Below are 71,180 nucleotides of genomic sequence, written 5' to 3' on the forward strand. Positions count from 1 at the left end.
TTATTAAGAATCATAACCACGTTCTAGCATTATGGTTTCTAGGGTTATGGCATGGAGCATGTTTTCTTGGTAGATTATATTTTATTTTAAAACTAAGAATTTTCTTAAATTTTTGGATTAAGTTCACGTACCAGATCAATTTTTGTTGGATATATATATATTTTTGTTAGACATATATATACTTTACCCTTTTGAGGATTTTCTATATGTAACAACTGGAATATTTGGAACTTAGTTCAGGCTGATCATCTTTCTCTCTTATATATGAAAAAGATAATAAGGCCTGTAAATGAGATAAATGAGATATAGTAAATCTATGAGATTAAAGAGAAGAGTTTCACTTCGAAGACAAGGATTAGAAGCTTGAACTCACGTGGTTTTCACTTAATGTGATGGTCCTAGTTGAAACTTCTCTTGAGGATTTTTTTCAAAAACCCATTTATTTTAATAATCTCTTCAGACATTAATTAGGATTATCTCGTTTTGTGGGTCTTGCATTAATTTCCTTTGGAGTCATGTACTACTCCGTAGTTAGCTTTCAAGATCAATAGTTCGAAAGTCATGGTCGGTCTACAAAGTACAAAGTAATAGACCCAAACGATATTTAAAAGAGGCATTTTTCGCTTACATTTATTATACTAAGAATTGTTTTTTTTAAGAGGCGTTTTCGTTTAAATTTATCGTATTAAGAATTGTTGTTAGTATTAGGGCCTGACTGGTTCAAACGCAGCGGTTGCGGTTGCGGTTGCGGGCGTTTGCGGATGCGGGTGGTTGCGGTTTTTAGCGGTTTTAAGAGATTTGTACGACTCGTTCTGCGGTTAAAAATTGGTGCGTTTGCGGGATACTTATGACTGGTTAACTACTAGATACAGCAGCGGTTAAATAATAAATTAACAATATTTACATTTTATATAATTATAAAAATATCAAAAATCATAATATTATAATAAATATATAAATTATATTTTCAAAGTTATAGTTTTAAATTTTTAAAATTATAGAAAATATTTTTATTTTAAAATTTTATAATATTAATTAAAATATCATAGATATATTTTAGTATTTTTATAATTTCATTTTTAAAAATTTATTGAATATTTTTATTTTTGTATTTATATGGTTTTTAAAAAAAAAAAAAAAAATTATCCTCCCGCAACCGCCCGCAACCGCAAACGCTAGCTCGAACCAGCTTTTGAATTTAAGAGGTTCGGAGCGGTTTGAAGCGATTTATAGCGGTTTGTATGATTGTTTCGAAACGCTGTCAACCGCTACCAACCGCAAAAGCTGCGTTTGCGGGTGGTAGCGGGGAAACCAATCAAGCTCTTAATATGTAAATAACATTTATAACTTTTGATAAGAGTAGTATTTAAAGATACTTTAGCAATATTTATGGAACTTTCACTAATAAATTTATGGAGTAAGTGTATAGTAAAACAATAAGATTTTAAAATAAAAAATTTTGTATTAACAAATTATTTTACTAAATTATGATTGACTGTATCAGATAGTTATAATAAAATTTAATAATATTGCTTTACAATTAAGTTAATGAAATCTTCACCAATTACTAATAAGATAGAATTAGTTTATAAATTTTAGTAAAATTTTTATTATAAATATATATAATATTATCTAAAAGCATAAAATATATTTTAATTTTTTGTTTAGGACATTCAAAAACATTAGATCGAAACTGTTGACCAAAATATATTTTATTAAAGTAGTGAATAATAATTATACTGTTCTCTAAATATATATTAAATAAATATTTAATTAATAATACGAAGACAAATTAAAAAAAAATCAAACTTTTTTCAATTTTGTTTTCAAATATATTCTTTTTTAAACTGTTTTCTTTTAAAAATATGGGAATATCTTCTTAAACAAATTCAGGAAGATGACTTTCCCAAATATAAATACAAATTATATTCAAAATTCTAATTAAATGTTTATGAATGCAATTCTTAATTTTAGAATTTTGTTTTACAAATTCGTGAACATATCATACATACATATTCAAAAAGGTTTTCTTAAACTGTTTATAAGAAAAAATGTTTCCCAAAAATCAGGGTTATTTTTGAAAATATATTTTTGATTTTATCGTTTTTGGATTTTTTTTCTATTTATATTTTTATATATTTACTAAATTATTAAATAAATTATAAATGAGGATATAATTGTTATTTATCACTTTCATGAAACCTAATTTGATCATTTTGACTTTTGAGGTTATTTGGAAAAAACAAAACAAAAGCTAAAAGTAAAAAGTATTATTTAGAAGATTTGTCCCTGTTTTTATGTATCGCTTTTAATTTTATCAGATAATTATAATTAGATAAGTGAACCGATATATTTAAAATGAATTAAGGAGCATTTAACAAAAAAAAAAAGTGAAATAGATATCAACATTCAACTCTGTCTTATTAGACATTCTTATTGACAAAGATCTTTGTGTTTTTGGTACGTGGATAGGTACTAGTCATATAGCTAGCAAATCGAAGAAAAAGTGCACAAATACTTGTTCTTCTTGGATTCAAAAAGGTTAGGTCTTTGAATACTGTGTAAAGAAACTACATCTACAATTTTTGGACGTTAATAGGTTATTAATTAGATTGTTCAAAACGATGCTGAAGGTCTGTCTTGTTGCGAGTTCGTATAGATTAAATATTATCCCCATCTCCCATAAAATTAATCACACCTCCAAACTTCACATCCATATTATTAACGATGTCATTTAACTATTTAAGCCCTGTGTGGTGATAGAGTCAAATAATTGCATTTATAATGTCTAAAACAGAACTTTAATTACTTATGGAGTATTGTTTTTATCTTTTAACTTTCCAGTAGTTAAATCAATCTTTATTAACAAGTCGTTAAGGACTTTCAATGTATTTATGTGCAAAAAGTTAGTCTTGATTTCGTGCCAATGGTAAAAGCAAGACCACTTTTTGACTACCATCGTGCAACCACACGCATTCGTTAATGCTATATAGACATTGATCTCCTTTGTCTTGCCAAGAAAAAACATTGGGCATCATTATCTATTATAAACTCTTACTTAAAATACATTTCGGGATTTAAAAATATTAGCCATTCTAAAAGGACTAACGTATTAAAGTTTATAATGAATTTGCTGGTAACCATTTATAATAAGAAAAATATCATATGATAAAATACTTTTTGTTCCAAAATTACATACAGAGAATTTTATTTTTTTTCAAAATATCATTAACTAAAAATAAAAAATTATTTATATTCGGATTTGAATTTAGTCATTAAGATTTAAAATTTAGTATTACAAACAGGGTGGTGTTAGGTTAAAGTCTTAAAGACCTAGAGTTTGGAGAAATTGTCATTTAAATATTTAGTTAATACTATTTTGAATATCATTCTTTGTATGTTATCATATTTTTGTGCTATCTAAGAGATTTGCCTTTTTTGAATATATTATAATTTATTATAAATTTGTTAAAGCCTTTAAATCTTATATACTAAAGAGTGATTCTATTTTCTATCTTCCTCTTCTTGTTTCCAAGATTCAACAAAAAAAATATCTCCAACAATACTGATGGCTTAAATCTGGTGTATAATTTAATTTTTCTTCTGTAAGGAATTTTAATGAATAAAACAGTTGAGGCGTTTAGCATGGTTTTTTGTCTTACTTTGGCTATAGTTAAATAAGACAAAGGTTTATCACCAAAGATGGAGTTTATGAAATTTTATATTTGGCTCTCCGTAATCCGATAAAAACAAATGTTGCTTTTCACGCATCGAAGGCTGTCCTAAGATGCTTCGCAGAGATTCTGTCTTCATGTATTTCTATCTAATCTATTAAAAGAGGAGTACAAAATTAGATTATCCCTTAGTTTTCCACTATATTTACAATAGCATGCCACTGAAGTTATTAATTAACCTATCTTTTAGGATTTTTGTCTTTTCTCTTCAATTAATGTATTTCCAAAATCAAATTCTAACTAAAAAATCATGGTAACAATAATTAATAAACCTAAATTTTAATATTAATTGTCTTTTCTTTTTTTTATTATACATATGTGTGTTTGAAAATAATTAATTCTATATATACATTTCATAATTACATACATTATACGGTAATTATTTTACTAATTCCACATATACATAGTAAATAGTATACAAAAATTTTATTATACATATCATAAAATTGTGATCCATAAAAATAGTTTATACAACAATTTTATTATATATAATCATAAAATTTTGATCCATAAAAAATAAAAATACATTTGTGTGACTTTACAGGTCATATTCTAAATAAATAGATGATATAACTAAGGGTTTACATGATAAAATAAAACTACTCAATATAAACTATAGAATTATTGTGTTTAGAAATGTCATATTAAAAATAAATTAAACGGGTAACTTTTAAAATATATATTATCACTTATACAAATAAATATTTATTTATAAAAAAAACTAACACCTGCGCGGGTGCGCGGGTCAAGCTCTAGTATCTTTTGTACAAGGAGAAATAATTATAATTATCCCAAGTTCTTAATTTAATCAGTGTCTTCCCATGAAAAGTCGGGCCTCCCCAACATTACTATTCTCATAATCACTTCACAAAGTTTAATATAGTGCGAGATGAATAATTAATAGTATAAAGAGGAAGTGTTGTGTGAAGGAGAGATTGGTTGAAGTTTTGATGTGAATGTCTTTCAAGCCAACAAACATTCACATTGGAGGCCATTTCTTAAGGAGTCTCGGTCCTCGTTAGGGTTTCACGTCATTCTCACTTAGATAGTGTATTATCCTAACATTAACCACTTCCTCTCTCTTGATTTATTCCATTCTTATATTTATTAATTAATTTCCTAACTAACTTTTCTGTTCGTGTTAGAAAAAGTCAAATATAGGATTTTTTTTTTTCAAACCATGAAACACTATATATGGATTATATATATTGTTAATTGTTTTGGTTATGTAGAAGGTGAAGTTTATTTCTTTTCTTTTTTTGACTAAAAAGTTTATTTCATTTTAATATTACAAAAATAAATTGTTTTAAAATCGTATCTATGTAAGGATTGTGTTGTATTGGTTCTTTTCATTTTTGATCTAAAATCTCTAACATGTTTTCGTCAGTTGACAAAACATTAGTATTTGTTTCGTTTCAGATCAGTTATACTTATACCTATTTGGACTATGATAGGATATAATTTAAGGTATTGACAATTTTTACTTATGAAATGTACTTCGACATAATACATAGTTTTTTTTTATAAAACAGGAGGATACAGGGGTTGCTTGAATAAAAGCCCTTATATTATTACACAATATAGTATATATTTTCTTATAACCCATGGGTTATTGAGACATCTCACCTTCCTCGACTTCTTTTTTAAAAGAGAGAAAATTGAGACATCGAGAAACTATTAAAATATTGACATATTTTTGTAAACGTTACTGAATAAAGAAAGATAGGTTGGTAGTCTACGACTGTCGTGTGTTAAAGAAAAGAAAAGAGTCAAATGACAACGTGGGGATACTTCTCAAACTGCATTGGACGCCAACCTATCACGCGCCTTTGCGGTGCTCACTCCTTTTTCCTATTCACCGTATTGTTCTCACTCAGTACCTATCACTCAGGGTCAAAACGTCATTAAACACGTTTTTTAACGCCATCGGCTATTAACGTGTAATGTGTATGTATTCCTCTTTTACAAAAAAATGTGTACTATTATAAGCTAATATTTAAAGTTAAAATTAAATGAACACATGTGAACAACCTAGCTCGCTCCCTACAAACCCCTGAAAAACTATTATAAATACACGCCTCTTGGACTATCTCCTTTTAACTCTAAGCTTTCATTTCTTCCTTCTATATTCACAAACTTCAAGAGAACTCGATCCTTAAGCTGTAACGATTCGACTTAATTACTTTGTTAACTAAGACCGGCGTGACCGTGATAAAAGTAGAGATGGGCGGTCCTGGATCATCACCATGTGCTTCGTGTAAGCTTCTTCGACGACGCTGTGCAAAAGATTGCATATTTGCACCTTATTTCCCTCCTGACGATCCTCACAAATTTGCCATTGTTCATAAGGTCTTCGGCGCAAGCAACGTCAGCAAAATGTTGCAGGTTCCATTCGTTCCTATTTGCCAGTAACTATATTATATATTATTATTTTTTCTTCCATGAAAGATTATTCCGTTAGGTTCAAAAAAAAAAAAAATTATTCCGTTGAAAGCTTTCAACATTCTTTGCATATGCTTCTTTAATAGTATAGATTTACGTTGAACTGTTTCACGAATTATGCTTAAAAACTATATGAACACATAAGAATTAATAATGGCAATTATATACAAAAATGGTTACATGGTTGGTACAAATTGTTACAGGAGCTACCGGTTCATCAAAGAGCTGACGCGGTGAATAGTCTGGTTTTCGAAGCAAACGCACGAGTTAGAGATCCAGTATATGGCTGCGTAGGAGCAATCTCCTACTTGCAAAATCAAGTCTCACAGCTTCAAATGCAACTAGCAGTAGCTCAGGCCGAGATTCTCTGCATCCAGATGCAACAGGAGCCAAATTTACAGTCTCATCATCAAATACTTGAACTAGACCAAGACGATAAAATTCTCTTGCTACACAACAACATCGATAACTGCAACAACAACAGTAATAACAACTTGGGTTATGCTATGTCTTCCGGGCAGTTCAACTCTAACTTTGCTTCTCCAAGCAGTATAATGCAAATGCAGATGCAAATGCAAGACCCTCTGAAGCAAGAATCTCTTTGGACTTGACTTAAGCTATTATTGTAATATAATCTTGTTGTTTGGATAACTCATAAGTGAAGTCTCGACAAGTTTGCTTCTTTGCTACGTTGAAAAAGAGAAGATGGGAACAAGTTTCGTGTAAGGAAAGAAATAGTACAAGTCAAAAACTTAAATGCATGCATGTGATGGTGATAAGATGTAGTTAGAATAGAAGCTTTGGAATTAGAGATCTGTTTTTATTTTTCCCTCTTAATTTAGTTCACCATTTCTATTTTTCATCCTCACATCGTTTGAACAGTGAAAATTAGATCTATTCCCAAACCCAGTCTAATTTTCTTCACGTCTTCAAGATTTTTTATGATTTGTCATTTTAAGTCTTCAATAAACCAACTACACTACTTTCCCCCAAAAATGACTCAAAACGTTATAGCGTTCAAATTACGAAAATTTATATGATTTAATAGAGAAGGATATATTTGATGTTTATTTAATAAAATTATTGTGTTAAAAAAAAAATTAATAAAATTATCCTAAAATACAAGCAAATAACTTTTTACTATATATATAGATACTAAATGTAGATTTTCTTTCTACTTGCGACAAAGTGAAGTTGAAATTGAAATCAACATTTTATTCAAAATCAAATCTACATGATTCAACCTTTACAATTTGTTTTGACTTATAGATTTATTCATTCGACCGACCGATTTGATTAATCATAAGCAACACGTCAGAACGTAAAGTCGCCTGTGCTGTTGCTTTTGTACTTAATCATTTTTTAAGCATATGAATTATAATTCATAAATTCGATTAGAAAAGAGGAGGTGGTGGGTTGAATTTGATTATGTTATCTCCATTGCTAGTGTTCATGTGATCAGTAGATGAAGATTTATAATATTGCCTGTCAACACGAAAAAGAGAATCTTATGACTCAAAAAGATTGATCAGTTCCTTCAGAAATTATTATTTATATAATTGTTTTTTTTGGTGAAATATTTATATAATTGTTCTAATGCTCTTAACTTGTTTTTTATGATACCAAGCCAAATAACCACAGGGTGGTGTGCTAGTGGTCTTGAGGTAGTTAACACATCAATATGGACCCGGGTTCGAATACCCCTGTGACCACGGAATGCTTTACGCCCTCCCTAAGTTTAAAGTTATCGCGGCGTTGGTGTCGGGTCCTTGGATAATGGGTATTAGTGCCGGCTGGTTCCGGACCAGGGAGATTAGATGGTTGGCAATCGGAAACCACGTGCAGATTACGGGCCTTTGGGCAAAACGGAAACCACGTGCGGATAACGGGTTCACCTTTGAACCTCCTGTAAAAAAAAAAAAAAAAAAAAAAAAAAGAGATACCAAGCCAGATAACTTAAAAAGTTTAACAAAAAAAAAAAAGCCAGATAACTTAGAAGTTTTTTTTTTAACGCTGATTTATTATGATCTTACAATTATGATATAGGAAATATTACATAGACGATTCGACAATCGACAATACTACCTGCCTTATGAAGACCTACGCCTAACTGCATCACCTGAGCCGTCCTATGAAGATCCACGCCTGGCCAGATTTACTTGCACCATGTTGAAGATCCATTGCAAGTCTTTCCTCTATAGTCTGCATAATTGTTTAATAAACCGCTTTCTCCGGGACTTGAAACCTGGATTTCCTGTAATCTGCAATAAATTGCATAGTGTGGGATTTGAACCCCAGACCTGGATGTAGAAGCCTTTAAACCTTAACCAATAGGCTACGGTGCTTCCACAATAACTTAGAAGTTAGAACTGTCTTATTCGCATCATCTTATTCGCATCATACATGAATAATAAATACTAGGTAATAACCCGCGCCTTGCGCGGGATGTGATTATTAGTTTCGTTATTTTTAATAAAAAAGACAATAAATCTGTTTAATCTAGATATTAGTTAGGTTTTACGTTTTTTGTTTTTAATCTTCTAAAATATAACTATTATTTTAAATTAATATTCATTTTAGTTTATTCGGTTAAAACATTTGATTTTTAGGTTTTTTCGGATAAAAACCTAAAATTAATATTATATGTTTATTTTTATATTATGAAGTTTAGATAGTCGTCATGTCGAACCAATAATTTCATATTATAGTTTTTAAACAGATAATAGTTTAAGAAAAAGAAAAAAAAATTATTAAGACAAATCATTTCACTACAATTTGGTCAATAGTGAAAGAAACATTAAGAAAAAATATTTCAACTTTCAAAAAAATTAGATACTTCAGCTGTGGTGAATACTTAGTTATAAGATGCTCACATCAAGGTGCACATGTATATTTATGTAAAAAGTATATAAAAATAGTTGAAAAATATATAAAGATATTGTTAATTAATATTAAATGACATTTTTGTTTAGAATAATACATGAAAGATAAAATTGAAATTTATTTAAAATAAAAAAGACCTTGACATTGGTCATTTTTTCATCAAAAGAAAATAAAATTACATTCGTAAATAGGGGTGGACACATATCAAGTATATGGATATTTGGAAGCATTTTTGTCGATTCGATTTTTAGCCACCTAGATATTCGGTGACTCGGATATCCGAAATGTTTTAGAATTTTAAAGAATATTCCATTTGATTCGTAAATAAAATAAAATTTTAAAAATAATTTAATAATAACATTTTATTACAAAAATAAAACATTATATAACCTTTTAATTCTAGTACCTAATATAATAACTTTATATTGTAAAACTGATATAAAGTATAATATATATAACATATATATATATATAATTCTTTTCATATATGTATATATATGCATATAACATATCGAATTAGATATATGTTCCTAAAAATATTGGTATTAGTGATTTGCTTCTTTTTTGGATATTGTATTTTAGTATTTGATTTGTTTCGTAGAGTTTCAAATATCAAGATTTTTTGGTTCAAATCAAAACGGATAACAAATCGAATCAAAATATATGAATATTTTGCTCAATTTTATCCGTAAACAATAAAAATAATATATATATAGTTTAGCTTTTGATTCGTTATCTATTTTTATTCGAACCGAAAAATCCAGAGTTTTATTGGAACTATGTATGTGAGTTTTATATTAAAAAAAATCACAAAGTACATAGTGTGAACACATTTATGATTATAGTGTGAACGCGTTAGCATATTTATTATCAAATCATTGTGAAGCTGCCACGTGTCTATTATAATGTGAATGCATTTATTACAATGCTTCTCTTTTAATATATAAGAGATTTTAATTATTGAGATGATATATATCTTGACATTTTACTCGTAACACCTTTCTTTTTTTCCTATAAGGGAACAAAAGTCTTTTTAGTGCGTTTGCCCGTAACCCTTTCTTAGAACGGGGAAAACCCATTTGAGATTTTTAATGTATGATTTGATATTTTTAATGTATGATTTGATATTTTTCTACTAAAAGAAGTTTTTTATAATTTTTATTTATGAGACATTTTTACTGTTTCTTAGTTAAAAGTTAAGAGACATATCTTATATTATACTAAGAATTTCACCCTAAAAACATGCATTAATGTTAATGCTTTTAGAATGCAAATTTATACATTACTCATTACTATTCTCTTAGAACTGCAAATGTATACATTACTCATTAGTACGTTAGATCTAACATCTACTTAATTACACGTAGACGTGCATTTGCTCCATGCACGTGCTAAAACTATAAAAGCAAAAAAAACATTTTACGTGAACTTGTATTTGTTTTGGTAAAACGTAACCTTTTATATTGACCATGTGTTCTCTAATGTTTTCTTAATCTGTCAGAGCTAAGGTACTTAAAAACGAGAAATACTCCAGATGAATGGTTTGATTACAGTGGCAGAAAAAATGTAAGCTTTACATAAATCAAAATTAATTTATGCAGATTTCAACAAACTTTCGGTTGGAGGACTAACTAATTCTGGTTATGTAATTAACTGAAGATATAGTAGTAGAAACCATATTTTATACTTTGCATATGCGATCTTTAAATTTTACATATATATAAGGATGTATAATAAAATAGTGTATTGGACTAATTAATGAGAAATATATTAATTGAAACGAGCTAACGAATGTAGTCGATCGAAGAATTAGATATTGTTGTGAAAAATCTGATTTTGGATCGATCAAATAGATTCCGAAAATAGTTTTTCTCGACACCTGAAAACACACAAAAGCCTCGGCGTTGTTTGTATAATCATGTTTCCTTGGACAAACCACATTAGGAGAAGGATAATATCAACTTTAACTAAAAAGTCTAAAAAGAAAATTAAGAAAATCTAAACCACTTAAAATAAGAAAACCAATTGAAGTAAATGTTAAAAGAAGGATTGAAGTTGCTGTTATGTTGGCGCCGATGACATACATAAGAAAAAATTGATCTGTATGTGTATACACGCTACAAAAAAACATGTTCGACCTTTTTAATCAAGAATTCGGTTGAAAAATAATCGACCGACTTTCCGCAGTCGCGTTTTGTAAATTCATGAGAAAATAGTCAGAAATTTTTCCAAAAATTTCTAAAGAATATCTTTATTTATAAATATCTAAAACATACTTTTTTTATACCAAAAAATCATGAGAAAAATAATCAAAAATATTGGTTGAAGGTGGTGAAAATTTTCCAAACATAGCTATACCATATATTATGTTACAAAAAAAAGTGATCACAAGAATAATACAGAAATTTCCTATAAAAATTATTGGTTGATAATTAGATATGTTTTAGAATTTAATCATATAAAATGTGCTAGTGTGTTTTTTTATAAGCAAATGATACCATCTTCCAAATCCCTTATATACTAAAGCACAAGTCACTCAACAAATAAATTTTTGACATGTGGAAAATATTAAAATAAATATAAAAAAATGCCAAAAAAAAGAAAAATTGTAAATGCTTAAAAAGAAAAACAGTTTTGTATTTCGTGACAAAAAAACAGTTTTGTATAGTAACTGATTTTTTTCTATGTAAAATAAAAATGCTAATATTTCTCCCACTACACCCATGATCCCACTATTTTTGAAACTGTGCATTTTTCACTGGATAAAATTAACTCACGATGTCCTAAATCTAAATTCATTTCTTCTTGCCAAATTTACAATTCTTACTAGATCCATACCGAAACAGTTCTGGCCAAACAGTAGCACAAGAATTAATAGTCTTCCAAAGATATTTTTTCAATGAAAAGAGAAAAAAAAAGGGAATATAAACATGTTGTGGATTGATAGGCTTACCATGCAAAGTTGGAAAAACGAAGGTTATAGTCCGGGTTAGTGAAACTAAAAATGTCTATAATCTCCATGCTCAATTTTTTTTTCATGAACTGAGCTCTCTTCCAACCTATTTATAACTTTTTCTTCTTTTGTTTTGCTATTAGAAAGACAAAAAATCGGGGTTTAAGAAAGACAAGAAAGAAAGACTCTCATATCTAATCTCAGGATGATTATCCTTAGTTTATAGATGCTTTTACAATTTTATAGAATATTATTTTTGTTTGCTTAAGAAATAACCTACACATTCTATTTTTATTTTTCTTATATATTGTTCCTTATCTTTTCTTATATACATGGAGAAGAAATAAAAGATAACAAGTGATACTGACACAATTATTTAGAAAATAAGGTTAATATTTTTACTGTTTTTCCAAGATATATGTTTTCTCTGAATTCTTATATCTAATAATTTATTTGCTGGTTTTTAAAAAGAAAATTCAATATTTTACAATTATCTAGCGTCTTTTTTTTTGACTCGATACAATTATCTTGCGTCTATATTGAAAAATGGTAAATATAAACCAAAGTTTTATTTTGTTTTAAGTTTATCACTGATAAACCTCAAAAATAAAATTTCTTAGGTTTATATTCAAAAATAACATTTAGTTTACCTGTAAACTCTCCATATTATATCTAAAAATATTTTTTACATATTAGTGCCCGTACGTAGTACGGGAAATAACACTAGTTCTAAATAAAGAACTTGAAAACCAAAAATACTGCAGCAAGTAAAGTATATGACACCATCCGACGAAGATATAATATTTAGGAAGGCCCATTAGTATAGTATTGGGCCTCAAAATATTAAATCAGATATTGCTAGTTTTTATAATTTTTCCAAATCTGTAGACTCCCTTACTTTTTGGGGCCTTCCCTTGTCTGCACTGTATATGTAATAATGACATTCAAAAAAGATCAATCATTGCCACGTTGCCAAAAACTGGCCCACACAAAAAGATCTGTTTGTCTTATCGAAAGAAGCAAATTCCAAGTTTGCAATGACTTCAAAGTGCTCATGTCCAATGACTTAACGAAAACTCTGCTCCCACACGGTCGCATATAAAACTATCATTACCTCCTCGGTGACAGTGACCATAACCTCTCACTTCTCAGTTTTCACCCTATGGATCATGCTGAACTTCAACAAGTCGGAGGATCCCGACACCTGGTGGCCATGCCCTGGCCCGGAAGAGGCCACATCAACCCCATGATGAACCTTTGCAAATGCCTCGTCCTCCGAGACCTTAACCTCATCGTCACATTCGTCGTCACCGAAGAATGGCTCGGCTTCATCGGATCAGACCCGAAACCCGACCGGATCCGTTTCTCTACTCTCCCTAATCTCATCCATTCCGAGCTCGTCCGTGCCAACAACTTCAACGGCTTCGTCGACGCCGTCCACACCTTATTAGAGGAGCCATTCGAGCGGCTTCTTGACGGCCTCAACTCTCCTCCTCCGACGGTAATAATCTCCGACACTTACGTTGTATGGGCCGTGCGTGTCGGGGAACAGAGGAATATTCCGGTGGTTTCTTTCTGGACTATGTCGGCCACGATTCTCTCCCTCTTCCTTCACTCCGATCTTCTCATTAGTCACGACCATGCTCTGTTCGAACCATCAGGTAGCAAAGACCTCCTTTTACTCCCGTTCAGATATTTATAAATTTTGGTTCGGATAATCTTTTAAAATTATTTTAAATTTTATTTTTAATTCATATATACTTGAAATTGCTTGATATGGTGGAAACTCAAAAAGATTGATGTTCTAACTGTTATTGAATATAGAAGCAAAAGAAGAGGAGATTGTAGATTACATACCCGGTCTATCTCCGACCAAACTCCGAGATCTTCCGCCACTGTTCAACAGTAACATCCTCCAAGTCTTCAAGAAAAGCAAGTTATGTTTCAATGAGCTTCCCACAGCTAAGTGCCTTCTACCGGTCCTTTGATACCATTCCAAGAACTCTCCGTTGAAAACAAACGTAGCAAACCTGATTACATCAGGTGGCTTGATGGGCAAGCGAAAAGTTCTGTGCTCTACATATCTCAAGGGAGTTTCCTTTCAGTCTCGGAGGCCCAGATGGAGGAGATAGTGGCAGGAGTGAGAGAGAGTGGAGTTCCGTTTCTCTGGGTGGCTCGTGGGGGAGAGTCGAAGATGAAGGAGGCTCTTGAAGGTAGCTCGGGGTTTGTGGTGAGCTGGTGTGATCAGCTGCGTGTGCTGTGCCATGCAGCTCTGGGTGGGTTTTGGACGCATTGCGGGTTTAACTCGACTTTGGAAGGGATGTATTCAGGTGTGCCAATGCTGGCGTTTCCGTTGCATTGGGATCAGATTCTGAATGGGAAGATGATTGTTGAGGAGTGGAGGGTGGGAATGAAGATTGAGAGGAGGAAGAAGACGGAGTTGTTGATAGACAGAGAAGAGATCAAAGAAGTAGTGAAGAGGTTAATGGATAGAGAGAGTGAAGAAGGGAAGGAGATGAGAAGAAGGGCTTGTGACGTCAGTGAGATATGTCGAGGAGCTGTTGCGGAAAAGGGGTCGTCTGATGCTAACATTGACGCTTTCATAAGGGATATTAACAATAGGGGTTTTTGCCAAAACTAACCCACAACTTGATTTTAATTCCAAACATATACCCAAACTTGAATCAAATGCAAAACTAACCTAAAAGCCTAGTGAAATTACAGTTCAGCCCCTTGTGACCAAACAAAAAAACAGAAGCCATTTTTACGAATATAGCCCCAGTAAATCGTCTGAGTCGTCTGAGATGTTGGAAGTCGTCTGGACGACTGAAGTGTAAGTCGTCTGGTACCAGTTTATTTTAAAAATAATTTATAAATCTTGTAAAAAAATATTTTGATGCGTAAAAAATAAAAATCAAGTAATTATAAACAGTTTTAACTGATATAAATTAAGATATGATAAAATTGATTTGTTTTGAAGATAGATGAGTGGAAGTAGTGAATCATGAAATACTTTGGTTTAGGAGTTTGGCAAACATATGTTGTAGTATTGTATGTATTGTTAGGGTTAGATTTTGGAAAACTAAAATGTTTTTTTCAAAAATTAGTTTTCACCTATATGTGTTTATTTATGTGTATAGTAAACACTTTTCAAGTTTGATTTGGTTTTATGAAGTGTTTAATTAGATAATTAAGTTTAGGGGTTATGTTTAGGGTGTGGACGACTTATATTTCAGTCGTCTGTTGAATAATTTACCATGACGACGTATAATTCAGTCGTCCAGACGACTTACTTGTAAGTCGTCTGGAAAGTCTTCTATTTTAGTTTCCCGCTAAAAATATTTAATTTCCTGCTAAAAATATTAAACTCTTCTGGACGACTTACATGTAAGTCGTCTGTTTTAATTTCTTCACCAGACGACTGAAATGTAAGTCGTCCAGGAAGTCGTATGAGTCAAAAATATTTAATCTAATTGGATTTTTTGTCTCCCTATATAAAGAAAAATTTACACATTCTCTCTCCTCCTCTCAAATGGCTGCAACAAAAATGTAATGTTCATCATTCTAAAACTCTCCAACCTCTCTCTAATCTCTTTGACTTGAAAACACCAAACTTTATATGAATTTTTCAGTTTTGTCTCATGTATTTCTTACTAATCTATCTCTTTTGCAGGTTTTTAATCAAATGGTACTCATCTTCCACTAATTTAGAGGTAGATCTATTAATTTTAGATATGTATTTTTGTGTGTTCTATAAATGTAGATTTATCTAATCTTCCACTCATTTTCTCTATTTTTAAGTCATTTGAACGTGTTTGAATATGCAGGTTTTTCAGATCTGGATTTGATGTGCAGGTTTTTCAGATCTGGAAGACTTCTGGGACGACTTACCTGTTAGTCGTCTGGACTTCTTGGAAGTCTTCTGACAAAGTCGTCTGGACTTCCAGGAAGTCGTCTGGACTTCAAGGAAGTCGTCTGGACTTCTAGGAAGTCGTCTGGACTTCTAGAAAGTCGTCTGGACTTCTAGGAAGTCGTCTGGATTTTTCTGAGCGTTTTGGTAAGTTCTTATGTCTGATTTTTCTTCATTTGGTAACTTCTTGTTGTATAAAGTTCTTACTTTTTTCCCAAACTAAAACTCTCCAAACCCACTCTAATCTCTTTGACTTGAAAACACCAAACTTTATATGAATTTTTCAATTTTGTCTCATGTCTTTGTTACTAATCTATTTTTTTTTTTGCAGGTTTTTAATTATTTGGTACTCATCTTCCACTAATTTAAAGGTAGATCTATTATTTTTAGATATGTATTTTTGTGTGTTCTGTAAAGGTAGATTTATCTTATCTTCCACTCATTTTTTCTGTTTTTAAGCCATTTGAACGTTTTTGAATATGCAGGTTTTTCAGATCTGGATTTAATATGCAGGTTTTTCAGATCTGGAAGACTTCTGGGACGACTTACTTGTTAGTCGTCTGGAAGTCGTCTGGAAGTCGTCTGGACTTCCTAAAAGTCGTCTGGACTTCCTGTAAAGTCGTCTGGAAGTCGTCTGAACTTCCTAAAAGTCTTCTGGCAAAGTCGTCTGAACTTCCTGGAAGTCGTCTGGACTTCTTAGAAGTCGTCTGGACTTCTTAGAAGTCGTCTGGACTTCTTAAAAGTTGTCTGGTCTTGTCTACTCAAGTGGAATCCAAGCTTGTCTTTGTAGATGAATGATCTATAATAGTTTTGTTTGTGGTCTGTTTTATGAATTGCATGTATACTCTTTTAGTTGTGAATTTTTTGTAAAATCAGTAATAATGTTTTCCAAGATGTATTAAATGTGCTAACAATGTGTTTACACATTTACAAATCAATGAAATAATAGACTTCAGTAGCCTTTTTCTTATCTTTGGATCTCTCATATGCAATAATAAACTCCAATGGCCTTTTTCTCATCTTAATAAACAAGAATGTTGGTAAGAGATGGAAACAAACAATAGTAACTAGTCAAAGCATATCATATTTTTTATAAGTTTGCATTGAAAAACTTAGTCAAATTTAGTGAAACTAAGGGAGAGAACATATTTTGTAAATATGAGTTTTACATATCTTGAAGTTACTTATCACTCTTAAAAATACAAGTTATTCCAAAACTAACGTAGAAGACTTAAAAACTAGTGGAGAAGACGCGGACGACTTCAATCTAAGTTGTCTAGACGACTAAACTATATGTCGTCTGGTCAACGCAGAGGTTATTTTTGCAATTGACTTTGAAATCTGTTATTTCGGACGACTGAAAGTTAAGTCGTCTACTATTGTTTGGTTAAAAAAAAACTCCAAAAAAGCTAGACGACTTACATTTCAGTCGTCAGAGGTTAGTTTTGCATTTGACTGGATTATTTCAGAAGTTTGACTTTTTGGACGACTTACATTTCAGTCGTCTAGTGAAAATTAAAATAATAATATTTTTTTAAAAGTAGACGACTTACAGTTAAGTCGTCATAGGTTAGTTTTGCAATTGAAAAAAAAACTTCAAGATTTAATTATATACATACGACTTATAATTCAGTCGTCCACGAGACGACTGAAATGTAAGTCGTCCAGGATTTACGAGGTTTGACCAGAATCTCGGAAAAAAATCCTGGACGACTTACAATTAAGTCGTCTGGTGGACGACTGAATTATAAGTCGTCTGTGTATAATTAAATCTTGAAGTTTTTTTTTTCAATTGCAAAACTAACCTATGACTACTTAATTGTAAGTCGTTTACTTTTAAAAAAATATTATTATTTTAATTTTCGCCAGACGACTGAAATGTAAGTCGTCTGGGGAAGTCAAACTTCTGAAATTATCCAGTCAAATGCAAAACTAACCTATGACGACTGAAATGTAAGTCGTCTAGGTTCTTTGGAATTTTTTTTGAAACCAAACAATAGTAGACGACTTAACTTTCAGTCGTCTCAGGTTACAGATTTCAAAGTCAATTGCAAAAATAACCTCTGCGTTGACCAGACGACTTCCAGGTAAGTCGTCTACAACCAGATTAAGTCGTCTACAGCCAGACGACTTCCCAAGTAAGTCGTCTGACGAACAGATCTGGAAAAAAACTCGATGTCATACCTTAAATTGGTGAGATAAGTTCCTTAGCATACATAAGGCTTCTCCAAGCACACAGAATCACAAACGGAAGTCACCCACCCATAATCGTTAGCGTCTATGACTCTATGAACCATAAAAATTTTAGAATCAAAATTTTGGGTTTTTTTAGCTCATTGTGGAGAGAAAGTGAGAGATATGTTGTGTTTAGTTCACAAGAATGGAAAAAGAAGAAGGGTAAATCGATTTTGGGAGCATTAAGAGCTTCAAATTGGTTGTTCATGGTGGTTGTGGTATTGATGACAATGGCAATCTTGTAATTACTTGAAGATGATGAGGGTGAGAGAGTAAAAATGTCATTTTCGAAAAAAAAGAAAAAAATTGATGGCATTTTCGTAAATTATATGAACTTGTGGGGTGAATTGGACAAAACCAATTTTCAAAAAAAAGGAGTTTAGTTTTGTGTTTGACTTTAAGTTGTAGGTCAATTTTGCAAAAATCCCTTAACAATACAACTTAAGTCTCAATGAGATTATCTTCACAAATGGTTAATCAAAATGAATTAAACTAAAGAAAGAAAAGATGAGTTGTTAAAATTTGTTTAGCAAAAATGTTGGATCTGACTATCTGAGTCTACTACTATATAAAATTTTAAAGTTTGTAAAAGATACGTAAGTTTACTAGATTTTAAATAAGTCATTCCAGAAGATTTTGAAGTCTACCGAATAGAATTTGAAATCTGACAAATAGTATTGGAAATTGGTGTTTTGAAAATCTTGGTATAATATTTCAGTTATTGATATTTTGGATTTATAGCCAATCTCCTCAACTTTTTTTTGTTAATGGTGTTTTGCTTATTTAATTCTTTTTCAGACAATTCAACAACTATTTCAATTGATCAACCTAGAATAAAGAAACTATGTGATCAACCTAGAATCAACGTTAGAAAAATGAAAGGCTGTGTAAAAACTACTATTTGATATAAATCTCTTACATAACAATTCATGAATCCGTCGAATCTACCACAACATGTCAACATTGTTACAAAAAATGCAAACATATATCAAATTATTATCACCGGTGTTCTAAAATACGGTCTAGGCATCCGCCTAGGCGACGTTTAAGCGCTATACGATAACCAACCGTACTGTTTTTATGTTATACAGTGTTTTATGAGGATTTATATAATTCGGGCGAATAATAGCGTTTAGGCAGACATAATGTGGTCTATACAGACGCCAGTCGGATTTTAAGTATTAATATTCAAAAAATAAACTATTAATATTATTATAGTTTATTAATGTTATTATTTATATTACCCTTATATGATTGTAGATAATTAGTATAATTGTTGCAAAAATCATTTTAAATTTATCATCTTCATATATTTAAAATGGCTTTAATTTTTATAATTTAAAAGTATTTATATATGTTAAACTATATACTTATACATAAAAGTGGATTTAAAATATATTTATGTTCAGTTTTTTCAAAAATAATGTATATATGTTAATCTTATACTATATTTCGTGTAAAAGTATATATCCGTATATATCCGGTTAGGCGTCCGTTACGGCTAGGCTAACGCGTAATGCCTACCCCGTTGTAGAACATTGATTATCACAAACACAAGACCGTTAAAATCATATGACAATTATTTATTGATATACTTTGCTGCGTTTTTGTAAACGTTTCTCACACAAATGATTAGCTATACCACTATAGCTACTTACAAGCTCACTAACGTGTTGTCTTCTTGCTCTGTGCCCACCCATTAGTCTCTCAGTAAGCAGAACCACTCACTTCCCGCCCTATGGATCCTATCATACCACAACCGTTCGGAGTCTGCCACGTGGTAGCCATGCCTTGGCCCGGAAGAGGCCACATCAACCCCATGATGAACTTCTGCAAACGCCTCCTCCTCCGAGACCCAACCCTCATCGTCACGTTCGTCGTCACCGAAGAATGGCTCGGCTTCATCGGGTCCGACCCGAAGCCCTACCGTATCCACTTCGCCACTCTCCCAAACCTCATCCCCTCCGAGCTAGTCCGTGCCAACAACTTCACCGGCTTCATCGACGCCATCTACACCAACTTGGAGGAACCCTTCGAGCACTTACTCGACAGCCTCAGCTCCCCGCCTCCCACCGTAATCATCTCCGACACTTTCGTCCTCTGGGCAGTGAGTGTCGGCACACGGAGGAATATTCCGGTAGCTTCTTTCTGGACCGAGTCAGCCGCGATCCTCTCCCTCTTCGTCCACTCCGATCTTCTCGCAGCTCACGGCCATTTTCCGACCGAACCATCAGGTAAAGTTTCAAACACTTTTTTTAAAAATTATATATTTTTAAACTTTATTACTGTTTGAAAAATATATAAAGTTTCAAACTTTATTACTGTTTTATCGATGATTCTTGATTCTTGATTCTTGATCTTGAATATGGATTTTGTTTCTAGAGACGAAAGAAGACGAAGTTGTTGATTACATTCCCGGTTTATCTCCGACGCGACTCCGTGACTTGCCGGAGATCTACCACGGCTTCAGCCACCAAGTGTTCAACAAGTTTAAGCCTTGTTTCGACGAGCTCTCCAAAGCTAAGTATCTTCTCTTCCCTTCTCCTTACGAGCTGGAACCAAAAGCTGTAGACTTTTTCACTTCCAAGTTTGATTTCCCGGTTTACACCACCGGTCCGTTGATACCATTCGAAGAACTCTCTGCTGGAAATGACGTCATCAAACCTGAGTACATTCAATGGCTTGACGGGCAACCAGAAAGCTCTGTGCTTTACATATCTCAGGGGAGTTTTCTTTCGGTTTCGGAAGCTGAGATGGAGGAGACAGTGGGAGGAGTGAGAGAGAGTGGAATCTCTTTCCTTTGGGTGGCACGTGGGGGCGAGTCCAAGCTTAAGGAGGCTCTTGAAGGTAGCCCGGGTGTTGTGGTAAGCTGGTGCGATCAGCTGCGAGTGCTGTCCCACAAAGCTGTAGGCGGGTTTTGGACGCATTGCGGGTTTAACTCGACGTTGGAAGGGATATATTCTGGAGTACCGATGCTGACGTTTCCGTTGTTTTGGGATCAGTTTTTGAATGCTAAGATGATTGTTGAGGATTGGAGGGTGGGGATGGGGATCAAGAGCGATAAGAAGACGGAGTTGGTAAGGAGAGACGACATAAAGGAGTTGGTGAAGAGGTTTATGGATGGAGAGAGTGAAGAAGTGAGAGAGATGAGAAGAAGGGCTTGTGATCTTAGTGAGATATGTAGAGGAGCTGTTGCGGAAAGAGGTTCTTCTGATGTTAATATTGACGCTTTCTTGAAAGATATTACCAAGATCGTGTGAGCTTTATGTTGCATGTTTCCATTGGTGTTTTAAAATTGTGATCTATGAGTGTGTATGAGTTCGTAACGACTCGAACTTTGTCGAGATAAATTTGTATGTATCATTTTTTTGGGAAAGACGGTACAGATGACTCTAAAATTTATATCAGTGCCAAGGACTAATTACAGAAACTCTTAAGCTAATCTCAGACCAAACTGAAAACACAACATAGCATATAGCTGACTAGTTGATCTGAATGCTTAGTGGTGATGGGGTTTGAAAGTGTGCAACCAGGGGTGAACATAAAACAAATCCAAAATCGAACCAAGCCTGACCCAAAAGATCCCCCCATCTTGATCGGATTTGGTTCTAGAAATATACTCGAATGGGGTTACAGAAGTAGGTATTTCAGGTATCAGATAATATCTGATTTTAACTGAAATATGAATTAGACCAAAGATTTCAAAGTAAACTAAACTCTTCTTTTTTGTTTTCTGAAACTAGACTCATTAACCATTTTTATGTAACTTTGGTGTTGGATATTTTTGAGTATTTTGGAAAAATTTAAGTAATTTATTACTACATATTTTTGGTTAGTTCGGATATTTTTGGATACTCGTTCTATTTTTTTGGATTACTTTGGATATTAGGTAAACCATTATCTAAGCTGAATCCATAAAAAAAACATAATTGAATTTGATCCAAAAGTTAAAACACACATTAATAGAGCTTACGAGCTTATTACTACCAAAAATTCGGAAACCTCAATCCGGATTTAAATGGTCACCATAGTATTCTTCTGGGAAACTCATCAAGAATAATCAAGCTGAATATAGAGTAAATTAGTCATAACCAAACTCGATCCTATTCAGCTTTTTTTTCTGGTTCGTTCTAGTTTGTGTTTTCAGGTTTGGATAAAATCCCTAACGTACATAACCGACAGAACATGTGCATATCCTTAAAAACACATATAAAAGTGACAAATACAATGTCATAAACTTATAATAAATAATTACAAGAAACCCAAAAAATCTAAAAAGCATGAAGAATTGGATAGCTCTATTAACACCAGACTGAATTTTAGGCCGGATACACCCAGTTTATATTAAAAACACATATAAAAGTGACAAATACAATGTCATAAACTTATAATAAATAATTACAAGAAACCCAAAAAATCTAAAAAGCATGAAGAATTGTATAGCTCTATTAACACCAGACTGAATTTTAGGCCGGATACACCCAGTTTATATCCCTAAAAAATAATATAATAAACTTCTCAAATAAAAGACAAAATTAATAACCATGTCATTATTTGGTATATTTAGAAAAATCGAAATGATAAAAAATTTAAGAATAAAATAAAAATTCTTCCAGAAATTCTTCAAATGGCAGATATTGAAGGGATTTTATAGTCGGAAGCGCAAATAAATGTCTCCACAACAGTGAAAAAATTACCATATATCAAAAGATAATTTAGATTAATGACATGACGTAATGCTTTATCGACGGATCCTAGAAAGAAGAGTCGAACTATACAAAACAAGGATGTGCAGAAAAGAAGAAGCAACTGAATCTACGATGAGAACCATGGATATCCATAAAAGTCTATCACATTTACATGCAGAATGTGACATGTTGATTTGGACAATGGAATGCATGAAGATTCTACTACATATTTCAGAAGTGGTGTTTGCAATAGACTGATCTCAATTGATAAAGATGGTGTCTAGAATGACCGGTTTTCACAACGTATATGGAAGAATTCCTATGATGTAAGCGTTTCTTCCTCACCTTTGCAATCCGACATGTTCTAATAGCAAAGAAAACAATAGCTGACAAATTAGCAGGCAGTATTAGAAGTCTGTCATCAGCTATGGTTTATGTCGATTCAATTTCACCGTTTTGGCTATCGAGTTTAAGTTCTTCTTAATTTAGAATAGCTTCTTGTTAAAAAAAATCATATTCTTCAATAAAAATTTATGCTCCAAATGAAACTTAACATACAATAATATCAATATAATATCTCCTATGTTTTCTAAGTACTTTTACTAGTTAATAATAATAAATTACAAAATTTAAAAATTAATTGTATTTATTAGAGTATTATAGATATAAAATTATTGAAAATTGGCAAATATAGAAAATAATACATTAATTATCAAAATTAATGTTTTTTTAATATATAAAAAATATAAAAATATATCTTTTAGGAAGTTTTTTCTAACCAACTTTTTTTTAATGGTTGTACAATGTAATAATCTATATATAATAGCAAACTGAATTTTAGGATCTGCTCACATCATCATTTTTTATAAAAAAAAAAAAAAGAAGATTTTCTAATAAAACAAATAAAACAAATAAAGACAATAATAATATATACACTCTAGGGGAAAAGATGTAAAGCCCAAGTAGAGTTTAACCGCCGCTCTCTTGTCGGAGATTCCAGAGTGAATTGGGAATAATAGCTCTCTCCAACTATCTTGGAACCCTAATTTAACAACCTCTCCCTCCCAAAGAAACATTTCTCTCGCTTCCCACACAATGGCGACAGAAGCCGCCGCCACAACCGCATCTAAATTCCCTAAACCCGACCTCCTTCCCATCCCACAACCACCCGACTTTCATCCAACCGTTCTCATCCCATCTCAAAACGACAAGCTCCGGTTCTGGCACCTCATGGTCGCCGGTTCGATAGCCGGCTCCGTCGAACACATGGCCATGTTCCCAGTCGACACCATCAAGACCCACATGCAAACCATCCGCTCCTGCCCCATCAAACCCGTCGGCATCACCCAAGCTTTCCGTTCGATCATCAAAACAGAGGGCCCGTCTGCTCTCTACCGAGGCATATGGGCCATGGGGCTCGGCGCGGGCCCGGCCCACGCCGTCTACTTCTCATTCTACGAAGTCTCCAAGAAGTATCTATCCGGCGGGAACCCTAACAACTCTTTAGCTCACGCGGTTTCCGGCGTGTTCGCCACCGTGGCGAGCGACGCCGTGTTTACTCCGATGGATATGGTTAAGCAGAGGCTGCAGATAGGGAAGGGGATGTATGGAGGGGTTTGGGATTGTGTGAAGAGGGTGATGAGGGAGGAAGGGTTTGGTGCTTTTTATGCTTCTTATAGGACGACTGTGCTTATGAATGCTCCGTTTACTGCTGTTCATTTCGCCACGTATGAGGCGGTTAAGAGGGGTTTGAGGGAGATTTCGCCCGAGTTTGTTGGTGGCGGAGAGGAGGAGGAAGGTTTGTTGGTTTATGCTACTGCTGGAGCTGCAGGTGGTGGCTTGGCTGCTGTTTTGACGACGCCGCTTGATGTTGTCAAGACGCAGTTGCAATGTCAGGTAAGATTTGGAATCTAAACAACTGTAACTCTGAGTGTAAAAATCGGTCTAGGTGCACGCCTAGTCCGCAAATCGGATATGAACGAAACAAACGGGTGTTTCAAAAGTCAGCCTAGACGTCCGCCTAAACAATAATCTTATATAAGACAACTAACCACCGCCTAACAGTTTTTAGAACATTGCCAAGAAACCAATGTGATTGTAGATACTTTAAATTAAACATAGTTATAGTTATGCTAGATGATGTGTGCAGTTATGTAGAGAATGTAGCAAGCTTTGTGATTATGAAACTTAATTACTGAGGTAGAAGAAAGATGAAACTATCGGTGACTATAGGATTAAAGAGTATTAGGCTTTGATCATTTGTGGAATAGAAAAGTTCAATAAGCGATGTCTATGGTGATGTTTCAGGGGGTGTGCGGTTGTGACCGTTTCAAGAGCAGTTCTATAGGCGAAGTGTTTCGCACGATAATAAAGAAAGACGGGTATAGAGGACTTGCTAGAGGATGGCTACCAAGAATGCTCTTCCATGCTCCAGCTGCTGCCATCTGCTGGTCCACTTATGAAACTGTCAAATCATTCTTTCATGATGTCAATGGCGCTGCAGCTTGAAGACCATACACAAACATGCATCTGGCTTGTATCTGCTTTGCATCAATGGCGCATTAGCTCGTTAGAGAGATCTCTGTCTGTATACTTATTTGTTTTCATGCAATAATGTTGTCTGATTTGCTTTGTCATTAGAAAATTTTGTATTTTTTTATGAGATGTACTAAAAGGAATAGATGAGCTTTAAAGAGTCCATTCACAAGGATAAAGATTCCAATTTCTTTGATAAGATCCTCCAATACAATGACAAGTTTCTTTGTACAAGAGAATAATGAGAAAAGATCACATAAAACTCAAGAGTCCACCACTTGGGCAACGATTACAGTCACATCATCAAGCTTCCCTCCTGCAGAACCAAACATCAAACTCAGAAACTGCTCTTTCTGTAATAATGGAACTGTTAAATTTTTATACCTGTAAGCTTCATTCCCAATGCCTTCTTCCAGAGAGGAACATCAAACCCCTGTGTGCATGGGAGTCAGAAGGCAAACCGGAGAATCCATTATTGGGTTTGATTAAAAAACCTACCTTGGCTCTTGCTTCCAATGCATATGGAGACTCAAACCCTGGATCTCTTGAATGGCTACTCGCCACTTCAGCTAGCAATCTCGCTGTAACAGTTGTACCAAAAACAAATGTCACTTCTAAACTATAGACTATACACCAAGGCAGATAGTTAATTTATATAGAGTGCGTACATGATTCTGCCACATCTGTATGTTTGGTCACTATATTAACAATCTCATGATCAAACACATTATCAAAAAGCCCGTCTGAACCCATCACAATCACGTCTCCTTTCTTTACTTCCATTATGTTAAACTGCTTCAAGTAAGCAGAAGACTGTTACAGAGGCATAATACTAGACCAATACATGTACAGTGGTACAGATAAAAGTTTACCGATGCATCCATATAGGTTTGAGCAGAGCCTTCAGAGCTTAGTTGGAAGGGACAGTCAAAATAATGCTCTTGTGGAGTAGTCGAAAATATGATCTGACCTGCAGAATGAATGAGAATGAAATCAAAGTCTCTTACTCAAAGGATGACCACTGAAACAATCTAGTATCTCAGGTTAGCAAAAAGACCTTGTCGAATAAGCTTAAGTCCACAGTCTCCAACATTGCCTATTTTCAGAACACCAACTTCCTCAAGCATTGCTACAATACTGCTTCACCAATAACCCACACATCAAGCTATCAAAACATGGCTAAACAACCTTTGAAGAGAATAGCTTATAATTCAAATCTCACATTGTAGCAGAACCTCTGGAAGTAGTTGCGGTGTGAGCTTTCTCAATAAGGAAACCAGGATCATATCTCACCTGTGTCCAAAACGTAATCAGAAAACCACGACAACACTCAAAAGATAGATTTAAGACTTTAAAAAAAACTAACCTCTTCGTCATCAACTAGACGAGAAGCATTAGCCATGAGCTCTTTGGAGAACAAGGACGGATCAACATCTTGTTCAGCCCAGCTGAGAATTAAAAGATAACACACTTTATCCAAAATCAAGATAAAACCCATAAGAACTAAAATCAAGCAAAGAAGTTACCTGGAAACACCATCAGCAACAGCTATGACACCACCTCTGTAGCTACTTACAAAGAGAGCATCTTCCCCACCTTTCTCTATCTATAAAAGGTCGACCACTAAAAGGTCTATTTTCAATCTCTCATAACTCCCTACTAAACACCCAATCTCTTTTCTTTATTACACAACCAAAGAAGAAACACAAGTACCTTATCTGGATGCGGGATGGCGTGAGCTCCTGCCGACAGAGAGAGTCCAGACCTAAAGGAAATTTTCAACATATTGACAAATGGGTTCTCAGTGTTCAGACAAAGTAAGTTCACCTTAACAAGGTTGAGGGAAAGAGAGCAGACCGAAGTGGTTGGAGTTGTGATGGAGCACAGCGACAGAGCAAAGGAACGCGAGTGGAGTTGGATAGATTCGGATGCGAGAGACGAAGCGAAGAGCTTACCTGAGGAACCATCATTCTTGTCATCGGAATCGCCATTTCCTGCAACAAACGTCTTCTTCTTCTCTCTACTCTGTTTCCATCATGTGGCTGTTACTTTGTTAGTTTTGTATAGATTAATGAACAAATAAAGGATTGTTTTAGAGAAGACAACAAGCATCAGTGGTCTAGTGGTTGAATAGTACCCTGCCACGGTACAGACCCGGGTTCGATTCCCGGCTGGTGCATTAAAAGAGCTGTGATTATATTAGGCTTTAGCGATGGTTGGGTCCATCGCATTCCTCTGATTATTCCAGATGTAATGCCATTTGACTGAGCTCTTGATTTTTTTTTTTTAACCTTTTTTGTGATTATATAAAATCAGACTTATTCTCCATGAATTTAGACAATTTTGGTAAAAGAGAGTTTTTGTATTTCACTTTTCCGTGTTGTCAGCTCTCATCACAACTCGGATAGAATAGTACCCTGCCACGGTACAGACCCGGGTTCGATTCCCGGCTGGTGCATTAAAAGAGCTGTGATGATATTAGGCTTTAGCGATGGTTGGGTCCATCGCATTCCTCTGATTATTCCAGATGTAATGCCATTTGACTGAGCTCTTGATTTTTTTTTTTAACCTTTTTTGTGATTATATAAAATCAGACTTATTCTCCATGAATTTAGACAATTTTGGTAAAAGAGAGTTTTTGTATTTCACTTTTCCGTGTTGTCAGCTCTCATCACAACTCGGATAGGACATAAAACCCAGTCAGTGTTGTAATATATTGACATTTAAGTGCTAAAGTAAACTGTGACATGAGCAAATGAGATCTGATCCTTAAAAGCTAAGAATCAATCTTGAAGATTCATTTAGGGGGGTTATTGGAACATGAATTTCTGTAGAATTTGATGATTTTAATAGTTGAGAGGATTTTACAAGTTAACTAGATTTAACAAATTTTATCAAATACTTTTATATAGATTTTCATTACTTGTGTATAGAATTCTATTGATTATTATTAACTTTTAAAGTAAGAAATTAATGGTGATAGAAAAAAAAAAGAAAGAAAATGATTTCAATTAAGGCAATTCTTAAACAACTTTTAGAAAAGTTTTTGTCACAAAAAAGTTCTCAAGAAATAAAATGACCAAAAATTTTAATTTCTACTTCTTACATTATAGATATATAAATAATAAAAAATAAAAAAATATTTTTTTATATAATTTCGAAATATATGTTTTAAATTTGAATTTTGTAAAAACAATTTGAATTATAATTTTTGAAATGTTTTTTTTTAATTCGAAAGTGCTTTTTAAAACAATTTTTACAATTTTTATTTTAAGTTTTTAATATTTGTTTTCTATTTTTTAAGTTATGAATTGTATTATGTTAAAGTTGTGATTTGTATATTATTTCATTCTTCAATTTGAGTTTTTGTATGTGAATGTATTTTATTACATTGATTACAAAAATCTTATGGGTATAGATGATATTCTCAAAATTGAGTACTATGAGTAAAAACAAAGAAAATTTACATCCCAATAACAATAGATTTTAATATAATCTTAAAATCAATGAAAACTAAACTTTTCCAATAACAAAGGATTTTGAGTGAAATTTAAAAATCATCACCCCAATAACAATGGATTCTATTTAGATTTTAACAATTCACAAACCAATAACAATAAACCAATAACAATAAGAATCTCAAAATTTAATGATTCCTCTAGAATTTTTTGCCCAATAACAAGTGTCCTTGATCGTCTTTAGAAAGACTTGCCTTCATTAACTGTAGTGTCCTTGCAAAGAATCGAGCGAACCTCCACAATCGATCTCGGAGGCTTCAAGTCTTGCTCTCTCAACGAATCTCCTAGTAGCTTTTGCATCTCTGCTGCAAATGTATCGTCTAGTATCTGCATGTATGCACCATTTATATAGTACAAAAAAAAAGGTAAAGTCTTAAAGTCATGCAATCAAAAGTAGAGGGGGCCTTACAGAGACAGCAACTCTAGAACCCTTGTACCAAGCTCTCTTCTCTTTTTTGTTCTCCAAAAAGCTTAGAACAATCTGTCATGGGCAAGAGAAGAAGAGTCAGCTCTCCCCCAGACAAACAAAACTAAGGAGACACTATTGAAATAGTTACCCATCCCATATGATCCCAGTATCCTCGGGACAATGCGATGAACACATCCGTTGAACAAACGAAATGTAGATGATTCACTGTGTTGGTGAGCTGCTCCTTCAGCTTTTGCATTTTTCTTCTCATGTCCGATTCTCCAACACTTTCTTTAGAGTACTGAAGAATCTTCTTCAACATTGTCTCCTTTTTTAGTTTGCTCTAAAAAAAAAACAATAGCCAATTACAACATAGACAATTTAATTATGGGACTAGGATCTCAAAATGTTCAACAAAATTACACAAAAACATGGAACTCACATTTTCTACGAGTTTTACAACTATAGCTTGAAGGTAACTTCGAAACTTGGCTCTGAGCATCACTGTCACCTCAGAAAGACGATCCCCATGAGCTGCGTTCCTACCATCAGGAACGCATGAAGACCATTCTTGAAATTGAGCCTCTATATCAGGCCCTAGAACATCAAGCATTCTCTTCACAGAGTTTAGTAGAATGCCCAGCTGCACCACCAGATAAAGAAACTTTTCAGCAAAACAAACAAATCTTTCTTAATTTAAGGAAAAAAAATGTTGGAAACTCTCACCTCATCCGGAACTACATATGAAACCGCAGATCTTTTGGTTAGGTATTTGACATACTTGAAGCTTAGCTTTTTTCGAGCTGAGTTTTCTTTTAGAGGTGATAAGACATCTGCATACCGCTTCTCCAGAGCTTCCACAATTGCTATTTCAACATCAGCTATGGCCTATAAAAAACACAATTTATGTTGTAGCTTATAAACATGCAATGGAAAATCTTTTCACAGTTGCCAAAGGCATCATGGAACCGCTAAACTTACACTCTCCAGAGCGTAGATATATTCCGGCCATCTAGAAATGATAGCTTGATAGTCTTGAATGGTTTCGTTCAGCCTGGTGTACATTTCATCAACAAATGGGGTTGCTGAATGTTGTGTCCCCACTCCGCACCATTTTACCTGATTGAATTGACAAGTTTTGTTAATGGACACAAAGGAGTGAGTCAGTTTCTCAATGATGTGCCATAAGCTGATAACACCAAGAGTATGGAGCAAAAATATATATTTTTTACTTCTCCACAGTTTGGTTTAGAATTGAAGAAAGCCACACAGAGAAGCCATATGTATACCTTATCAAGTTTGCATGATTCAAGTAAGTAAAGGCGTCTATTTTGAATCCAAGTCATAATATATAGGTGGAACAATTCTTTTGCATCAACACCAGCTTGGATAGGACTGTAAAATAAAAACATCATACCAGTCAAAAACTATGACAACAATTTAAAAAAAAAAAAAATCAAATACTCTATATGACTTACCGGATGTTCCAGCTGGAAAGGTCACGTTGAAAGTCTTCAGTTGCAATCACAAGCTGTTGAACTGCTGGTGAAGGACCAGACGGTGGACAAGCAACAAGGAAGGTTCGAAGTCTGTTGCAGAGATCAGTGCTATATATGGATGCTGACAGGTTTGAAAGGTCAATAAAGCTGCATAAAACAATATAACAAGCATTGGGCAATCAACACCTGCAGGAAGATGCTACAAAACCCTTTCATATCAATTATTTGGAAATAGTTGAACAGAAGACTAGCTGAACATAACTTTTTCACTTGCATACTAACCTGGGAAGTATATTTTGATTGTGGATCTCAATATCAGTATAAATCTCATTCTTTACATTCTTGCAGACCATAATCATTTTATGGTAAGCAGCCCTTGAAGAAGGATCCCAAAAATTGGGATCATTGTTTTTTCTAACAAATTCATCTATCTCACCGATGTGCATTCTAGATCTCTTCTTTGCTGCTACCTATAAAAAGCATTGATGCAAAACAGATGAAGAAAATTTAACCAAGAGTAAAGTAAGGCAATAGAGAGGGTGTACGCTTTACTTGGAAGTAATGACAAAGATTAGTCTTATCCTCTGGAGACAAGACATCATGCAGAAGCATGTACAATTTAACAGCGGGAGCGAGTGCTGGCGCTGGAACTCCTGTTGCAGAACTGACTACATCTTTTATTCCAGAGAAAGAAGACTCATCAAGAGATTTGTAGTTCTCGAAGACCAGCTTCAGGATCTGCTCGGTTTGGTCCTTGATTCCATTTAGGATCCGATTCTGTTGAAAAAAAAAACGGAGATTGATAAGCGGTTGAGAAGAAGAAAAAGCATTTGTATGACGAGACTACTATGCTTCCACACACAAAAAAATCAAGAAAAAATATATCAACAGCAAACAGAAATAACTTGATATTTGATGTTTAAATTTTCAATGTGAACTACAAGAAGTCCACCTCTGTCATTCATCATTGCATGCACAACTATGAATACAATGGTGAATAACATAGAATTATTGCTACTGTGATGCTCAGACTCAGGTATTTATGATCAAAGTATATAAGCTAACTTTGGAGTTAAATCTTATTCTTGGCTTAACTTGAGACAAGATTCACACAAAACCAGAAAAGGGCAAAGAGAAAATAATATATATGATACCTCTTGATGACTCAAGGTGGCCTTGTCATTTCCTTTCATGATGACAGGTGTTAGCAAGTCATGCACCAAATGGAGACAGTCTGAGGTCGGTGTAGCTACATCCATCACATAGGTCAAGTATCTTAAAACAACAAAACAAGATAGAGAAAACGGAGTTATAGTATATCTCTCAAATGATTAAAAAAAAAGAATAATAGAAAGTGAATACGTGTATACCTGAGCTTGGTGTAGACATCTGAAATCCCATAGTAGGAGGAAAATTCTTCCAAAAGCCATTTCCATGAACCATATAACAACAAGTTTCTTTGCTGGAACCACTGCATTTTCAAGGCCACTTCCAAGACTAGGTCATATGCGTCTGTTTCCGCAACAGAACCACCCTACAGGAAGGTGAGACAAGAAAATCAATTCACCGAAATCTTCTGAGCACTATACAATGAGTTTTATATATATATATATATATATATGTGTGTTCAGACACATAATCTGAAGAGGATACGCATACTTCAAACAGAGGATATATTTTCAATGAATTTGAGGAACGTTTCATTTAATGAACTTAGAGAGATGCTGAATGTACGTGTGCATAAGCTCTTACACAACCATAAGCTCCCATCTTGTAATAAAATTAATAACCATTATAAAAAAAAAATTTCTGATTAAAGTTATATTGTTACTATCAACAAGAGAAGAGGTAGTTGTTGTTACTATCAACAAGCTAAAAGTTGCTTAAAGAAATGGACTGCTGGAGTGTCTCTCAGTCTACTACAGAGAGATGCCAATTCACTTAGAGGAAGCAAAGAAAAAGAGAGATCATCACAGATACCAAATATAATTAGAGAGAGAGAGGTAGCTAACACACCTTCAAATGGCAATTATCATCAGAATTTGCTGAATAGTCAATATAGAGCTGGAGTTTTCCCACAAGTTGATGTCCTGGCTCACGAAATACAGACCACCAGAGAAGTTTCTCATCCTGTATGCATTCTTCATTTAGAAGCATTAATTTGATAGGTACTAACAAATGAAAAAGGCAAGGAAAAATGACTCACGGAATCTTCAGAAAAATTGGCTAGCTGGACAAGCGCACGCCCAAATTCCTTCCCGTTTGATTCAAGTATTTCAACAATCAGATCATCTCCATGACTATCAGGAAAGCTGTTGAAATTACATGTACTTTGTCAGACACAACATATATGGCAAGTTACCCGGAGTGGATTTGGGAGAGGGGAAAGAAAGTCAGATATATATATAAGTACTTACAAGACATGCCCTTCATCGGATCCAGGTTGCATGATAATGGGGTCATCTTCAGTTAAGCTTTTCAATCTTAACCTACACGTGTATGTCTCTGAATGAAAGAATTAAATGGATTAACCAATATTTATAAAAATTATCACATAAAAAAAACATAAAGCAGTGAAATGGCGAAACATGGAACTAATATCTTCCTCACCTCGGCCGCACATACTAATATATATAAATATATGACATATGCTAAGTAAAGTCATACCTTGAGCATCATCATAAGACGTTGAACTATTACATGGACTTGTGACACCAACTTTCAGGGGACAAGAAACTTGCTTTAAGCACTCTGGTCTGGCATGTACATGTCCCGGGCTTTGACGTGAAAGAGAAGAACCATTTGCAGGTACACGAAGATAGTTCTTCCTTAGAGCCCGCCATCCAGAAGATATACGTGTTGAGATATTGGAAAAGTAGCCCCGGGATTTCTCAAACTTTTTCACCGATGGCTTTAAGCCCGTTGGAGCATCCAAAACTGTTTTAACACGTCGTACTGCAGAAGTAGATAAAGTTTATTTATGCCTATTGGTTATAGGAGGGCAGCCAAATAAGAGCAGCAGATGGAACGTGGAATAAAAAAATTTACCTTGAACCATCATTTTGCCAGTGTTTTTGTTGGGTTTTGGTGCAACTCCATCGTGGGGAGCTTGTGAAGATTGATTCACCCGCATTTCCTCCTCCGATCGCAAAAGGAGTTGCGTCACCCTGTATTCAGTTTCAACCCCAAAAAAAAAATCTGTTACTCAATAATTACTTTTGAGGCATGTGGATGAAAACATATCATTCTACTTCAGGTTGTATAAAGAAATATAAAATATCTACACGTCAATAATAAACTCACCCGAATGCTTCTCGTAGAAGAGCACATTCGTTTTCCAGAAACATGGGAGCCTCCATGCAACCCTTTGCCCACGCATGAAGGCAAAGTCGCACACATGCATCATAGGAAACCACTGCAAGCCATGTGCCACGAGCACTGTATCAAGGTACATAAAAAAATAGGCGGCTCAATCCAACTTTGTTTACAAAACTGATTGAAGGTAACAGTGGGGTTTTCTATGTTACCTTGCATGAAAAGTTGGCATCCGAACGAGATCTTGATCAGATGGCCCAAATGACTCAGAAACAGCACTAAGTCTACAGGAATACAAACAAAAACGTTAAAAAATGGTTTAGTAGAATCAGAACTCATTTCACATGAAGAGCTAAAGTAAAAAAGAGAATACCTAGTAGAATGTCCAGTCTTTTTACTTTCTACACAATCGTCTGTCTTGCCTTGTGAAACTTGAACACCTGACCTTGCTGGTTTAATTTCTCCAGATTCCTCTGCTGCCCCGGAAAATGGAGGGATAACTCTTGTGTAAAATTTGTCAGCATCAAACTCCTGCAATATCAACTAGATCATATGATAAGATCAATAAAGAAAACAAAATCACATCATTGTTGTTCCACCATTATACAAGTTAAACATAACCAACACATGCAATTCTTCTCTGATGTGACAGAAAAGCTCTAAAATATCATATCCACCACCCTGTCCACCACTATATTTTCTTCTAAAATTAAAGGAAGCCTCTACAATAGAAAAATGCCTCAGAATCTCTTTTTTTTTGAGGAGTCATTTTTATTATTACTGCGGAAAAAAATCATCAAATCGTACGAAACCATAGTGGATCCAGAGTCTCCCTAGAGGACCTCACCTCGGAGCAGGTACAATAAGACAAGTTTCTTCCGTGCCTACGACCGACGTTAGTAGACACTCTACTGTTCGCAAGAGAGAAGTCGTCGGAATTTGTATACATGTCATCTTCGGAAGCAGAACCAGTGGCGTCAGCATTGGTCACTATGGCTCTGGTGACCGGTACAGGAGCTGAGGATGGTCCGTTGCCGCCACGGACCTTGGGAGCAGGCGAATTTAATACTCTGCTGGAGATCATGGTGTGAGCTTTGCTCTAAATTGAACAAACGAAGTCTTGCTCTAGAGGAGATCTCTCAGGGAGTCACAGTTCGCGCAGTGGAGGAGACGAAGGTAGCTTTCATGGAGGAGCGAGGGAGAGAAACGATTGAAATCTGTGCAGTTCAAATTAAACTTTTGTTTGCTTTTTAGTCAAGTCTAACAGCTTCTTTTTGAGTTTTATTCTCTAAATATAGAAGTCAAAGTAACCATATTTGATTTCATAAAAATGGAAACTAATAGTTTTATTCTCATTATAATTTTAATTTATTTATTTATTTATATATACTAATATTAAAATTCGAAAATAAAGAATCGAAGGATTGTTTTGCAAAAAAATTCAATTTCTTGTTAAAATCGTTAAAAAAAAATTTGAACATGTATTATATCTTCTTGAATTTATAATTTTTCCTAAATTAATGATTGTCTTCATAAACGTTAACTAGATTTATTAAATATGACTTGTATGTATATTTTAAAATTATTCTTAAATATGTCTGATATCTTGTTAAATTTAATTTACATGCATATCTTTATAAATATTTTTTAATATATACATCTTTCAAAAATTTACGAAGATATTTTAAATATGCAGAGTGCTTTTATTAAATGAAGGTATCAAATTTAAGAATGTCTTTCGAAATTTTTAGAAAGATGTTATATATTTCTTGAAATATCTTTGTTAATATATGTAATTCTAATTTAGTAAGATATTCGTAAATCTACATTCAAGAATGTCCTCGTAGATACATATTTATGAACAATTTCCCAAATTTTACGAAGATACGATATATATATATATACACATGTATCAAATGTCTTCCTTTTTCGAATTACTTTTTTCAATTTTTGTTTTCCAAAACGAATTTTCTTTTAAAAGAGTTTAAGAATATATTCTTGGATATATATGATATCTTTCTTAATTAAGTTTAGGAAGATTTTTCTAAATATAATATACTTCTAAATTATAAGAAGATATTATACTTATTTATGAAGGTATTTCTAAATCTAAATTAAAAAGATATTATATACATATTCAAAAATATATTCATAAACTCTTTTAAAAGAAAATTCGTTTTCATAAACAGAAACTCAAAGTAATTCAAATTAAAAAAAAAGTTTTCAAAAAAACATTTCCCAATCTTTAAAAAAATGTTTAATTATTTTTAAATATCTGTAGAAAAGGTCTAATTGTTATTTAGTGAGAATTAATTTGGTCACTTTGATTAGTTTGGGAACAATGGTTATCTGAAGCCACTTCTCTTCTCTACTTTTTAGTTCTTTAATTTACAAAAGTTAGAGAATTCGAATATGGGAAAGGGGTAGAGAAGAAAGGGAATCCAGTTGGTAAGACAACTGAACCGGTGTCGTTTGTGTGCACAAGAAGCTTGGTGGGAGCATAACGGGTAGTGGTGACGTAGGTGGAGAAGCCCTTTTTTTTTTAATTGGCAGTGGAAGTTACAAAAAAATCAACTCTCTTTCACTACCATTAAGAGTTTAAGACTACCAAAACTTTGGTGAAAGCCAATATTTTAAAACGAAAAATGATTGCTCAGCAGTATCTTTATACAAAAAGTGGTTTTCAAAAATGGGAAAAGGAAAAGTAACGTTATATTTTGATGTATGTTGTTATGTTGGCTGCAATCTAGATGGTGGTGGGGACAAATCGACTTGTGTCTTGTTTTTCTACGGAAGATGCTACAAACATGTAAAGTTTCCATATATCACAACTCGAAATGTTACGCTTTTGTTTAGTTTGTTTATGGAGAGAAGCAACGGAAGAACATCTAGAAACGTGTTGAGATCTAAACAAGTGCAGTTCATTTGTTGCCTGATTGATTGATGAACACTCCAATGGTTTCAGTACACATGTGTTTCCTGCTCTTATTGCAATCTTTTTTCTTACACATGTGCTTCCTGCTCTTATGGCAATCTTTTTAAGCTCTGTCTTGTGGCTGTTGACTGATATCACAACTTCGCTCCCCCGAATTTTATCCTCTGTGTTTTTGTACTAGCCGGTGGTGGACCCGGTGGTTCAGCTTAATAGTATTTCAATCGTTGCTGTTACATAGACTAATTTAACAGGCGTGAAATACAACACATTTACTCGTTTAGTCATCCAAGCACCAGTGGTCTAGTGGTAGAATAGTACCCTGCCACGGTACAGACCCGGGTTCGATACCCGGCTGGTGCATTTATAGGATGAGCGATGATGAAAATATCTTGAGCTGTGGTGATGAATCTTCGGATGTGATATAAACCTCGCTTTAACCTGAGCTCATCCTTTCCAGTTATTTTTTTTCAATAATTTTTATATGTTGAAAATACACAATACATTTTTATTTAGTAAAAAAAAAACAAATAAAAAGTTTACTAATCTCCATCCGAGTTAATGTGAAGCCAACCCAAAACCCACTGGATACACAATCTTTTTGTTGTCTATGAAGTGAACTTTGCCCTTTCATCAACTGAAACTTAAATAAAGATATCTCAACAGTGCTAAGTGTTACATAAATATTTTGATACAAAACTTTAAATTCCGAAGCAGCAGAGGGATTCTCAACTCAAGCACTTATGTTTTCGACACTGGCGCTTTTGTCTACTCTCTTGAATATCCCTGCAATCACCTGAGTGTTTGAAACACATAAAACACACAAAACTTAGACGATAACGAAGAAGAAACCTCAAGCTATAACTTTAATCACGAAGCTAGAGAAAGAAGAAAACTACCTTCCCAGGTCCCAGTTCATAGCTGCTTTTAAGCCCTTTGGATAAGAGAGTCTTCACCGTTGTCTCCCATTGCACTGGAGATGTCACCTGCGGTTTCAACACCCTTTTAAAGTCTTTTGTTTTTATCACATCAACCTCTACTGAGGATTGATTTTATTTTACCTGGCGTGCAAGTATCTTCTTGATAGTGTCTGGATCCGCATGAGGCTGTGCGTCGACGTTGGAGATCACTGGGATCCTCGGACTTCTGATCTCCGTTGATGCCAATGCAGCTTCTAATCTCGACACTGCTGGCTCCATGAAACTAGTGTGGAAAGCACCTGCAACAGCTAGACGAACCTACACCAGCCAACCACCATGTTTTATTGTAGCCTCATAACATAAGATAATGGAATTAGAGAGACTATACCGTCATGCGGGCCTTGAACGACTTAGCTTTTGCTTCAACAGCCTCGATTCCCTTAAGACCTCCAGATACTGCGTAGTTACCCTGTAAACAGAAAGTGTAATGGAATGTGAAAATGGTTTTATACAAGTGCATAATACAAAAGAATCATGAAGGAGGTATAATTTACCGGACATAAGAAATTAGCGATCTGAACTTTGTCAGCTTCTTCTACTTCTTGATTTGCTGCATCACACAACTGCTGAACTTTTCAGAGTCCAACCCTATGATACTAACCATGGCACTCTTTGCAGCATCTGCAGCAGCCTGAAAAATGCATTTAAAAATAAAATCAAAACAGCTGTTTGAAGTTCAAATTGTAAAAAATAAGGTTCAACCTAAACTTTGACATAATCAAAGAAGGATATACAAAATGAAGTTTGTAAGATCGTACCTGCATGGCTTCTCCTCTGAGTTTTACAAGCTTTAGCCCATCCTCAAAGCTTGAGATTCAAAAGCAGTAACAGAGAAAAGACGAAAATTGAGTGAATTGTGAAAGTAACATGTTTTTTTTTTATATGCCGCCGTACATTGTCCTGATTTGGGTATCTTAAAGATATGAGGCAGTGTTGTGGGATGAACTAACCTGAAGGCTCCAGCAAATGCGAGAGCAGTGTACTCTCCCAAGCTGAGACCACAAGTGACATCGACGGAGTTAATTATCTGCTCGCCGCCTTCACGGACACGAAGCAACTCAACTGCTGCTAGACTTGTGACATAAATAGCAGGCTGAGAAAAACAATTAAGAGCATCATAAATAAAAAAAGCTACATAAAAGGATTCAAACTTCCCAAAACAAGATTGCAAATATGAGAGAGTCAAAAGAAATTTAGGAGAAGATGAACCTGGCTAATGACAGTGGAATCAAGCTTCTCTTTTGGTCCATTAACACAAATATCCAGAAGATCATACCTGAAAAGCCCCACCCAAATATGGTTTTATTCAATCATTACTAAATGAACAAAAAGCAAAGGGGACATACAGACATACCCTAAGATATGGTTGGCTTTGGTATACAAGTCTGCAGCTGCAGCAACACTCTGAGCCTCTTTGCCCATCCCTATTGCTTGAGCTCCCTAATATATATATTTATTTCAAAAATTCATTCTTTGGTCAGGACTTTGCATTACAATTAGAAACCAGATAAATCTGTAAAGGTGGAGCCTTTGAATGTAGAATAATTATCCACATGCATTACCTGACCGGGAAAGAGAAAAGCAGAGGAGGGTTTGTAATCGGCGAAGAGAGAGTCGTTGAGAGTGGTCTGAGATCCAGCGGAGACGCTCATGGAAACCCTAGATCGGTTGACGGAGAGTCCGAGGGAGGAGCCATTTCGGGACTTGTTGAGAGATACGGAAGGAGGGAGGAGCAAGGAAGAAGAGTAGGAGGTGGCCATCGTGGTGGTGCGCAGGATAAGACAATGAGCTTTCAAAGGATGAGTGCGTAGGATAGTAAGGTGAAGCAGTGAGCGCATTCAGACAATGTTTTGTCTCCTTTTTAAAAAAATCTTAAGCGGAGTTAACGAAGATGGGTTAGATGGAGGAAGTTGAGGGAAGAATCGAACCCCACCCAACCTTTTTTGTTTTCTTACCTCTGATTTTAAAAAAAAAACAAACAAATAAAAATAATTTTCGTTTTTTCTTCTGCTGGGGTGATGGAAATTTTTCTGACGAAACATTGGGATTTTGGCAGAATTTATTAACTAATGATTGTATCTTTTTTTTTTTTTTGTAACACTAATGATTTGTATCTAATGTTCATTAAAAATATACAGAATCATGAAAGATAACATCGATCATATGAAATCAAGAACATAAACTCAGCGGTATGATTGGCTAAGGCTTATATCTTAAAGTCAAACAATTGCATTTTTGATTGAACATGCATTGACACTGCAGATGAAAAGAATGATCTTCGAATGGTGACAGCAGTGCAGAAGGTTTCAACTATCTCAGATTTCCATGGAATCCTTTATGATATTTGGTGAGCTTTTGGTTGCATTTCCTTTATTTTCAGCCATTGTGAGAACCTTTATTTTTGTTGATGGTCAGACATTTTCGATGTGGAATATTTTGTCTCTATTATATTTTATGCTTTTGAGCATCAATTTCAGAATGTTGAGCAAAAACCGATATGTTAATTTTGGGTCGAATCAATAAGGATCAGACTAGATTATTGTTGGACTAAGCTTGACAATAGCTTGAGAGCCAAGCTATCCTAATCCTAGTGAAATATGGAAATTGTAATAGGATTAGGAAATAAGGAAAGTTTGTTTCTAATAGGATTAAGAAAGACCTAGTCTTATATATAGAGATGCTTGTGGTGTTACATCTCTTACGATTTGTGTGTGTGATTGATCTTGTGATTTGATACTTAAGAATTGAGTGATTAATAAGAGAAGGACTTCTTGTTATTGATTGTGTGATTCTATAATTGGTATCAGAGCCAGGTTGCATTAAAGCAAACCAATCGATCCTACGGAGAAGACAACTATGGCCGATATGAAGGAAGAAGAAGAAACTGAACTGAAGATCAAAACAACTGGACCATCGTCCATCAAGTTCCCGATGCTAACCTCTACAAACTACACTGTCTGGGCCATGCGAATGAAAATTGCGCTTAAAGTTAACAAAGTATGGGAGGCTATTGAACCTGGAAGCAAACATGAAGAAAAAAATGACATGGCTATAGCTTTGCTCTTTCAATCCATCCCTGAGGCTCTAACATTACAAGTTGGTGATCTCGACACAGCCAAAGGGGTATGGGAGGCTATCAAAGCAAGACATGTCGGTGCTGAGAGAGTACGTGAAGCGCGTTTACAAACACTAATGGCTGAATTCGACAGAATTAAGATGAAAGACGAAGACACCATTGACTCATTCGTAGGGAAACTTTCAGAGATAACATCAAAGTCAGCTTCCTTAGGAGAAATCATTGAGGAACCGAAGATCGTCAAGAAGTTTTTGAAGAGTCTACCAAGAAGAAAATACATTCATATTGTCGCATCACTTGAGCAGGTTCTTGATCTAAACATGACAAGCTTTGAGGATATCGTGGGTCGACTAAAAGCCTACGAAGAGCGAATAAAAGAAGATGAAGAAGAACAACAAGACGATCATGGAAAATTATTATATGCTAACAGCGATTCGTCACAAGATGGCTATGGACGAGGAGGACGAGGTAGAGGTGGACGAGGAACCTGGAGAGGTCGAGGTCGAGGACGTAACAGCGGGTTCTATGCACAAAGAGAGGCTTATAAACAAGGTCAAAACAGAGATACAAGCCACATTACGTGTTTTGCATGTGATAAGCAAGGACATTACGCAAGTAACTGTCCGGACAAGCTTCTTAAACTCCAAGAAACTACTGAGAAGAAGGAAGGAGATACACAAGAAGCGGACGAGCTTATGATGCATGAAGTAGTATATCTTAATGAAGAAAAAGTGAAGCCAAACAACTTCGAGGACGAGCAAGGAATGGAAAATCTGTGGTATCTTGACAACGGTGCTAGCAACCACATGAGTGGGAACCGACTATTCTTCTTTCAGCTCAACGAGGGAGTGACAGGCAAAGTTAAGTTCGGAGACGATTCACGTATCGACATAAAAGGAAAAGGATCAATCCGTTTTGTTCTTAAAGGAGGAGAAAAGAAGATACTAAACAACGTTTACTATATACCGGGCTTGCGAAGTAATATTTTGAGTTTAGGTCAAGCCACCGAAGTAGGTTGTGAAGTAAGAATGAAAGATGATGTTCTCTTCCTCTATGATAAAACCGGAGCCTTAATGGTGAAAACCACACGATCAAGAAACCGACTATATAAAGTAAACTTGCTCGCAGATACTGTGCAATGTTTACTTATCTCAGGTGCTACGGAGTCATCAAAGTGGCACGCACGGTTGGGACATGTTGCGATAGAGACGATGAAGATGATGATAAACAAAGAGTTGGTCGAAGGCATCCCACATATAACTATCGAGAAAGAAACTTGTGTTGCCTGTTTACTTGGAAAGCAGACGAGACAACCCTTTCCTCAAGCAACTTCCTTCAGAGCAACGTCTCCACTTGAACTTGTGCACGGAGACTTATGTGGACCTATATCACCCGCCACACCAGGAAAGAAGCGCTATGTGTTCGTACTAATAGATGATTGTACACGCTACATGTGGACTATACTTCTCAAAGAGAAGAACGAAGCGTTTGAGAAGTTCAAAGTGTTTAAAGGACTTGCGGAACAAGAAACTAAGAACATAGTGCAAACATTTCGAACAGATAGAGGAGGAGAGTTCATGTCACAAGAGTTCATGATCTACTGCGATGAAAACAGAATCAATAGACACATGACGGCTCCATACACACCACAGCAGAACGGAATTGTCGAACGACGAAATCGTACGCTCTTTGAGATGACTCGAAGCTTACTTAAACACATGAGTTTACCAAAGTACTTATGGGGAGAAACCGTAAGACATGCAACCTATTTAATCAATAGGATTGCAACTAGGTCTCTTATGGGACAAACTCCATACGAAGCTTTGCGGAATAAACGACCAAACCTTAGTCATCTTAAAGTTTATGGCTGTGTATGTTACGCACGAACTAATGAAGCCGGTAGAAAGAAGCTCGATGATCGATCTAAAGCGTTGATACACCTAGGAACAGAGCCGGGCTCTAAGGCTTACAGGCTACTCGATCCCTCCAATCAAAGGATAGTGGTTAGTCGCGACGTATATTTTGTTGAAGATAAACAATGGAGGTGGAACAAAGATGAGACATGAACTCTTGTGACATGAACTCTCTTATTAGCATATAATAATTTTCCATGATACTATGTTAATTCGATGTGTTTCTAATCTAAATTCAATTAATGATAAGTGGATCAATCAAATATATCTTGTATAAGGACATCTCTATCCCTACTCTATTTTTTTCTCTAAAATGGAGTAAAAGTGAATATGGAGTAAGAAATGCTCCAACCCAACTTCATATCTCACTCCATAATGAAATTTACTCCATAAATGGAGTAATCTATTTTTTGTTTGTTCATCATTCTATTATGGAGTGGAAAATGGAGTAGGGTTGGAGCAATTTTACTCCATTTTTACTTTTACTCCATTTTGGAAGAAAAAATGGAGTTATACATTGGAGATGCTCTAAGACCTAAGAACCATTCCACCTTTCGATGTTTCTCTAATATTGGTGCACATAAAAAAGAATCATCTAATCTATTAAAACAGAGTCCTATTTGAAAATTACCTTGGCATGATTTTTTTTGGACCTATTGAAAATGTTAGGACTTATCTGTTAATTAACATTTATATTATTTCTACATATCCTTAATCTACGAATATTAAATAGATACCTTAATATTTGCTAATAACTGTTACCCTATATTAAAGCATCAATGCTTTAAAGTAAGATTCATAATTTAGAACTATACTTGCCATATCTCATTTGTTGGAGCTATCGATTTATGTTCTTCTTGACATATGTTTTGCATTTGTCTAGGTTTCAAACTTTTTTCAATTACTGTTAATCAGCTCAGCATCCATTGATAGACTTATACTTCTTCAACTAATTTTAAACCCCTTCAAAAAAGTAAATCTTATTCATAATCGACATCAGACTAACTTATTAATATTGATAGACTTATACTTATGTATAGTTGGTGATAACTGCATCAGACTACAACCATGTTACTCATCTACTTCTAAAAAGAGAACATAAAGCGATAGTAAAAATAACTGAAATATAATACATACTAGATTTGACGTGCGGATATATATTTATTTTTAAAATAATATTAAAACTATAAAGTAAATTTATATATATAAATTAAAAAAAACACATATTTTGAAGGAAGTTATTTATTTGAGTATTTCATATTGTTATTTTATTGTATCTAACTCAAAAATATATTAGTAAGTAATAAAAATTAATAATAAAGTAAAATGTACTAAACAAATCACTATATTTTAATAACGCCGAATAATAAATATAAATAATAATATTATAGAATTACACAATATATAATACTAAAATAAAAATTATATATTTTAAAAATTATAATAATATCACATTCATTTATAAAATGAAAAAATATCCGCACAAATGTGCGGGTTAAAATCTAGTTCTATCTTACAGAAGAGTTAAGAAATATGTGTTATTATTTTCCTTCATGTTCTTCTTAAAATTGTGTGTTTGATGCAATCTACAGAGAAGAATTTCATATGAGATTTGGGAAAGTAAGGTAAAAGAGGATGATTATCAGATTGCAACATAAGCTTTTCATTGATAATTAATCTTTAAATCAGATATATCAAGACACTATATTACGAGGAAAATAATAAGAAAGAGTAGATGGAAACCAAAAGATGAACAAGTTTCAACCACAACACACAGATTCAAAGGCCCCAAAAACCTTTTGATAAAATAAAAAACAAAACTAAATACCACAAATCCTTATCCAACGGTGGAAGAATTTATTAGCATCTTGGAAGATCCAACGGTGGAGCCTGCACAGATTGCAACTGTCCACGTCCGTTTTCAACCAAGAAAACCATCGCTAAACCCCATCCCAAATGCGAATCGATGTGACAATGCATAAACCATGCTCCTGCGTTATTATAACAAAACTATGTCAAAATTCGTTTTTAATATGGACTAACTAGGGTCGGCCCGCCCTACGGGCGGGATATTAGTTAATTTGATATTCACTAAATGTTCGAGTTGAAATTTGTTTTAAGATTCAAGAATTTGGTTATCTGTTATGTGTTACTTATTAGTATGCGGTGGTATAGTTGTTTTTTAATTATTGTTGCTTTGGTATTGTATCAAATTAACTAATTGTCCAACTCATAATTATAGATGTACAAATATAGATTTGTGATAAAGTTTGATGACAATACTGTTTTTTTTTTAAATTATTATTCATAGTGGAGTGTGCATGTGTCAGAAAGAGGCCTATAACAACTTTTATGTTTTTGCGTATGGATTTTAAATATATATTATTTTGTATAATGCATACTTGCTCTACAACATTTGCTTGTAGACAAAAAAACTGTTTTCTATATTTTTAAAAGAGAAATTTTTTAGTCTAGAATATAACATGGACATATGTATTGACTATATATAGAAGTTGGGTGTTATTTTAAAATGACATATGTATAGAGGTTTTTCAACCATTACTTCACTGGCACAAAACATTTATAACTATAAATACTTTCTTTTTAAAGCAAAACTAATAAAAACGTGTACAACAAATGTATTTTGATATATATTATATGCATCAAGTTATAAATGTTGAAAACATTGCAAAACTGTTTGGAGCAAAGTTTTTAACTTCACGATCTTCATCTTGACGTCAGTTCAGTGTCGGCCCTGGCCACAAGTAGAAGAAGCATGGGCTTCCAGCTGATACGATAATAAGTATTTTCGCAGCCACATATTTATAAAAAGTGACTTTAGCCTAGTGGTTCTAAGAGAAATTACCAGTGTTAGAGGTGCTGGGTTCAATTCCCCTGACTGCATTCATTTTTTTTGGCCCTAAATATAAAATAGAACACGTGTCACTCCCAGAATGCACGAATTGATGACGTGGCTTCACGGGAGAGAGGCGAACATTTCTTTATATATATAGACTCCTTATTTCAAAATTAATAAATTTAGGGTATGACTGGTTTTCCCGCTACCACCCGCAAACGCAGCTTTTGCGGTTGGTAGCGGTTGTTGGCGTTTTGTAACAATCGTTTAAACCGCTCCAAACCGCTCCAAATCGCTTAGAACCTCATAAATTCAAAAGCTGGTTCCAGCTAGCGTTTGCGGTTGCGGGCGGTTGCGGGAGGATAAAAAAAATTTCTTTTTTTTCCAAAACAATATAAATACAAAAATAAAAATATTTAATAAAAAAATAAATTGAAATTATAAAAATGCTAAAATATATCTATTATATTTTAATTAATATTATAAAACTTTAAAATAAAAATATTTTCTATATTTAAAAAAAATTAAAGTATAACTTTCTAAATATAACTTTTATATTTATTATCATATTATTATTTTTGTTATTTTATAATTGAATAAAATGTAAATATTGTTAATTTATTATTTAACCGTTGCTGCATTTGGTAGTTAATCAGTCATAAGTATCCCGCAAACGCACCAATTTCTAATCGCAGAACCAGTCGTATAAATCTCTTAAAACCGCTAGAAACCGCAACCACCCGCATCCGCAAACTCCCGCAACCGCAACCGCAACCGTTGCGGTTGAACCAGTCAGACCCTTAATCACCTGGATTGTCAGCAACGAACCGGATTGCAACCCAACCACCTGGAGGCGTACCAATGGTGTTCCTCTCCGGTGGGTCAAACAGGTTAAACCGAGCCGGGTCAGTTCTCCGATTAAAGTTACCAAAACCAGACCCGACAACGTAGAATTGGTACCCGTGTAAGTGCATAGGATGATTCTCAGGCGTGACAATGCTCGTGTCTTGTAACACAATCTGAACATTAGCTTTGTACTTAAGCTTGTACGCTTTAGTTCCCTTCACGGGCTGCCATAACCCACGGCTAACATTACCGGTGTAATCGAATTGCACCGGTGGAACGGGCGGGAAATCGGTCGTGAAGATTCCGGGCATGCCTTGGTAATAAGCTTGCATGATAGAGTTTCTTCGCGGTAGCACGAAGGACTGGTTGTTTATGCTGGCCGCAAACCTGGTCCCGTTAGGACCCTGGCAACGCGGACTGTTGGGGTTGGAGCAGTTGATTAGTCCCAAACCGACAGTGAAAAAGAGGTTCTCGTCGACCTGAAGCGGTACTGGAGCTCGTTTCCAGTACCGCAGACGGTTCGTGAACGCGGTTGCGGTTGCAGTGTCGTTGAACCCAGGAAGAACCGGGAAAACCGGAGCGATCTGACCGCAGCCGCGACCACGTCGAGTTGGAGCGTTGACGTACTCCAAGATAGCGGTTGTGGTTGTGTTGTCAAATGGTGCGTTTGCGCTGTTGTAGGCACGAGCTGCCATGTAGTATCGGCCAGGTCGCTGGTTTGCGGTGAGAAGGACGTTAGTGGTTTGGCCCGGACCGATCATGATGACACTTGTGGTGAATGGTTTTGTATATGCGGAGTCGGTTTCAACCACTGTGAGCTGGTGGTTGGCGACTGAGAAGAAGAGCTCTTGGTTCAATCCAGCGTTGATGACACGGAGCTGGACAGCCTCACCGGGGAAGATCGGGAAACGAACTGTCTCGGAGCGAGAACAGCGGTAGAGATCACCTGGTTGGCCGTTGATTGTGTAAGCGTCAGAGACATTAGCTGCTGCTCCTGTAAACTGTGCTTGCCTCAGAACGTCCATTGGGTTTCTATCCCACCATTCTCCTGTTCCCATGATTTACATTTTTAGTTTTGACAAAAGAAAATACAATTTGAAGTGATCCGAAAGTTGTAAGCTCTTACCGAGAAGAATTGGGATGTCGCGTTTGGGCATATGGAATGGATAAGGAGAGCCGAGACGAGGGTAAATAATGAGAGCACCGTAGACGGTGGCTCTTAGCCAGCGGCTATGAGCGTGCCACCAAAGTGTACCTTCTTGGTCTTCGATTGTGAATCTGTAAGTGTAGCTTTGTCCTGGACGGATAGGACATTGTGTTATGTACTCTGGACCATCAGCCCACGGATTACGCAGCTGTCTGATTCCATGCCTGTCCCAAAAACAGAGTATAAAAACAGAGCAAGAAGAGAACATATGTTTGTTGATAAGATCAATTTAACTACTAGTGAATGCTAATGTTGTAACGGGCTTTGTTGATGACGGTGATTGCGAGAGAGTCACCGTTCCTGACCTCGAGCGTTGGACCAGGGAACTGGCCATTCACGGTGATGCTTTCGTGAGTTCTGCACAGCCTCTTCACTGGTTTTGGTTGGATCTAAAGTCATCCACAAAGAGAGAACAGACACGAGATTAAACTTAAATCAAGAACATTAGTTAATGCAAAAAAAAAACATACAAAGAAGCGAGCCTACCACAAATTCACGGACGTGAAGTTCAGCTGAAGCGAGAAAAGCGAAGTAGGCAAGAAGTGCGATGAAGGCTAGAGAGGAGAACCGTTGGGAAGACTCCATTAAGGCTGTATTGTGAAGCTCTCTGTTGTGTGAGTTTAGAGGAAGGAGAGGAGTAGTATATATACACACTAAGCGGGAAAGATTAGAGCTGAAACAACAGAGTTTTATGTGAATTCGTTAGCATTTTGACAAAATTTTATTATATTTAAACTAAAATCGTCCTACTATTAGGTTTAAAGTCAGCAGGAGGGAGAAAATGATATGAAAATTCGCAACGGGTTTAGTTGATTTGGTGCACCCACTGGACTGATTTGTTACTAGGATCATCTAATTCAAAGATTCATTTTAATATGTTTTTTTCTTTTATTATATATGACAATGGATTAAGTTGAGAATCGCAATGCAATGTGCATTTGTCGCTTTGACTCGGTAACAATTTGGGAGTACGTAAATGCAAACGAAATATCTATGTTGTCACATATACTACTCCAGTAAGTTTTAGAGTTATTGTTGACTTAAATAACTACTTCATAAACACGGAAATTAAAGTGGCCGGGGTCTAATTAACGACTAATCACTAATCAAATGTAATTTGGTTTGTCCAGAACCAAAATAAGTAATTAAGGAAGATATGTTGGTAACGTTCGTGTCACTCTCGTATGTGTCAAACTTTAAAGTACAACACACAAATATACCGAACTGTGGAGTTGTTTTCTCATATATTTGAATGTTCGTTGCAAATTCCATATTTACATCGCAATATTTGTTGCTAGTAATGGTGGGCATTTTTTGCCTATGGAAAATGGATGCAGCACAAATCAAATAGCAAAATAACCAAATTTGCAATTTAATCAACACAACTCTCTAGTTATCTTGCCACTTAACTGGCTTGCAAGTCTGTCGTTTTGAATTTGTAAATGATGTGTGTAAAGGAACCAAACTTGGTTTACAATTCCCATATAATAGCTATTCTTTAGTAATCTGTATTGTTAAATTCCATGTAATAAAAATAAATAAAAAATTACATGTAATATTTCTGTACATATCATAAAGCTTTTTGACTAACCCTATAAACTGATCCGTGTTTAGTATGAAACTTACCGGCGACTATAGAAGAAACCTAATAATTAAGTGACAGATGGAAGATTTGGACGCAAAAGAAAATACCTAATAGCACTTAAAATTGACAATAATCAACCAGTGAAACTAACAATGTGAAGATCAAACTAAGAAAGAAGTAGTCGATGGGAGTTGAAATTTATGGTATGGATTTGGTATAGAAAACCATAACTAAATAACTAACCTTCACCGATTTTATTAATTTTTAACAAAACTGTTAGTTGACCTTTTTCAGTCGTTTAACATTCATGATACACCTATGCTCGCAGTAAATCGCACCTCTTCTGTATTTTATTTATGTTTATAAATAAAAATAAACTAGATGGTTGATCAATGCCTTATGTCTTCCGTTATTGTTTAAAGAAACATAAGATTATGTAGAGTTTTAAAAGACAGCTCAGACATTTAGATGTCATGCTTCATGTTAAAGGACAAGCGTACATATCCAATTGGTTAATTGTTCAACGTTGACTATAATAGTGAGGAGTAACGACAATCAAGCTACTTCATATACTAACTAAAATTAGTTATGTACATTACTTAAAATTAAGAAACTATATAATTATCATTATCAATATTTAAGTAAATCTGCATGTGTATTAGGACGACTTGAAAAATCACTAGCTTAATTAACTCACACCCAAATCAGGTAGACCTCTTAACAAATTAGGTTAACAATAAATTGACATATTTGGTAATAATGCGACTGTGGGAGTATGGACCAATTGGAAGTATGTTTTATCAAGATTATGGGAGTTTGGGGTCTTCACCTTATAATCCGAGTATAAGAATTATTTTATTTTATTTTTGCTATAAGATTTCTGTTAAAATGCATACGGAACTGATCTTTTAGAAATCTTTTTTTAGAAATAATATTCTGTATAAAAGAGAGTGAATTGAAAAAAAAAAAGATTGATCCTATTGCATTACGCCATTACCACTAGGTCATCATACATGAACTTTGCTAGCTCTAAGATCGAAACAACGTGTACCGTTAGATCATTTTCGATTATAAGTTTGTTTTACGGACAGTCCATAAAAGATTTTGCACACGAGCTTAAGGGTATGACTGGTTTTCCCGCTACCACCCGCAAACGCAGCTTTTGCGGTTGATAGCGGTTGCTGGCGTTTTGCAACAATCGCTCAAACCGCTCTAAACCGCTCTAAATCGCTCCAAATCGCTCTGAACTTCATAAATTCAAAATCTGGTTCCAGCTAGCGTTTGCGGTTGCGGGCGTTTGCAGAAGGATAAAAAAAAATATTTTTTTTCCAAAACAATATAAATACAAAAATAAAAAAATTCAATAAAAAAAATAAATTGAAATTATAAAAATGCTAAAATATATCAATTATATTATAATTAATATTATAAAACTTTAAAATAAAAATATTTTCTATATTTTTAAAAAATTTAAACTATAACTTTCTAAATATAAATTTTATATTTATTATAATATTATTATTTTTGATATTTTTATAATTGTATAAAATGTAAATATTGTTAATTTATTATTTAACCGCTGCAGCATTTGGTAGTTAACCAGTCATAAGTATCCCGCAAACGCACCAATTTCTAACCGCAGAACCAGTCGTACAAATCTCTTAAAACCGCTAGAAACCGCAACCACCCGCATCCGCAAACTCCCGCAACCGCAACCGCAACCGCTGCGGTTGAACCAGTCAGGCCCTAAATCTATAGCGACGTGCATTATCGACTGGAGATATCTCCAATATCTAAGCTAAAGTCTTTATGTTATCCTGTTAATTTGTAGTTATACTATCAGGTTCATTCCCCTTAAACACTATCCTGCCTCGTATTTTGCTTGTAACTACGAAATCTAGTAATCTATAAGTTAATCTTTCCAGAATCTCAATTTCTTTTTTAATACTAGAATTCAAAATAATTCCAGTTCAGATCAGCTTTGATGTTTTCTCTTTTACGAATAATTAAATAATTAAATCAATAATTAGCGAACACATGTCGTCGTTATCCTGTATACTCATATTTTCACAAGGAATATAGAATTTATTTCAATAAGAAATTTACAATAGATGTGTCTTTGTTTTTAAGTTCAAATATAAAATGTCATGCTCTATCCCTAGTTCCTGTATAGTTAATTTTAACCCCTTATTTTTTTTGGATAAAATTGTATTAATCAGTAAATTAATGGAAACCTTTTTTACATAAAAAAAGAAAGATAAGCAACAATATAATTAGACATTTAAACTAATCGGTTCTCTTGTTAGGAATAAGTACAATTATAGTTACCCCAACATGCGGAAGACTTGGTCTAATTAAACAATACCAATACAGTATATAGTACATGGTTGTGAGTGTTGTCTAATTGAGAGAAAAGACAGACTTGGCTCACGCTCCTAAATTAGTTAAGCTTCAATCATAAGTTAGCACCCAAAAAATCTTGTGGCGCATACGAGGCTTATTCATTCATAATTTTATACTAATACTCTAAAATAATTAAAACATTACTTTCGTACGTAGTCGGTGCCCGTAACCTCCGTGCTACGAAGCTTCCTCATATACCTCCTTACTCCATTTTTTACGGGCAAATCTCCAAAATAACACATTTCTAAATTTATATCACAAAAATAGTACTCAAAAATTAAAATGATCAAAATAGCATTTTATCTTTTGAAAAATTTAAATTTTTTTATTTTTCAAAATTTGAAATCTTATCCCCAAAATCTCACTTTTCAACTCTAAACCCTAAAACCTAAACTCTAAACCCTAAACCCTAAATTCTAAACCCTAAACCCCACCCTTGAATGCTATTTTTGCGACTTTTGATCTTGAGTGCTAGTTTGGGAACAAAAACTTGATTTAGTGCTATTTTGGTTTTTTTCTCATTTTTTATTGGGAGCGTTAATTATTCTTCGAATGAGTTATCAAAGTTCGATTTATTCAATTTTTATTTGTTAAGTTAACGCCTCGAGAATTGTAATTAATATATAATACTGAAAATGAGAGAATCATGAATCAGTAGCAAGATTCCTACTCGTACATTTTGGTACATGCATGACTTTTCTATCTCCTTGTAACAGCGTCATAATTAACATCGAATATAACGTACTACTATTATAAAGTGTGATTCAAATCTTGAATTTTTTTTGTCTTTCGAGATGAGACATGTGATAAAAGGCTTTCTAATTATACTCCCATTAGAAAACGAGGACAAAGCACTATTTTCCGTAGACTCTTCAAATAATTCGACTTTAATATAGTACTTTTTGAACATCTTCTTATATTAAGCCTTTTTTCAAAAAAAAAAAACATCTTCTTATCTATTCTATTAAAACAGCAGTGTGACCAATTGATAAAATGTTATGTCCATCATTTTACAATCTATATATGTCTTAATAATATTTCTACTTTAACTCCTCAATTAACGGATCCACTTCGCTAAACCTTTTTATATATGGCAATGGTTATGAATTATTTTTTTTAACAAGGCAACGGTTATGCTTCATAAAAATCGCTCATTCCTTTTGGTGTTATGCAAATCTGTATGATTATTTGCTCTTATCATTCTATTTGCTATTCAAATGTTATCTAAATCATTACATAAAATAAAATCATAAAAAATTAAAGAAAAACATATAATTTATCTATTTAATTACTACTTGATTACTAAACAAAATTGTAACTATACTTTATTTTTTTTAAAAAAAAATTAATCACTTTTTAGGAAACTAAGTAATTACTAAATTCTGATAAGGACGGGTATATTTTTTGTTTTAATGTTTTTAGAAATTTAATTTTTATAATTTTTATATTTGAGATATATGGTGGATAAATCTACCATTATTTTGGATAAATCTACCATCATGCGGATCAAAATCTAGGACATACAATATGATCACAAATAAACATGTACATAGACATATAATAACAAAGAACCAAATGTATGTTGGATCAATTTTTAAATTGCTATTATTTTATAAAAATAGATTTTGATTAAGATTTATACACAAATATAATTACAAAAAAATACACAAATATAAAAATTAAATTTCTAAAAAAAAAATTAAAACAAAAAGTATACCCGCTCTTTGAAGGGCGGGTCAAAATCTAGTATACTATTAAAACAGAAGTCACAACTTTTTTCATGTGTGATTTTTTAAAGTTGGACCATCTTTAAAAATTTTATTAGATGTACATTTATATTATCCTAACAATAAAACTAATTCCTACTAATTATAATAAAATATTCCATATATCACAATTAAAAGATTTTCCACTTCCTACTTTAACTGCACCAGATATTTACTTCATACCGAAGCTCCATATACAAACATTTTTATATTACTTAAGAAAACAAGATTATAATTGCTTTATCATAACTATGTTGTTAAAATTAAGCATTTATAGCTAGATTCATATGTAGATATGTACAATATCATTTTATTAAGATTATACTAAGTTTAAACCAAACCTATGCTAACCACGTATGGATTATCGTAGTTGTATGCATTGCACGAATGGATTAGAAAAATCATACTAGAACCATCAGTTTACCAAACTATATTTCTTTAGTTTATACGAGAATTTTGAAATGGATCATTATCACAATTGCAAGATTTATTAAGATATTCTAAATTGTATTCTGCATAAAAATCTTGATGATTCTAACAACTATTTAACTGAAATCCTATATTTCATTTTACTAACTACTCTTTCATTGAAAATATCTGTGATTTTATATAAAATCTCAGTGATTCTAACAACTTTAATAAATCATAATTCCTATATCTTTATATTTTCAAGATATACCTCTTACAAATATTACATACTAATTCCTTTTTGAAATAACTAACTTAATTAGAAATTATATAATTTTATTTTCTACACCAAAAGAAAACTATCAACGCATCTCAAATTTTGATTTCCGAAAATATATTTCTATACAAAGTATAAAACAAAGATTTGTTTTTTAAAATATCATGTATTAATAACATGTTAGTAAACTATATAATACATTTATACAAAAACTAAAGCTGATAACACATTTCAAGCTTTTATATCTATAAACAATTTTTTTTGAATATAAAAAACATTGAGGTTGATTGTTTCATAGATTCTACACTAGTTTTTAGTTTTTTATTTTCAAAAACTGTTTTTTATCCAATCATGATTTTGATCAAATAGATTCCCTATTTTATAGGGAAACTAGTTTTTGCTTCCTTTTACTAGTTCCTTCTTAAAAACCAAAATCCATATTTTACGTGTTTCTTCCTAAAATTACCTACGATCAAAACCAAAAAATTGCTTTTCTTTTTTTTTTTCAAAATTCAATTGTTAATTTTATTAAATAGTACTATATTAGACCAACTCTACAAAGTACAAACACACGCAAAGTAAACATAAACCTCAAAACTATTAAATAATTTTATGCATGTTATTACAATGCTATTTTTGTTTTTATTTTTCCAGAGTAAATATTTTACTATTAAATTTATCAAAATCCATTTTCTACCCAATAAAATTAATTTTTAGTTAATGAAGAAATATCACTATTATTGTGTACTATACTATCTGTATAGACTTGTGTTTTCCCAATTTTAGAAATATTTGTTAACTTTTAAATTTAAATTTGTAAATAATAGTTATCAACAATTATTTAATTCCAAAATTTACATAAAATTAATGCATGTATAGTTAAATTCTACACATATAATTTTTATTTTTGTAGTTAACCGCTGATGAATATATATTATAATTATGGAAAAGTTTATTAAAAATTATGTATGTACATTTTACTTTTAATATGTACAGATATATGCATATATTATATGTACAAGTTATAATTAGATATATATATATATATATATATATATATATATATATATATATAAATGTATGTTTCAACACAAAATTAATTTTAAGTTTATGTTTAAACATAGAATTATATTATTTTGTGTTTGCTTTAAAAAAAAGAGATTATGTGTGTCTTGATAATAATATTTTATATTATGTAATTTCCATAATAAATATTTTATTATTAATAAAACTTTTATTTTATTATTTTAAAAACAAAAATCAAAAACCAGAAACCAAAATCTAAAATCACCATTCATGATTTTCTAGAAACTAAAATCTACTGCAAAATCAAAAATCAGAAATCTAAAATCTAAAATCTAAAAACCAAAAACTAAAAAGCAAAAACCAAAATCTAGAAACTAACCAAACAATCATCACCATAATAAGTTTTCAAAAATTAATTATGCATTTTGAAAGAAAAGGTCAAAAAATAATAAGCTTAGATTTAAATTATTTGTTAAAACATACAAATCATTAACACAACACTAAATTGATAAAATTAAAAATTTGTCAAATAAAATATATCATTTCCTAAAAATAGGAACTGTCTCATCTATAAATACCCGTATGCACGCATTTTCTACATATTTTTCATATTTTCTATTTACATTCATAGCAACCAATTTCCTAAAAATAGGAACTGTCTCATCTATAAATAACCAAGTGTGTATCATCCACTTCACGAGAATCAGATATAAGTAAAACTAGATTTTGATCCGCGCTTTAAAAAGGGCGGGATTAATTTTCTTTTAAAATTCTACAAATTTTTTAATTATAAGACTTTTTTAATTATAAGATTATGTGTTTTTATATATGATAACTATATACATTTAAAATTTATTGATTGTTTATGTTATAATTATAGATATTAGATATGCTATAAAAAATGTATATTTATATTTATGAAATTATTTTTAAAGAAGTTATTATTTTTAGAAAAAATATTGTATTAATTTTATTTATTCTAAAGTATTATATTTATATACTAAAGATATTTTCTCATTACATATTTTAATATTATTTTTTTGCACATTTTATTTTTAATGATAATATTTTATTAAATTATTTATATGCATATATTTGTTCCAATTATATAAAAAACACTACTATAAAAGTTGAAAAAATGAAAGATATTTCTCATTACATATTTTAATATTATTTTTTGCAGATTTTGTTTTCTTTGCAGATTTTGACTTTTAGTGATTATTTATTTACTTAGATGCATATACTTGTTTCAACCATATAAAACTCAACTATAAAAATTGTAAAAAGGAAAGTTTATGATTTTGTTATTTCTCAGAATTAGGAAAATACACTACAAAAAACACACATAAATTCATTTGTATCTCATAAATATATTATATTAGTTTAGTTTATCTATCACCCACAAAATTAAGTATACTTCATATGATTAGAAATATCTAATTATTCAAAACAAAACAAAAATCTGGTCGAAAAAAAATTTGTTATGGGTATTATAAAGGTTTACCGAAAGTAAATGCTAATAGTTAATTAGTATTTATGATTTTGTTTTGTTTTGTAAGGAAAATTTATTTGTTACCATAAATATCTGATATCTCTATTATTTTGTAAATATGATGAAAATCTAATGGCAGAATCCTAAATTTTTAAAATATGATCCTACTTTAATAGTATAGATTTAAAGAGAAGATAAAAATATGTACTTGATCTAATATGTTTTTTTTTTCACTTCTACTCAGGATAACCATGGTTGTTTTTTAATTCCTGCATAATGCTTTTAGTTTTTCTTTTTAGTTGTATATAAGGCTTTAGAGCTTTTCCAATGGCAGTAGAAACTTCTTTTATGTTCTAAAGATTCACAAGAAGTTCTCCAACACCAAGCGGCTGTCCAACACCTGCAAATTGGGAACTTCATACAAACATTATTGGTATATTATATTTAAAAATTAATTTCAGACAATAAAAAGAAGAAATTTTAACAGTTGTATCAAAATAATTTACCTCACTTAGAATTCGTTTAATATTCAAAACAAACCCCTAAAAATAAATATAATAAGAAGTTACAAATACAAGTGACAGTGTAAAACTGGTTTAGGAAGATAAATATATAAACTATAACATTGTTTAAATAAATAAAAACATAAATATATTTGAAATACGGCTAATGTTTAATAAATATACCATTAATGATGTAAATATTTTTTTTGACATACATATAACTCAAAACCAACAACCGCGTGGTTGCGCGGGTCAAGGTCTAGTTAATGTTATAGTAGGAGCCTAGTAGGTGACAAATAACAACTATAGCTTAATAGTGTTGAATAGAATTTTGATTTCGTTCCCGTTCCCGTTAACGGACACTTTTAAGCTTTTAGATTTACTTAGCTCAAACCGTCAAACGTACTTTGACCTTTAGATTGATAAATTTCATTTGATTCAAAGCTTATCTATAACATCTCTATTATACTAATCCAATATTGTGGTATAACAATATATATCACATAAAAACTCCAAACTTACGATCTAGTTATGATAAACAAAAAAGGAAAATCAGTTAATTCCTTTATTTTTTGAATTGAATGTAACTTTAATTCAAAAGAAAAATACTGTTCTTTACAACATTGTGTAACATATAGTAGAGCTTTTCCAAGATCTTGCAAAACTTCAAAAAATCTTAAAAATCTTCTCTAGTACTGAACCAGAACCTCATTCCCCCTTCCAATACCTTGTCGCCTTTCTTTTGCAAGATTGTAAATTTGTTCCTCATAGTTTTATCCATTCTTTTAATCAAAACCACAGCTGGACAAGACTCTCCCCCATGTCTTCTCTTGTTCCTCTCACACCAGATTGTATGCACCGCCAGCTGAAACATGTATTTGATAGTGAAAAATTTCACTCTACTCCAGCTTGAATCTCGAATCATTAGCCTTAGAAACCTTCCCCAGTCAGCCGTGTATTGATCTACCATTACTCCTCTCATTAACACACTCCAGATTTGTTCTGAATATGAACATTCAAAGAATAGGTGCCTCAAAGTCTCCACCGGCTCTTGACATAGTACGTACGCATGCTGCATTAATATTTCCATTCCATTTTTGCTTTCTTTCTCCCGTTGAGAGTCCCTCCTTCATTGCAACCCAAGTTATAAACAAATGTCTTGGAGTTGCATGCTTGAACCACACTGCCTTGTACCAATGACAGACCGGAGCATTGTCTCTTATGCGTAACCAAGTTATTCGAGTTGAAAATCTTCTCTTATACTTCCCCTTTTCATTTCTCCATAAAGACACATCTTCCTCCTGAACAAAATTCTCTTTATACTTGTCAATTTCATCTTCTAGTCTATTCAACAGAGGAACCAGGTGATGCCTTCGTCTGTGACTTCAAATATCAGCCACCACTGCACTTTGGCAAATCCCTAAGTCGATACTTCCTCCCTCTCTTAGTACTTCCTGCAAACAACCTAATGATGGCCACCTTTCATACCAGAAGGAAGTCTTTTTTCCATTTTTCACTTCAACTCCATAGAATCTCTTAGCTACTTCTCTGTATTTTAGGACCCTTCTCCACATCCAAGAACCAGATTGAGTATTTTCTTTCACTAGCCATAAAGAACCCTTCCTGATAAGATATGTCTTGACTCAGTTTACCCATAGAGATTGCAAATATAATATTCTCCAGATCAACTTCAAACAGCTCACCAAATTTACCTCTTTCAATGGACTAACTCCCAAACCTCCTTCACTCTTTAATCTACATACGTCTGTCCAAGAAATTTTTGCTTTCTTTCCATTGAGGTCAGGGAAATCAGTTAATTCACCTTATATTGGAGCATTATATTTTATTTGCAAGTGAGCTATATAGTTTTCCTTTCGATATCGTAACCAGTAGGCGTAACGGATCTTTTAACTAAATTTTCTTCGTTTTCATTTTCAAGAATGGGTCCTTTCACCATGGTGTATAGTAATGAATTCACTGATGCATTTGTTCAGAAAAAAAATATGAACTCACTGATGCAAGGGTGTTAGTGGAACTAAATACAAATAACATACAACATAATAATTTCAAAAACAAATAGACCAAGAGGAATTGGTCTAGTGGATAATTTTTTTAGATTATCTAATAGGTATTTAAGGGGGTCGCATGGATTCAATTCTCGAACAGAAGGGTTTACTCTTCTAAAGAGAGTTAATTTAAAATTAGTATGAGTCTCGTCTTAAAGGATATACGAATTTTCGGGTCCAAAACCTTTAAACATTCAAAAAACAAAAACAAATTAACATTAATTTATTATGTTATGTTATTATAAATTACTAGAAATATATTTTAAACGACTCTATATAATCAAGCACCCAAATATATTAATACTACCCGCATATCCCCTATATATTATTTGAGAAGCATTGCAATATTTTTTTGTAGCCACGTGTCATCATTAGAATGATTCTTAGAATCCTTAGAGAAATAGGTTGGTTCATCTAAATATATAATAAGCTTTTTACTAAACCACAATAAATACATTATTAATGTGCTTCATTATTTCCTTAAATAAGATTACGGAATTGCCTAATGTGGCTAAAGTATATATGACAATTAATGATTTTGAATAATAAAGATTTAATAAAAATAAGTGTGTATTATAATTATATTTGTTTAATTTTAAGCTATTAAAATAAATTAAACAATCATAGTAACCATATAAAAAAAATTAAAAAAATATTTATATATTATATTTTGAATTTTTAAAAACGAGTATAAATTAATAAAACTGTTAAAAGTTTCACATTCAAATTTTGTGATCTATGATTTAAAACATTTGTTATGACATGATTAAAATAATTAAAAAATAATATCAGTTGAAAGTCTCATTTAATAAGTATCAAAAATAAAAGATATATAAATATATGTATCATTTTAAATTAAACTATATGCCATATAAAAATACATAAATATCTTAATTTTGAAATTTACTTTGAACATTTTTTTGATTAAAATTTGAAAAATATTGACAATTTAATTTTCTTAAAATATTATAAATTACTTAAACCATTAATCCCACATTGAAAATTTTGTTATCACTAATTTAGACTTTTTGCTATAACAGATACAAATGATAAAAAAAATTATGAACAAAAAGTATCATCTAATAAATATTAATATTAAAATATACCATATATATATTACTATCATTTAAATTATGATTATATATCATATCAAATAGAAAAAATATTTTTTCGATTTATAAAATTTATTTATTTGTTCGCACCAATTTAATTATATAAATAGTAGACAATGACTTTTTAATTATTCAATATATATTTATTATTTCATAATATGTTATAAACATATAATATATAAAATAATTTATATATATAATGTTCATTCCGCGCAATCTTAACCTAGTTAGAATAATGTTTCATTTCCAGAGGTATAATTAAACTGGACTCACTAACTACATATGGTAGCTGCTTTTGAGCCTTTGGCTTATGTGGAATACTCATGATACATCAAGGAATGTCGGCGTATAATGTTGTACTAGTCATCTAGATATCAATAGATTTAAAATCCTTATTCTGCATTATTGTTTTGCAGTTTAGGACAGCCCTTCTACCTATTTTTAATGATATTTTTCTCACGAAATGCTCGGCTTTAAATTGTTTATTATTCGAAATCATTGACCAAGACGGAAACAAAACCTTAACTGTATTATACACAAAAAAAATTCGAAAATAATATTGTCCAAAAATTGATCGTAAATATCGCCGTATGTCAGTTTTCTCATCGCAATGTCACACTGCTAGCTGGACTTGTCCATTGTCTGTCGAAATTTTTCATGAATTACAACAAGAATGTTCAAATCTTTTTTTTTATGAAAATTTTAATTCTTCTATAGATATGAGAAAGAAGGTACACTCATAATGCAACACTTGGTAATATGTATATATGGCTTCGAACATATTGAGTTGTTTCTACGCGTGGTAAAACTTGGTTGGTAAAGTGTGTATGGTGCAAATTTCGAATCCAAGTCCACGATCATAGAACTGATTTGTTTTTCTTTAAAAGAATTGTTTGGAGAGGGTCAAAAAAAAAGTTGCTTTTAGCTTTAGGGAGAAGCTGGGACTGTAAGTAGAATCAGAGCACCGAAGAGATACACAGCCACGGGTTGCTCTGAGGATCTTTCCCTTCTTCTGCTCGTTGCTCGGGGCTAGTCTTCTCTTCCACCTTCATTTCTGACATTGGAGAGAAAGTGCGTCAAAAATATTGACGGCAGGGAAGAAACAAAATGAATTAGGTTTAAAGTTAATATAGTTTGAGAGTTTACTTCTTTTATTTTCTATTTTTATTTTATATATAAATAATAATGTATTTAGATTTTATATAGATTTAAATCAAGTGGTTTAATTGGATTTTCAATTGGCCTGCCGACCTCTGTTACCCTCTCAGACACCATCATCCTATTTGAGTTGATGCCCTCAAGCTCAGGTTATATACCAATACGCTTTCCCATCTAATTCAATCATTAAACTATAACTCAAAAGTATGTACATTGTCTCTATTAGTTTAAGGAGCTTTTTCTATACCTAAAATCCTTTTTTTTTTAACTTCCCCAAAAAAGTATAACTCAACAGATATTGTTGTACCCAAACATTCCCAAAAACCCAATATGAAATGAAACATCAAATTAACCTTCCTTTGCGTTAGGATAAACAGGTCTTAAGTTCATTTACATTCTCTTTAGATCCCCTCCAAAATCACCAGAAAGTTCATATTATACGGTAATATTAAAGTTCATATTATACATTCTCTTTTCTTTTCTTTTTTTTTTAAAGAGAAAAAAATTGAAAAACCAATGTTTTTAAAAATCGGACTGGTAAGTGAACTGAAAATGTTTTGGGTTATGAATTAATATGGTTTAACCGGGTTCAATTGGGTTCAACGGAATTCAATTGAGTTCAGTCATAAAATAAAATAGTTATCTTCGGTAACTTATAGAAATATAATTAAGTTTAGTTATTAAAGTTTTTAATAAAAATAATTATGAAGAAATTAAGTACAAACCAAACGAAAATTAAATATAAAATTAATATTTTGACTTTAAATATAGGGGTTTTTGCCAAAACTAACCCACAACTTGATTTTAATCCCAAATCTATACCCAAACTTGAATCAAATGCAAAACTAACCTAAAAGCCTAGTGAAATTACAGTTCAGCCCCTTGTGACCAAACAAAAAAACAGAAGCCATTTTTACGAATATAGCCCCAGTAAATCGTCTGAGTCGTCTGAGATGTTGGAAGTCGTCTGGACGACTGAAGTGTAAGTCGTCTGGTACCAGTTTATTTTAAAAATAATTTATAAATCTTGTAAAAAAATATTTTGATGCGTAAAAAATAAAAATCAAGTAATTATAAACAGTTTTAACTGATATAAATTAAGATATAATAAAATTGATTTGTTTTGAAGATAGATGAGTGGAAGTAGTGAATCATGAAATACTTTAGTTTAGGAGTTTGTCAAACATATGTTGTAGTATTGTATGTATTGTTAGGGTTAGATTTTGGAAAACTAAAATGTTTTTTTCAAAAATTAGTTTTCACCTATATGTGTTTATTTCTGTGTATAGTAAATACTTTTCAAGTTTGATTTGGTTTTATGAAGTGTTTAATTAGATAATTAAGTTTAGGGGTTATGTTTAGGGTGTGGACGACTTATATTTCAGTCGTCTGTTGAATAATTTACCCGGACGACGTATATTTCAGTCGTCCAGACGACTTATTTGTAAGTCGTCTGGAAAGTCTTCTATTTTAGTTTCCCGCTAAAAATATTTAATTTCCCGCTAAAAATATTAAACTCTTCTGGACGACTTACATGTAAGTCGTCTGTTTTAATTTCTTCACTAGACGACTGAAATGTAAGTCGTCCAGGAAGTCGTCTGAGTCAAAAATATTTAATCTAATTGGATTTTTTGTCTCCCTATATAAAGAAAAATTTACACATTCTCTCTCCTCCTCTCAAATGGCTGCAACAAAAATGTAATGTTCATCATTTTAAAACTCTCCAACCTCTCTCTAATCTCTTTGACTTGAAAACACCAAACTTTATATGAATTTTTCAGTTTTGTCTCATGTATTTCTTACTACTCTATTTCTTTTGCAGGTTTTTAATCAAATGGTACTCATCTTCCACTAATTTAGAGGTAGATCTATTAATTTTAGATATGTATTTTTGTGTGTTCTATAAATGTAGATTTATCTAATCTTCCACTCATTTTCTCTATTTTTAAGTCATTTGAACGTTTTTGGATATGCAGGTTTTTCAGATCTGGATTTGATGTGCAGGTTTTTCAGATCTGGAAGACTTCTGGGACGACTTACCTGTTAGTCGTCTGGAAGTCGTCTGGAAGTCGTCTGGACTTCTTGGAAGTCTTCTGACAAAGTCGTCTGGACTTTCAGGAAGTCGTCTGGACTTCCAGGAAGTCGTCTGGACTTCCAAGAAGTCGTCTGGACTTCTAGGAAGTCGTCTGGACTTCTAGGAAGTCGTCTGGATTTTTCTGAGCGTTTTGGTAAGTTTTTATGTCTGATTTTTCTTCATTTGGTAACTTCTTGTTGTATAAAGTTCTTACTTTTTTCCCAAACTAAAACTTTCTAAACCCACTCTAATCTCTTTGACTTGAAAACACCAAACTTTATATGAATTTTTCAATTTTGTCTCATGTCTTTGTTACTAATCTATTTTTTTTGTTTGCAGGTTTTTAATTAGATGGTACTCATCTTCCACTAATTTAAAGGTAGATCTATTATTTTTAGATATGTATTTTTGTGTGTTCTGTAAAGGTAGATTTATCTAATCTTCCATTCATTTTTTCTGTTTTTAAGCCATTTGAACGTTTTTGAATATGCAGGTTTTTCAGATCTGTATTTAATATGCAGGTTTTTCAGATCTGGAAGACTTCTGGGACGACTTACTTGTTAGTCGTCTGGAAGTCGTCTGGAAGTCGTCTGGACTTCCTGTAAAGTCGTCTGGAAGTCGTCTGAACTTCCTAAAAGTCTTCTGGCAAAGTCGTCTGAACTTCCTGGAAGTCGTCTGGACTTCTTAAAAGTTGTCTGGTCTTGTCTACTCAAGTGGAATCCAAGCTTGTCTTTGTAGATGAATGATCTATAATAGTTTTGTTTGTGGTCTGTTTTGTGAATTGCATGTATACTCTTTTAGTTGTGAATTTTTTGTAAAATCAGTAATAATGTTTTTCAAGATGTATTAAATGTGCTAACAATGTGTTTACACATTTACAAATCAGTGAAATAATAGACTTCAGTAGCCTTTTTCTTATCTTTGGATCTCTCATATGCAATAATAAACTCCAATGGCCTTTTTCTCATCTTAATAAACAAGAATTTTGGTAAGAGATGGAAACAAACAATGGTAACTAGTCAAAGCATATCATATTTTTTAGAAAAAATTGCCAAAACAGAACAGAAAAACAGCTACATTGTCCTTTTGCCATAAATTTCTTTTTTGTCCGTTTTGGACTTAGATACCCCTGGTTAACTTTAGAAATTCATATCAATTATTTTAAAAATCAGAAAAATATGGAAAATTATTCCAAATGTATATAAAAAAGAAAGAATTATATGAAAAATATTTTGGTTAACTAAATATTAGGAGAATACAATTTCATTTTTTGATCTACGAAAAATAGAAAACAGAATCTAGTGTCTGCGAGCATGTAGATTATAGTTTCAGTTAACTACATAAGTATCTGCATATCTTAGAACGTAATATCAACTTAATGATCATTAGTCTACCACCGCAGATTGAATTAACTGCCGTTTTCCCTATGATGTGAACTACGGTAGATTTGATGAACTACGTTTTACTATTATATCTACTAACACTGAAACATAAAATCTGCATATATATTTATACTCTACGACATTGTGATTGTGTTATCTACCTCAATATGATATTCCACCTTAGCGGGATTTCGTAGTCTACCAGTATGTCTTCAGTCTACGGACGACAAAATACGAGTTCTACCAAATTCGTAATCATAATATTCCTTAAATCTCTCCTAATCTGTTAAGAAAATATTTTCTAAATCTTAATTTTCCAAAATTTTGTGTTTCTTTATCAATTTTTTTTTTAAAATCAACAAGTACATTAAATTCTAATTTTTAAAACACTAAATTTAATTTGTTAAACACTAAACTTTAACTTATTAAACATTAAATTCATAATCCTATTTATTTGATTTAGGCTTTAGGGTTTGAACCCTATGTGATTAAGGGTTTAGGGTTTAAACCCTATTTGTGGTGTGAACTATATTTGTAAATCTTAGTCAAATAACATGTTTGATGTGATGACTTATTAGACACATAAATAGCTGTTTCATCATTGTGATTTGTAAAAAAATGTGTATAGCTTGCTTGTTAACTCACACACATATTCTCATATTATCTCAGTTGATGACACTTGTAGAATCTCTGAAAATGGCCACAGCTGAATAAGTATTCTTAGTAACACAAGTACAATCATGTAAACCCTGAAAACTGTATTACCATAATCATAACTTTTGAAATAATGGATTCAAAAATATGGACAAGCTTTCTTTTGAGGTGTATCGAAGACATGCTGCAAAGTAATATTAGAGAGCCACGGAGTCCTTAGAATGGCTCTTGTGAGAGAAAATCATGAGAAAAGAGTAAAACAACTCACAGCTAAAACACATTTACTATTGTTTACAAGATTCCGGGTACAACACGTAACACACACATAACGATTACCAGTAACTAAATCCAAAGAAAACCATTTTAACAACCTGTTCTGCAACCAGAAAAGAAGACAAAACCATTAACAACCTGTTCTGCATATGCCATGAAAAGAAAAACACAAAATGGGTTATTCATTCCGCCATCTTCGTCTATTTGTAGTTCCTCATTATATATTAGCAAAATAAGTATAAAATTCATGTATTTCTAGTGAACCATTCGTTCTCTTCATAACCTCGTTCCTACGGCTTCTAATTTCCCGTAAAGGAGAGAAGTCAGTAACCAAATGTGAAGCTCCACACTCTGTAATGAAATCAGGGATCGTCTCCCTTGCATCTCCCTAAATTATAACAATCAAAAGTTCATCTTACATAAAGCTAAACCAAAAGATTATTAAGCTAATCATCGAAGATCAGTGCTTTCTCACAAAACCATAACAAGGAAAGAACAAAGACTGTTTTGAACCACTTGATAGTAAAATACAGATCAATAGTTTTGGTTAACAAATAAATAATCTAGATTTTAACATGTACGACGTTGCAAAAACAACCTGAAACTATGTCCGAGATTGTGGTATCCAGCTTTCTTAAGAGAGATCTCCTGTTCTGCAATCTCTTGTTTCGTGCATGAGCAGAATGGTTTGACAGATTCAGTACATGGAGTTGGCTGCTAGAGTCTTGATATGAGCCAATAAGAGGGCTTGTGATTCATGCACACCATCAGGTTCATCTGCCAATGTTCCAAACAAATGAGATTTCATGACTCTGTGATGCTTACCGCATCAAAGACAAGAGACTGGCTCTAATGTATTACCGCTTAAGAAATCTATTGCAAGTAAGTTCCCACTGTTACATGAACACAAATAATTGATTGTAAGGATAAGGACAATAGCTAGTAGATTGCTTATCCAACCTAAATGCGAGTGTAACAAACTTGTCTTTGTGTTGAAGCTGATCAATTCAAATGCTTTCTCCAAACTCAAGTTACCAAAAGCAAAGACAAGATCAACTTCTAATGTTAAGAAAAAAAAATTACGCAAGATAGTTTCCTTTGAATACAATAGGTGGAGCAACCACAGCAAAGACACAGAAAGCAACGTGGAACTGCAGCAATAATAAAGTTTCAGATATGATTTTACCCAGGAAAAAATGTTAATAACATCATCTACAAACCTATAGCCTTTGTTTCTTCTTCTTCACGGTGCTCCTCTCTATTTCTACCTTCTTTACCGACGCACGGAGATTTAATTTTAAGTCGGAGGGAGCGAGGCGTGGGTTCCAAACTTGCCAGAAAAATAAGGATCTTGGTTTTCAGCTCCGTTGACTTCTCCTTTGGGATCAATGGCATCTAAAGATATATGATCAAAGTTGCAGTAATAAAAAGGGCTTAGGGTTCATCGGGAAGATGTATTTCTTTTGTTTTTACCTTTATTTAATTTTATAAATTGTTGGGTTTTATATATAATTATATCAATGATTGGATTATAAATTAGGAGGGCTTAATTGGGTTAACACAAAATATTATACTATATGGACAATGTATAGATCAATTTATGGTATAGGGACAATGTAGTTGTTTTTTTGTTCTATATTTACAAATTTCCCTATTTTTTATAAGTTTGCATTGAAAAACTTAGTCAAATTTAGTAAAACTAAGGGAGAGAACATATTTTGTAAATATGAGTTTTACATATCTTGAAGTTACTTATCACTCTTAAAAATACAAGTTATTCAAAAACTAACGTAGAAGACTTAAAAACTAGTGGAGAAGACGCGGATGACTTCAATCTAAGTTGTCTAGACGACTAAACTATATGTCGTCTGGTCAACGCAGAGGTTATTTTTGCAATTGACTTTGAAATCTGTTATTTCGGACGACTGAAAGTTAAGTCGTCTACTATTGTTTGGTTAAAAAAAAAACTCCAAAAAAGCTAGACGACTTACATTTCAGTCGTCAGGGGTTAGTTTTGCATTTGACTAGATTATTTCAGAAGTTTGACTTTTTGGACGACTTACATTTCAGTCGTCTAGTGAAAATTAAAATAATAATATTTTTTTTAAAAGTAGACGACTTACAGTTAAGTCGTCATAGGTTAGTTTTGCAATTGAAAAAAAAAACTTCAAGATTTAATTATATACAGACGACTTATAATTCAGTCGTCCACGAGACGACTGAAATGTAAGTCGTCCAGGATTTATGAGGTTTGACCAGAATCTCGGAAAAAAGTCCTGGACGACTTACAATTAAGTCGTCTGGTGGACGACTGAATTATAAGTCGTCTGTGTATAATTAAATCTTGAAGTTTTTTTTTCAATTCCAAAACTAACCTATGACTACTTAATTGTAAGTCGTTTACTTTAAAAAAAATATTATTATTTTAATTTTCGCCAGACGACTGAAATGTAAGTCGTCTGGGGAAGTCAAACTTCTGAAATTATCCAGTCAAATGCAAAACTAACCTATGACGACTGAAATGTAAGTCGTCTAGGTTCTTTGGAATTTTTTTTGAAACCAAACAATAGTAGACGACTTAACTTTCAGTCGTCTCAGGTTACAGATTTCAAAGTCAATTGCAAAAATAACCTCTGCGTTGACCAGACGACTTCCAGGTAAGTCGTCTACAGCCAGACGACTGAAAGGTAAGTCGTCTACAGCCAGACGACTTCCCAAGTAAGTCGTCTGACGAACAGATCTGGAAAAAACTCGATGTCATACCTTAAATTGGTGAGATAAGTTCCTTAGCATACATAAGGCTTCTCCAAGCACACAGAATCACAAACGAAAGTCACCCACCCATAATCGTTAGCTTCTATGACTCTATGAACCATAAAAATTTTAGAATCAAAATCTTGGGTTTTTTAGCTCATTGTGGAGAGAAAGTGAGAGATATGTTATGTTTAGTTCACAAGAATGGAAAAAGAAGAAGAGTAAATCGATTTTGGGAGCATTAAGAGCTTCAAATTGGTTGTTCATGGTGGTTGTGGTATTGATGACAATGGCAATCTTGTAATTACTTGAAGATGATGAGGGTGAGAGAGTAAAAATGTCATTTTCGAAAAAAAAAAAAAAATTGATGGCATTTTTGTAAATTATATGAACTTGTGGGATGAATAGGGCAAAACCAATTTTCAAAAAAAATGGAGGTTAGTTTTGTGTTTGACTTTAAGTTGTAGGTCAATTTTGCAAAAATCCCTTAAATATAACATTAATATTTTGATTTTAAATCTAAATCACCATGAGTTATGATTTTAAAAAAGATAATAAAAAAGAAGAAGCATTTGTTTGTATGATTTAAAAAACAAAAATAATTAACTGAATTAATTTTTTATAACAAATATAAACAAACTGATGACACTGGGAAAAACTAATGGATATTATACATAGATTTACGTAAGTATACATGTTTTTCTTTTTCCATAAGCCATGTCCATTTCATTATCGTTGGTTCCAGCGGCAGCGTTCAAAAATATACGACAATAAAGACAAAAAAAAACAGAAGCGAAGGTAAAAACAATCGCCGATTGACTGCTGGAGACATAAAAAACGAGACGCAGTGACGCTGAAATTTTCCGTGTTCGTTTAGTTTGTTGTTAGCTGCCACAGCGACTCGAAAACAAGTCATTGATGCGTCACCGGTGTTGTATGTTGCCGTGATTAAAGATTTAATTATCGGACGCTTCCGCTGCGTCCAGCGTTGGTAAAACGAACATGGCGTATGAATGAATGAGGGTCCGCAATTATCTGTTACGAATTTTTTTTTGTTCAAATCTGTTACGAATTCATTATTGGATAAGCATATGTTATAACACTTAGTAGTTTGGTGGAAGTCTTTTTGCCAAAATCTAAATGTCATTTCTGTATGATTAAGTTCCAGAAATAATAATATTACTTAATTAATTAACTAGATCTTGACCTGCGCAACCGTACGAGTTTTTGTTTTCATTTATTTTTATACAAATATTTTGTTTTCAATTCTAAATTGGTAATTGTTAAAACATAATAAGTTTACTGTATATTTTTTATTAAAACATACAAATACTTTCACATGTATTTGTATCTTCTTTTAAATATATATATATATATATATATATTTTTTTTTTTTGTCGACAACATTACAAACTCATATTGACTCTGTAAACCACACCGGGAGATATTGATCCATATGAACGACGAAAGACGTTTGTTTCCTGACACTGCGTGCTAGGTTATCCGCCTTTGTATTTTGCGTTCTTGGTACATGTATAATCTCTGATCGTGTGAAGCTCTCTTTCAGACTCTTGATATCTTCCAAATAACTTGCAAAAGCTGGCCACTCTTCTGGTTCCGAAACCATCTTCACCAATTGAGAACAATCTGTTGCAAACGTAACCTGGAATTGACGTAAAGTCTTCATACATTCCATAGCCCATAGTAGCGCCTCTATCTCTGCATGCAAGGGAGTTAAAGAAGCCCTTACATTCATGGCTCCCATTAGACCTTCAAAACCTTCTAAAGCACTGAACCAACCCTGGCCAGAAAACATATCCCCTTCTTTCCATGATCCATCTGTAAAACACCATCTTCCAGGAATTGACGGTAGAGATGCCTGAACCTGTGTTCCCGTGTTCTGGTCCTTCAAAATTTGTACCTCTGTCCAGAGTGTGGATTCTGTTTCTACCAACTTAAGAGTGTCCCTAGGGTCCATATCCAGATTACTAAAAACCTTATTATTTCTTCCTTTCCAAATGTACCAAAGTATCCAAGCAAAGTGATGATCCTCTATCGGTGGAGCAACTCCCCAGAAAAGATGATCGATGTTTGTAAATATAGAGCTTGTTGGGAAAATAGTTGGATTTGTTGGAATCTTTGACAGCGCCCAAACCTGAATTGCTGGAGGACACTCAAAAAACACATGGTTAATCGACTCCTCATCCGCTTCACATCTTGCACAACATATATCTCTCTGGATCCCCCGCGCTTGCAAATTCTTCTTAACTGCGACACACTCTGAAACCAATTGCCAAAGAAAATGTTTTATTTTT

General features: G+C 33.1%; 6 protein-coding genes, 4 non-coding genes and 2 pseudogenes across 11 annotated transcripts; 8 read left to right on the forward strand and 4 right to left on the reverse strand.

Annotated features, from left to right (window-relative positions):
• The first annotated feature begins 5,396 nt into the window (after positions 1-5,396).
• Positions 5,397-7,150, forward strand: LOC125603928 (LOB domain-containing protein 12-like). Its single transcript, XM_048774630.1, has 2 exons — positions 5,397-6,119; positions 6,380-7,150. Exons 1-2 carry the CDS (start codon positions 5,958-5,960, stop codon positions 6,785-6,787), a joined length of 570 nt encoding a protein of 189 aa, XP_048630587.1. The 5' UTR covers positions 5,397-5,957; the 3' UTR covers positions 6,788-7,150.
• Positions 7,151-12,943: 5,793 nt separating this feature from the next.
• LOC125603927 lies at positions 12,944-14,738 on the forward strand (annotated as a pseudogene).
• A 4,756-nt stretch (positions 14,739-19,494) lies between these two features.
• LOC125603926 (UDP-glycosyltransferase 87A1-like) lies at positions 19,495-21,557 on the forward strand. Its single transcript, XM_048774627.1, has 2 exons — positions 19,495-20,391; positions 20,540-21,557. The coding sequence occupies exons 1-2, from the start codon at positions 19,896-19,898 to the stop codon at positions 21,415-21,417; spliced, it is 1,374 nt and encodes a 457-aa protein (XP_048630584.1). The 5' UTR covers positions 19,495-19,895; the 3' UTR covers positions 21,418-21,557.
• Positions 21,558-23,775: 2,218 nt separating this feature from the next.
• On the forward strand, positions 23,776-25,545 carry LOC106422146 (mitoferrin). Its single transcript, XM_048774622.1, has 2 exons — positions 23,776-24,741; positions 25,153-25,545. The coding sequence occupies exons 1-2, from the start codon at positions 23,941-23,943 to the stop codon at positions 25,351-25,353; spliced, it is 1,002 nt and encodes a 333-aa protein (XP_048630579.1). The 5' UTR covers positions 23,776-23,940; the 3' UTR covers positions 25,354-25,545.
• LOC125603922 (probable protein phosphatase 2C 26) lies at positions 25,546-27,466 on the reverse strand. Of its 2 annotated transcripts, XM_048774624.1 has the most exons (11): positions 27,238-27,465; positions 27,094-27,145; positions 26,907-26,986; positions 26,747-26,828; positions 26,603-26,673; positions 26,438-26,517; positions 26,253-26,350; positions 26,049-26,172; positions 25,879-25,961; positions 25,765-25,813; positions 25,546-25,696 (listed from the first exon to the last, which is right to left on the reverse strand). In XM_048774624.1, exons 1-11 carry the CDS (start codon positions 27,369-27,371, stop codon positions 25,644-25,646), a joined length of 906 nt encoding a protein of 301 aa, XP_048630581.1. In that variant the 5' UTR covers positions 27,372-27,465; the 3' UTR covers positions 25,546-25,643. The 2 variants fall into 2 exon arrangements, with proteins under 2 accessions (XP_048630581.1, XP_048630580.1); XM_048774623.1 differs by having other exon boundaries at positions 25,765-25,961; positions 27,238-27,466.
• Positions 27,467-27,488: 22 nt separating this feature from the next.
• On the forward strand, positions 27,489-27,559 carry TRNAG-GCC. The gene has a single exon. It is a non-coding gene; the product is annotated as a tRNA-Gly (tRNA).
• A 6-nt stretch (positions 27,560-27,565) lies between these two features.
• LOC125603930 lies at positions 27,566-27,652 on the forward strand. The gene has a single exon (XR_007335828.1). It is a non-coding gene; the product is annotated as a small nucleolar RNA snoR114 (small nucleolar RNA).
• A 192-nt stretch (positions 27,653-27,844) lies between these two features.
• LOC125603929 lies at positions 27,845-27,931 on the forward strand. Its single transcript, XR_007335827.1, has one exon. It is a non-coding gene; the product is annotated as a small nucleolar RNA snoR114 (small nucleolar RNA).
• A 911-nt stretch (positions 27,932-28,842) lies between these two features.
• On the reverse strand, positions 28,843-37,468 carry LOC106451437. Its single transcript, XM_048774625.1, has 21 exons — positions 34,969-37,468; positions 34,495-34,652; positions 34,334-34,405; positions 34,110-34,244; positions 33,855-33,973; positions 33,474-33,761; positions 33,224-33,311; positions 33,013-33,118; positions 32,823-32,936; positions 32,177-32,340; positions 31,961-32,081; positions 31,359-31,583; positions 31,089-31,276; positions 30,786-30,953; positions 30,597-30,702; positions 30,289-30,426; positions 30,034-30,195; positions 29,750-29,950; positions 29,456-29,650; positions 29,308-29,379; positions 28,843-29,225 (listed from the first exon to the last, which is right to left on the reverse strand). The coding sequence occupies exons 1-21, from the start codon at positions 35,203-35,205 to the stop codon at positions 29,079-29,081; spliced, it is 3,204 nt and encodes a 1,067-aa protein (XP_048630582.1). The 5' UTR covers positions 35,206-37,468; the 3' UTR covers positions 28,843-29,078.
• On the forward strand, positions 37,346-37,416 carry TRNAG-GCC. The gene has a single exon. It is a non-coding gene; the product is annotated as a tRNA-Gly (tRNA).
• A 213-nt stretch (positions 37,469-37,681) lies between the features above and the next one.
• On the reverse strand, positions 37,682-39,972 carry LOC125603923 (annotated as a pseudogene).
• Positions 39,973-44,546: 4,574 nt separating this feature from the next.
• Positions 44,547-49,754, reverse strand: LOC125575709 (laccase-3-like). Its single transcript, XM_048774628.1, has 4 exons — positions 48,419-49,754; positions 47,852-48,321; positions 46,688-47,773; positions 44,547-45,013 (listed from the first exon to the last, which is right to left on the reverse strand). Exons 2-4 carry the CDS (start codon positions 48,138-48,140, stop codon positions 44,883-44,885), a joined length of 1,506 nt encoding a protein of 501 aa, XP_048630585.1. The 5' UTR covers positions 48,141-48,321; positions 48,419-49,754; the 3' UTR covers positions 44,547-44,882.
• Positions 49,755-71,180: the final 21,426 nt, after the last annotated feature.

The sequence above is a fragment of the Brassica napus genome, unplaced genomic scaffold (assembly GCF_020379485.1).
Source record: "Brassica napus cultivar Da-Ae unplaced genomic scaffold, Da-Ae ScsIHWf_423;HRSCAF=653, whole genome shotgun sequence".
In the NCBI taxonomy this organism is placed as follows: domain Eukaryota; kingdom Viridiplantae; phylum Streptophyta; class Magnoliopsida; order Brassicales; family Brassicaceae; genus Brassica; species Brassica napus.

What these genes read in the sequence shown, in the direction of transcription:
- LOC125603928 (XM_048774630.1), top strand. Translation starts at nt 5,958, where the DNA reads ATGGGCGGTCCTGGATCATCACCATGTGCTTCGTGTAAGCTTCTTCGA. An exon ending in ACGTCAGCAAAATGTTGCAG is followed by an intron (nt 6,120 to 6,379) that starts GTTCCATTCGTT and finishes AAATTGTTACAG; the next exon opens with GAGCTACCGGTTCATCAAAG.
- LOC125603926 (XM_048774627.1), top strand. Translation starts at nt 19,896, where the DNA reads ATGGATCCTATCATACCACAACCGTTCGGAGTCTGCCACGTGGTAGCC. An exon ending in TTTTCCGACCGAACCATCAG is followed by an intron (nt 20,392 to 20,539) that starts GTAAAGTTTCAA and finishes TTTTGTTTCTAG; the next exon opens with AGACGAAAGAAGACGAAGTT.
- LOC106422146 (XM_048774622.1), top strand. Translation starts at nt 23,941, where the DNA reads ATGGCGACAGAAGCCGCCGCCACAACCGCATCTAAATTCCCTAAACCC. An exon ending in AGACGCAGTTGCAATGTCAG is followed by an intron (nt 24,742 to 25,152) that starts GTAAGATTTGGA and finishes GTGATGTTTCAG; the next exon opens with GGGGTGTGCGGTTGTGACCG.
- LOC125603922 (XM_048774623.1), bottom strand. Translation starts at nt 27,371, where the DNA reads ATGGCGATTCCGATGACAAGAATGATGGTTCCTCAGGTAAGCTCTTCG. An exon ending in CCATCCCGCATCCAGATAAG is followed by an intron (nt 26,987 to 27,093) that starts GTACTTGTGTTT and finishes GACCTTTTATAG; the next exon opens with ATAGAGAAAGGTGGGGAAGA. An exon ending in GTTGCTGATGGTGTTTCCAG is followed by an intron (nt 26,829 to 26,906) that starts GTAACTTCTTTG and finishes TTTAATTCTCAG; the next exon opens with CTGGGCTGAACAAGATGTTG.
- LOC106451437 (XM_048774625.1), bottom strand. Translation starts at nt 35,205, where the DNA reads ATGATCTCCAGCAGAGTATTAAATTCGCCTGCTCCCAAGGTCCGTGGC. An exon ending in AAGACTGGACATTCTACTAG is followed by an intron (nt 34,406 to 34,494) that starts GTATTCTCTTTT and finishes GTATTCCTGTAG; the next exon opens with ACTTAGTGCTGTTTCTGAGT. An exon ending in ATCTTTGTCATTACTTCCAA is followed by an intron (nt 31,277 to 31,358) that starts GTAAAGCGTACA and finishes TGCTTTTTATAG; the next exon opens with GTAGCAGCAAAGAAGAGATC.
- LOC125575709 (XM_048774628.1), bottom strand. Translation starts at nt 48,140, where the DNA reads ATGTTCTCTTCTTGCTCTGTTTTTATACTCTGTTTTTGGGACAGGCAT. An exon ending in CGACATCCCAATTCTTCTCG is followed by an intron (nt 47,774 to 47,851) that starts GTAAGAGCTTAC and finishes TCATGGGAACAG; the next exon opens with GAGAATGGTGGGATAGAAAC. An exon ending in GTTCGTTGCTGACAATCCAG is followed by an intron (nt 45,014 to 46,687) that starts GTGATTAAGGGT and finishes ATAATAACGCAG; the next exon opens with GAGCATGGTTTATGCATTGT.